Source organism: Hypanus sabinus, chromosome 30, assembly GCF_030144855.1.
Source record: "Hypanus sabinus isolate sHypSab1 chromosome 30, sHypSab1.hap1, whole genome shotgun sequence".
In the NCBI taxonomy this organism is placed as follows: Eukaryota; Metazoa; Chordata; class Chondrichthyes; order Myliobatiformes; family Dasyatidae; genus Hypanus; species Hypanus sabinus.
This window is the reverse complement of record NC_082735.1, coordinates 39,768,186-39,840,274: the sequence shown is the minus strand read 5'-3', so window position 1 is coordinate 39,840,274 and position 72,089 is coordinate 39,768,186. Positions and strand designations below refer to the sequence as shown.

The following is a 72,089-nucleotide window of genomic DNA, read 5'->3' as shown; positions in this document are numbered from 1 at the left end:
CCTCGGGGTTTACTCCTGAACCCTTTCTCATGAGTGGGTACAGCTGCAAGGCAACGGAGGTTTGAGATCAAAGTTTTCCTTCTCTTAAATGAGTTGCCAACCACAGCTAACGAGCCCCATCTGACCAAAGCAACTGGTTTTAAGGCACCAGTAACCCACCTTTTCCCATTCACTTGTCAATAGTAACTGTTCCACTGGGCTTATTAGCTAAGCCACATGTGAAGATCAGGTGCTGGACTTGGTTATCAGAGGCTGTTTGGGGTGCACGCCATTGGGAGCATTTAATAGGTAGTGGGAGCTTGTTCCCATTACCAACCCTGGCTATAACAGCCTTAAGGAGTACATTCTGTATATGCCAAGTCTTAATCCCAGCCTCTGGACCTAAGAGGCAGCAACTCTTCTAGCTGTTGCTGCATTCTCCAAACCCACTGCAACTTGGAATCAGTTCAGGTGATGGATTAACCTATTAATCCATCAAAATGCAGGGAAAATTGATGAAAAGGCTTTTCTTGTTCTCATCATTTCCAAGATTCCCAGTCAATAATTTATTTTGAAGTAAGTCATGGTGTAATAGGCACACTCTGAGTTCCCAAAATCTGTAAGGAGACCAAATAATTACCATTCAAGTACCTTAAAAAATGCTTTTGTATTCACTGAATCTCAGAATCATAAAATTGAGTTTAATATCACTGACATATAGTATGTTGTGAAATTTGTTGTTGAAATTAAATGAAATTAGTGCAAAAAGAAAGGGGGAGAAAATGAAGTAGTATTCATGGGTTCACTGTCCATTCAGAAATTTGATGATGAAGGGAAGAAGCTGTTCCTAAAACATTGAATTTGTGTATACAGACTCCTGTATCACCTCCTTGATGGTAGCAATGAAAAGAGGGTATGCCCCTGTGTGATGAGGGTCCTTAATGATGGATGTTGCCTTTTTGAGGCATCACCTTTTGAAGGTGCCTTCAGTGCAGGGTAGTGTAGTGCCCATGATGGAGCTAGTTGAATTTACAACTTTCTTGAGCTTTTTCCATTCCTGTACAGTGACCCATACCAGACAGACCACCATAGAATATTTCAGAGCTACCTGGTGGAAAGGGAGGGCCTCTGTTTTAAGACCTCAGCACAAAGATGGGCCCTCTAATTTTGCAATGGTCCCTCAATGCCGAGTTACTGCTAATAATGTTCTCATCTCCTGGGATGTACATTATGCCATACATTCTGGAAGTGAAGGTCAAATCAAATAAGAAAAGACTGGGAGAAGGAATCAAAAATAAGGGATTGTATGCATCAAAATAGTCAGACACTCTATGATTAATAGTTGTTTCTCTTTGCCCCCCCAGGTTTCATCGACCTTAAGAATATGCACAGATATAAATGGAATGCAAACTTGATGGTATACGTGCATAGATGGGGATGAGGCCCAAGTACTGTAGCTGAAGCCCTGTTACATTGACACTTGTGAACAATGTATTCAATACAATTTCAGTGAATCTGGTGCCATGAGAAAAAAATCAATACTTGATAAACATATGTAAATTCAGTTTTCAGCGAATCATAATCCTCAGAATGGAGCTTACCCTTGATCATATCTGTCTCTGCACCTCCAATACTGCAGTTGTATTGAAATCTCAGCACTTGTTTAACATTTGCTGGGATGGTGTGCCAGGGAATGACTGTTTCCTTTGTTAAAGCAGAGATGGAAGAATAGTAGGCCATTGTATAGACTGTTATCTCTTCACCCCTAATCCCCTAATCAAGAATATCTTCTCCCTGTGATTTTGCATTTGCACGCACTTTCAAGTTTCAAGGAAAACATTGAGTGTCAACTGTTGGTGAACCATCGAGGACCCCGATTGACTGTCTGGCCCTCTTCTTCTGCCTTGCCCTCACAACTTCCATCAGTTCTATTGCCCTTTAGTTGCTGGTGTCCAGGAGCAAAACTGTCTCCTGGAATAGATCAGAAACTTTATATAAGGGTTTTCTAACCACCCACTCTGTGTAAGAGCTTCCCCCCCAAAAAAAAATCAAGTGCTGATTTTCACTGAAGCGGGTCTGTTTCGAAAGGAATATATCACTGTGTTGGGTGCCTTTCTTCTGAAAGCATCATGGGGGTGGCAAAGGGGGCTGGTTGTGTGCAGGGAAACCATAAACCTTTGTACATAGGAAGTGACTGGTTTGCATTGAATGTTAAATTGTGCCTCCATGGGAAAAGAAAATTGCACCTCCCATTTTCGTTTAGAGTGAATATGTATTCAGTTGTCTTCATATTTAAATATTGAATAAAGTATAATTGTGACTTTTTATAAAAAAAGAAATCAGAATCCATTCAAAACACTATGCTGATTTCCTTCACAATCAAACTGTCAAATAGTTCATTTTAGTTTTGTTTTATCTTGACATTTTAAATTGCCTTGTAATTTATAACAAATCAGTTTTCTCAGTCTTGCTCTCTAACAGATGATTGCATAGACAAGATGGCAGTGAAGAATGTAATTTGTTTTTCAATCCCTTGTCTTCTTTACCCTCTGGCAATCAATCATCTTTTATGTTATATATGAGTGTTTTTATCCAAGTGAACAGTTCAGTTAATTCTAGTCCTTTTTCACGATGGAATGCGGTGAATGGGTTATGAATGGGTTGAAATGAATCTATGTGAAATTGCTAAGACTTTTTTTTACTTGCAAAGCTTGTGGCACTTGCTCTATTTTAATTTTCAACATTTTCAGTCCTTGAAATCTGGATGTATATCAGTAAAATTCCAAGATTCTTGTCTATGGATAGACCAGTGGGATAGTCAAAATTAAATATATCTTGAGTTAAAGCTTGGCAGTAAAATCAATAAAATCCCATCTAAGTATTTGATTTAGTTGAGCGCTAATGGAATTATGAAAGGCCATAGTTTTAACAAAAAATTAGCACTGAGGTAAAAGGCAGGGCAGCAGTGAACAGCCCCTCGGATGCATTATGATGCTACCACATTGTCAGGTTCAACCATGTCATTTTTCATGCGTAATTACTTTGTTTCTCTGCTATTTCTTGTCTGCCTTTGTGTATTTAAAGTTGGCAAGAATACAAGAGGATTCTTTAATAAGAGGATTTTTTTTCATTTACCATTAAAGTCATTATGACAAGTAGCATTTGAAATACATCGATGCTGCACTTAACTATTGGATGATGGGGTCAATAATATAGTAATGACCCTTTCTAATAGAAATCAGAGTTATCCAATGGGTTGTTGGTTAATGCAATGAATGGTGACATGTTTTACAGGTCGGAAAGGTCTCTTTCTGATCTCCTTATGTGCTAACTTAACAACTTGCATCTAACAGTCTAGACACCATAATTATCCTTGGGGGCCCTTGGGCAACGGAGGAAGGTCAACTCAGGATTCCTACTCCTTATTATGTTGTTTCCTAGCGGGAAGCTCAGTAGCAGGGCAGAGATATGGTGAGTTATTGAAGAGCCAAGTTGCACTTGAAGAATAGCCACATGGAGCAAGTACTAAAGGAATACCAGTGCCCTCCTGCTCTGGTCAATGATCGAGAGAGGGAAGATGAGAAAACAAGGGTGCTGCAACACACTGGAGCCTAATGGGCATGCTTAAACTGCTAACAATTAAACTTTAGTGTTTTTATTAAGCCAGTGCATACTATGTGGCAGGGATTAATATACCCTCCCCTCCTGGAATGATTGCACATCTATTGTATGTAATATTTTTAGCAAAGTATCTTAATACATTTCTTTTTTGTAAAGTGTTGGATATTTTAAAATGGTCTTCCTTGTATCTTTTTTTTCCCTCTGATACAGCTTAGGAGTTTATTCATTGAACCCACACCATGGTATTTTTGTATTTTGAGGGGATCCAGGGTATAAAATTGCTCAAGAGCTTTATCATAATTGTTTGTCAGTTTTGAAATTCAACTGTACTGGGAGGAAGAATAAAAGACCAGATTGAAATCCAGCCTCCCCCATCAGAATCTTTCATCAAAGACATGCAAATTTTTTTTGCGGTCTGTATAGTTGTTGTATGTACATTTTCATATGAGTTGTAAATAATTGACAATTAATGTTGCTCTTATAAATTTTTGGTGTATTTTGTTCTCATTCAGTGCTGCTTTCTTTTAATAAAAAATAGATTCCTATTGGTTGTGAATCAATGTTCTGTTTTAATGTTGATTCTTGCCTGAAAAACACTTGTACAAGTTTTGTGGTAAAGATTAGCTTTATTTATCACATACACATCAAAACATAGTGAAGTGCATTGCTTGCTTCAATGACTAACACATCAGATGATGTACTGAGGGCAGTTGCAAGTGTCACTATGCTTCTAGTGCAAACATTGCATGCTCACAATTCACCTTAACTGTACATCTTCGGAATGTGGGAGGAAACCAAAGCACCTGGAAGAAACCCAGATGCTCACGGGGAGAATGTACAAATTCCCTGTGGCGACGGGAATTAAACCCTGTTCTCACAGTTGATACTGCAAAGCACTGCATTAACCACTAAGCCATTGCGAGAATAGTATCTCCAAACAGACAGCGGGTTAATTTCACTTCTGCTTTCTAAACATCTATAACAGTTGGAGGAGGAGGATCTGTCTGCAGTTAGATTTTGGTTAATTCTATTCATCCACAGCCTCCTCAAGGCCAGTGGGGTTAATCCATTAGAATTCACACAACTGAGAAACTTTTGACTTTCTGTTCAAGTTTTATTACTACTGGAGGTGTTCATCATCAAATTCACATTCAACCGTGCTGGAAATGAGAGTGAGAAGACCAGGCAGCATCTACAGAGCAAATAATTGAAGTTTCCTGATCAAATGGATCTGGGAAAAGAAGCACCCTGTGGTAGGATGGAAGTTTGGAGGGATTTGTAATATAAAGCATCATGGTAAATCTGCCCCAGGCCTCAACTCGTTTGTGCCTGTTGCACAAAGCCCACAGCTCTCCTAATCTTTCAAAAACAATAGCCTCCTTACGGTGGAAGTGCCTCAGTGATGTGGCCATCACAAACCTCTGGCATGTAGCATGCCAGAGATTTCCCACCCTCTGTTTGTTCTACCATCTTGTCCCCTCATTCAGGGCTCTCCTACTTAGGGAAACATGTCATCCTCTATCTTGTTACATCACCATAAGATCTTACATATTTAAGAAAGAACAAGCTTTGTTCTTTTAATCTTCAAAAAATACAAAACCATCTCAAAGTACAAAATAGATTTATTATCAAAGTATGCATATGTCACCATAAACAACCTTGAGATTAGTTTTCTTCCAGGGATACTCAATAAATCTATAATATAAAAATAACCATAATAGAATCATTGAAAAACCACACCAAATTGGTGTTCAACTAGTGTGCAAAAGACAAGAAACTGCATATACAAAGTGAAAGAAATAATAAATATCAAGAACGTTAGAACTGTACCTTCCAATAGTAAAAATTAATGCACTTTAGTTTATTACTCATGTATCATTCATCTGTAGACTTTATCCACATCTTCATTAGTTACCATGTGTATGTGTACTACTGTGCTTTACACCCTGGTTCAAAGAAACGTCTCATTTCTATATACATTATATACATGTATCTAGTTAAATGACAATAGACGACTTAAGATGAAGAGTCTTTGAAACTGAGCACATAGATTGTGGGAACATTTCAGTAATGGGATGAATGGAGTTATCCCCTTTGGTTCAAGAACCTGATGGTTGATGTGTAATAGCTGTTCATGAACCTTGCGGTGTGAGTCCTGTGGCTTCTGTACCTACTTCCTGATGACAGCAGTGAGAAGAGCATATAGTTTCCTTTCTTCTGCTTCTCTCTTGAAGAGTGGAGTGACATTTGCAATTTTACAGTCTTGCAGAACCATTCCAGAATCAGCAACATGGACACCTTGCAGTTTGTGCTTTCCACTAAATCATTAAGGTAAGGATTAATCCTTGGAACAATCTACTAATTACATCTTTCCAGCATAGAAAAGAGATTGTTTTTCCTCAATTATAAAATCTGTACACACTGGGAAAAATGTTCTAGGACCTGCTCAAAATTCAACCATTGCAGAAATAGTAGATACACTCAGTGGATATTTTCTTTTAGATACACCTGCTTGTTAATGCAAGTATCTAATCATCCAAACATGTGGGAACAACTCTACGTATAAAAGCATGCAGACATGGTCAAGAGGGTCAGTTGTTTTTCAGACCGAACATTAGAAAGGGGAAGAAATGTGATCGAAGTGCCTCAGGTTGTGGAATGATTGTTACTTCCAGGTGGGGTTATTAGAGTACCTCAGAAACTACTGATCTCCTGGGATTCTCATGCATAATAGTCTCTAGACTTTATGGAGAATGCTGCAAAAACCAAAACATCCAGTGAGTGGCATTTCTCTTGGTGAAGTACCCCGCTCTCAAAACGTTTTAATGTTCGGATTGGCCGCCGGTCAAAGCTCCCTTTTGATTAAATCAGAGGATTGCCGGGCAGTGTGGCTGGAAGGGCCTACTCCACTCTATATCTCAATAATTTTTTAAAAAAATCTTTCCAGCTTAACGATATCCTTCCCACAGACTGATGTCCTAATCCTTCACCACAGTTTCATTATCGATGGCAGAGTTTGGGACTCTGCAATCACAAAGAACACTACCGGAGATTGTATTTAAGTCATTGTGTCTGCCAGCCTGCGGATGGCAGTGTAGCGGGAGGCGGGCCGCAGGCGGCAGGGTGACCGGACATCTTGTCGGTCCGAACCCTATAAAACGGCGTGTCGGGGTCGGCTGGGTCTCTTTCTGACGAAGCAGTGCAGCGGTGTGAAGTTGTTGGTGTGATGTTACAGGTGAGTTCCGTAGGTTGCTCTTGGCGCTTACCCCAGCACCGCGCTTCCTGGCGAGAAGACCGACTGTCCGACCAGCAGTGCGTGAGGCCGCCGCGGGAGTGCGAGCCTTGCTCCCGGCTTGTGACGAGGATGAGCCAGCGATTCTCCGCTGCTGTTTCTATGTGTTGGGGTTTGAACCTTCCACCCGTTTCACTTGGTGGATTGCGGAGCGACTCATCCAGGCTTCCGAGTCGGTTTCGATCCAGAACGCGGCTATAGATGGTCTGCCCTGGGTTAGTGGGTTTTTCCCCCTCGGGAGCTCCACTAGCCAATGGCGTGCTATTTGGTCGCTAATTAACTGAATTTAATGCTAGTTATTGCTAGTGGAGTTCGGCCGGACATTAGACACGTGGGCCGAAGGAGCTCTGCGGTGTGTAGCCAGTATTATGCCTTGCCCTTTGTTCACAGGATGTCCTGGCTTTTGCCACGTGTTCTCTGCCTTTCCGTAAGCTTATGCATTTATCTTTGCGACTGGATGGATTCTGTTTATAAATTCCTTTCGGTACTATGAGATTAATTACAATCGTATATTCACTGAACACACAAAAGCTGGAGGAATTCAGAGGCCAGACGGCCTCTGGCCGTCTATGGGGGGTGGGGGAAGAGCACAGTCGACATTTTGGGCCTAGATCTTTAGGCGGACTTGATGAATGGATCTTTTCCGTAGATGCTGCCTGACCCGAGTTCCTCTAGCATGGGCTTTCGGGTAGGTAGTCGCAGAGTTGAGTGAAAAGCTTAATAAAATCACTCGTCTTCTGGGCAGATGCAGTGCCTTGAAAAAGTATTTCTCCCACAACCCTTTGTTTACAGTAGTATTGCGGGGACCTTGGTCAATTAGAATTTTTTAATTTGTGAATCACATCATTTTTCGTAGTAGAGTCCCAAACATCAATATTGCAAAGCATGAAAACTAAAAATTTAAAAACTGAAACATCGGCACTTTTCCCCTAGGGGAAGTTCAGTATTTCATCGAGCAACCTCTCAGCTTTACTGCCAGTAGGTTTTATGACTTTTGGCTTTGTAGTCGAGCATTTGCCCGTTCCTTGCGAAGTTTATTCAGGCTGTGACAAGTTAGTTGAGGACGGTGGATAGCAATCTGATGTTAGGTTAAGGTAAAAACTGACTGGGCCACTCAATTACATCAAGTTCCTATGAAGCCGCTTCTTTGGGTCATCCTGCTAAAAAGTGGAACATTCCACTCATTTCAAAGTTCAGTGCCTTTTGAGAGTATTGTACCCTTCCCTGGATTAGTGCTCCTCTATTTCCCTGACTTGAATGCTCACGACTCACTGGTCTTTTCATTTTGATTTGATCTGAAAATCGACCATAATATTACATCTTAAAAGGGGGTCATTTATACGAGTGACTCCGATTTTCTAAATCAACACACTGCTGGAGTTGGTAAGGTAACAGACGGTATTGCACATGAGAAACGTTAGTGTTGAAATTACAAAGGGGACCAATACTTTTTCAGTCTCAATTTTGGTTTTAAATTTTTTTAGTAAATTGCAGCCAGATTTTGAAATTTTTCTTTTAGATTTGACTGATGCACGTTTTTCTAGATTGGCTCAAAGTCCTTCAATACATTTTAAACTTCGAAAATGAGAGTAAAATGGATTTAGTTGTGGGGAAGCAAAATACTTTTCCATGCACTATAAGGAAGGAGGCTTTCCAATGTGAATTAAGTTTTTGACTTGATTTTTTTTACTCCACCAAACATCTCATTTAAAATATAAACCCAACGTTGACGTGCAGCAATTTTTGTCTGGCACTGTCTGTGGCATGTGGGAGCATAGACGTTTGGTCAATGATGTACGGTCCCATTCCACGTCGTTGGAGAGCATTTGTGTCCCCGGCTTTTAGCTGGTGGTGACTGAATCCTATATATTCCTAGACCTTCTCTGTCTGCTGTGACTGGGGAGACAAACCATATAGGGTACATGTTTATAATGAAGCCAGAATCACTTCTCAGGCACCATCTGAGTTAACAGCTGTGATCAGGGTTTTCTGCTATTTTTAATGATTTAGATAAGCTAATGATTCTGTCTTTGGTACTTTACAACCTATCTACCTGTGGCTTTGGGATTAAATCTTGAAATCAATTTGTGATGTATCAGATTATGTCAAGTACGTTTGTAATGGAAAATCTTAGTTTCAGCACCATCACAGGAATATGAGCCAAGTCTGATGCACAAGCGCATTCACGAAAAAACTAAATTTAAAATCTTGCAAGTTATTTATGAAAACTGATTAAATTATTTTAGTGTAAAGTGGTCTCAGTGAACTGAAATTGTTACAGGCAGTGAATTATTTGCTGAACTACATTAGGGCTGGTGTATATTAACCAGATATGTTTGTGTATATTTCCACAGTACAATGGCATTAAAGATTCCACATGGTGGATACCGTCATCTATTCAGTGTAAGCAGTCTGCAAATTATCACCATGGTTCACCAGTTCTTCCTATCCTGGCGTTAAGTATTTCCTATTCCTGGGAGTAAAGGCTGTTTTTATGGAGGTAAATATTTAATTTTATGATCCTGATAGCCTACTCGGTGTATTTTCAATTCAAGTCTGTTCAATTTTTATAACAAACAAAATCAACTGCTTATGTATACATTGAGAAATATGGGTTAATGATTTTTACAACTTGAATGAATTTTATTCTTGAAATGGATTCAGGTTCATTGGAATGCATCAGAACAGAACATTTTGGCCAAATTAGTAGCCAAACTTGATGAAAATTGTTTTTTTTTTAAGTGTTAAGCTACAATTTAACTTAGTGACAAATAATGTATTTAAATGAATACAGAATAAATTTGGTCACCACCAATGCTACCACAGTACTACAAAACTGTTCTTTCCTAATAAGTTATTGACAGGAGTTCTTTTGATTAACAAAATGAACAAAATCAGCACACATCTAGGGCCCAAGTGGCTGATGCTATTTTAAAACTCTTAAGCATGTGCAATTAGTGTCCAATGGCCACATGACAGTTGGTGATTGGCAATAGTTAGACAATGTTTATCAAGTCTATCCCAATTAACTGAAATGTGTGGCTGGCCTGGGTAACTGATGACTAAATTAACTGCTATATTTAGTGATTTGAGAATTCTGTTAAGGGCAAGTTGTCTGGGCAGTCATGCATGGGTTGCATGCAATGGATTAGTCTGCTGCAATAATTACTGAATAACTAGATTGCTCATGCTGGGGTTTGTTCATGTGTGAATTGATGGCGTTGGCCTTGGATCTGTTGCATTCCACAAGAATGCAGATTGAGCAGCACCCCAGGCCATCTACAGTATCCAGAGAGAAAATAGTGCAGTTGATTGGGTGAGATTGTGATGCAGTGAAAGTGCTATCTCATTAGTAATAGATTCAGGATTTGGCTTTGCCCTTGATGAGCTTTAATTGATTTTTCAGGCATACTGAATTTTGCCCCTGTGAATGGGGATGAAAATGAGGAAGGCTGGAATCAGGCACCTAATGAGGTAAGCTGCTGAGCAACTCATTTAAAATGCGAACCCAACGTTGACATCCAGCAGTTCTCTGTCTGGCACTGTCTGTGTGGCATAAGGGAGCATAAACATTTGGTCAATGATGTACGGTCCCATTCCACGTCGTTGGAGAGCATTTGTGTCCCCGGCTTTCAGCTGGTGAGGACTGAATCCTATATATTCCTAGACCTTCTCTGTCTGCTGTGACTGGGGAGACAAACCATATAGGGTACATGTCTGACAAAACCTAAACTTCTGGAATTTCTGTTTTGATTTTCAGTATCTAGCTTTAGGATATAAGATGCCTTTGAAATAGAAGAACGTTGTTTACAAAATGTTGAACGTGCTAAAGTGAAATTTTATGGCAATAAATTGCTTCTTGAAGTACACTAGGATTTGATCTTCATTACTCAAGGAGGCATATCTCCCTGATGTGTTGATTGAAGAATACTTGAGTATGTTGGTGAGAATTTCAAAAAAAAAATTATTTTGTTTTGCAGAGGAATGTTTAATAAAGTTGGATGAGACTGGTGAGTATATTTGAACCAAATTGATATAAAAAAGTACAAGTCTTCAGGGTATGGCAAAGTTCTATAATGTTTAACCTGTAGTTCATAAATTTTAAATGTGACGAGTTCCTTAGCGGTATGCAGTAGCTGGCAAATCCTGCTAGTCACATTTGGGTGCATGAAACTTGAATGTAATCTGGTGAGGACCTGTTATTCCACGGAATAATTGAATTTTATTTGTAGTTGTCCTTGGATCAATGTTGAACTGTAGATTTAACTTTTAAGATATTCCAATGTAGGCATCCAGTGAGGTTACTCTCATCTGGCTCTGTCTATATGGCGTGTGGGAGCATAGACCTACGGTCCATGATGTACAGTCCTTTTCCATGACATTGGAGAGAAAGCAAGTCCCCAGCTGTTAGGCTGGTGAGGACAGCATCCTGTATATTCCTAAGCCTTCTCAGTTATTACAGTGTCTGAGGGGATAAACCATGCAGGATACAATGTTTGGTGTTTGAAATAAGCATGGAGATAGGGTTGATCAGTGGCTCATTGTTCTGAATTGTTTTGATCCACAGTACCAGATTCAACTTCTCAACTGGAGAAGATGAAAACTCGGAAGAGGTGAAGTATCTATTCACTTTTTTATTAGAATGAAATGTGCTCTCTTTCTTCTTTCCTCCCCCCCCCCCCCCCCCCCCCCCACACCATTGTGGATATCCAGCAAGTTTAACTTTGTGTGCTGTATGGGAGCAGACCTTGGCCTGCTATATACATTCCCATTGCACAGTGTTGAAGAACAAGCATTCCCAGCTTTACAGCTGGTGAGGATTGTATCTCGTGTATTCTGAGGCCTTGCCTGACTGAGGAGATGAACAATGCATGACACAGTAATCTTGTAAACCAGAAAGTTGATCATTATTTTTGAGATGGATACCTGCAGAGTTTGAATACTTTTCACTTGGTTTCCTTGGTCTTCAGCGCTGCCCTCAGGCTGGATGGGCTATGTTAAACCCCATTTGTTAGCCATTCATAGAGCTGTGATTTTTTTTTAAACAATGTTTTCAGCATATTTTCCCATGTATTTCAGTAAAATAATTCTGTTGCTGATGATTGGGGAATTTTGAACAGGACACTAGGATTCCTGCTGATGTTGACTTGGGGTTCTCCCTATGACAAGATCTGATTGACTCCAATTTTAGCTTTTGTGGTGTCCATGTGGAGCTAAGTTTTCAGCTTGCTTTTTTTTTAGGTCACTACGTTCGGTCCCAGTGTAGTGAATTTCAGTGTTCAGTACAAGTGAAATACCGTGAATGAAGACAGTTGTGTAACTAGATTTAAGCTGTTTTGATGTTAAACCCATTGCCATGATTGAATTGTGCTTGCTAATTTTTATTTTTATTTTATTTCAGGTACCTAGATGCTCTAACGAGAGCAGTGTGATCTTCAGGTGGGCTTCTGAACGATTTAAGTGCATTTGACTTCTCTTTGAAGCTGCCAACTTTGATGTTCAGAGGCTGAAATCAACAGTTCTGTTGAATGTGTACTAGTATTTTCTTGGTATTTCACTTCTAAATAAAAGTTCATGTTGAAATCACTAATTTTCTGATTGCATCTTAATGACTTGGGGTATATCACTGGCTTAGAAAGTCCTTGTGTGACTAGGAGTCAGAGATCAGATCCTAGATGTAATATAGACAGGGGAACTGTTGAAAGGAATGTCCTCTGATAAGTAATATGTCAAGTTCCATCAGACTTGGCAGTGGCTGTTTCTTACTACTCAAATGTTTATTTTAAAAACTTCCATTATGGAGCAGCCATAATGAAACTCGAGTTAACAGTAGGATGGGCTGTTGAAAAAGGGTTCAAATTTGTCATTCAATTTTGTATACTGCCAAATGAAACAATAAGATGCACAACACAAGTGATTGCTTATAAATTCAAAAATAATGAAAATTCATTCCAGAGATTGACATGTTAACATACTTGTGAATACGGCATCTGCTGTGTTTTTCAGGAAGCACCTGTGACCATGTGGATTTCCTCCCACATTCCAAAGACCTAGCTGTTGGAGATTAATTGTCCTGTGACAAGGCTAGGGCTGCTGGGGATCATGCTATGGTTGCCAATTTGGATTGCCTAAACTTTCATATTATACAGTTCCTTTTATAAAAGTGGTACAATATATAATGAATTCAGAATCAGAAGAAATAGGACATTTGGGATGTCCTGGAACGGAAAGCCTCATCCTTGGAGCAGATGCGGCAGAGACAAAGGAACAGGGAATAGAATTTTTGCATTTGGCAGGGTGGGGAGAGGTATAATCAAGGTAGTTATGGGAGTCAGTGGGTTTAGCAGAAGTAATGGACACTGCCTTTCTGAGACACCACTCTAAAAATGACCTGGGTACTTTGTAGGCTAGTATCCAAGAAGGAGCCAACTAAATTTACAACCCTCTGGAGTTTTTGTCACCATCTGAGACTTTACCAACTCTGGTTGCATCATCAGCAGATCTTTAGATGGTATTTGAACTACATCAAGCCACAGTCATGGGTATAGAGAGTAGAGCAGTGGGCTAAGCACACCCCTGCGGTGCACCAGTGTTGATGGTCAGCAAGGAGGTGTTATCACCAAAACGCAGAGATTGTGGTCTTCTAGATAGGAAATGGAGGATCTAATTGCAGAGGGCACTATGGAGGCCCAGGTTCTGCAACTTCTCAATCAGGAATGTGGGAATGATTGGCTCATTATCTAATACATAGTTAATGAAGAGCCATTGAGACTGCATCTGCTGTTGACCTATTGTGATAGGCAAACTGCAATGGGGCCAGGACTTGGCTGAAGCAGGAGTTCAGTAGTCATAACCAACCTCTCAAAGCATTTCATCACTCTTGATGTGCTATACCCATGACTGTAGCTAGGCATAGTTCAATTAACCATCTGAATTTGCTAATGATACAACCATTGTTGGTAGAATCTTAGGTGGTGGTGAGAGATCTGGTATGTCAACAAAATACACTAAAAAAATGTGTAAACGTACCGTGGAGAGCATTCTGACAGACTGCATCACAATCTGTTATTGGGGGGGGGGGGGGGGGGAGTGCTATTACACAGGACCAAAGGCTCCAGGGGGTTGTAAATTTAGTTGGCTCCATCTTGGATACTAGCCTACGAAGTACCCAGGACATCTTTCAAGGTGCTGTGTCTCAGAAAGGCAGCATCCATTATTAAGGACCTCCAGCACCCAGGGCATGCCCTTTTCTTTATCTATTCAATATACGTAAACTAACTGATTTACTTTATGATTATTTTGTTTTCTTCTTATGCATTGCATTGAACTGCTAAATTAACAAATTTCATGTCACATGCTGGTGAGAATAAACCTGATTCTGAGTGCTACCCTGTGATAGTCGTTAAGGCAGTTCACTTTATTCTTCTTAGGCACTGGTATAATTGTTGCCTTTCTGAAGCAAGTGGAAACTAATGCCTGTAGTAGTGAGAGGCTGAAAATGTCCTTCAATACTCCCACCAGTTGGTTGGCACAGGTTTTCAGAGCCTTATCAGGCACTCCATCAGGTGTCTTGCGAGGGTTCACCCCATTTAACAGTGGCCTCAGACAGACATCACAGGTGCAGCAGGGATCTTCACAGCTGTAGTCATCAGCTATACTGTTGACAGCTGTGTACTATTAAGGACAAAACTTGTGCCAGTACAAGTTGTACAGTCACCAAAACATCCTGAACATCTGAATCGGTATCATTCCATGTTACTGCAATGATCCCCTATCCAAGATGAATTTCTATTTTAACAGCTGAGTGTGGGGACTGAAGTATACCCAACATGGCTGTGTTTAAAACATTAAGCCCAGCAATTGCAGCTGTTTATTCTCTGAAAACAGTCTGACTCTGCTGTTTGATTTAACACCCACAGAATATTTTATTGAAATTGTTTTAGTTTACATATAGAAGTACTTCCATTGAAATAAGTGTTCTCTGTAATGAGGTGATGCCTCAACTTCATGAAGCTGCCATTGGGTAGAGATGTTTCCTGGCACCAATCAAGTGAATTTAGTGAAGGGTTTGACCCTGACCACGAAGCCCAATTCTGTTCTTGCCCGAAGATCATTAATGGAGAGATTGGAGAATAATTACCCAGTATATTGCTACTCCATTCTTTCTCTCCTCAATTTGGTTGCAGCCTAACTGTGACACAAGGGAGCCACAGTAGTGTAGCCATTAGCGTGACGCTATTACAGCTCTGGGTGTCGGAATTCAGTCCGCTATCCTCCCTGTGGAATGCGTGGGTTTTCTCTGGGTGCTCTGCTTTCCACCTAGTCCAAAGATGTACCAGGTCGTAGGTTAATTGGTCAGTGATAATTATCCCATTATTATGTTAGCATTGAATGGGAGATTGTCAGCAGGTGCAGGGTGGCACAGCTCAAAGGTACAGAATGGCCTATTGTACATTGTATCTCTACTAAAAAAGATTATGATTTAGTTATCTTTAATGCAATGAATTATCTTCAGTTTTCTTCACTGACGTAATCAAAACATTTAATATTGTCGGAGAGAGAATGAACAGGATGAATGAGCAAAGAGAAAGTTTAACAAGCATCTTAAACAGAAACTCAGAGACATGTGGAAGGAATTTGACAGTTTGGGACATGCCGCAAATGAGAATGCTGGGTCCAAAATTGGATGAGTGCATAATTATCAGCATCTAGGTTTGTAAAGTTTAGATGGGCATTTGGGCACAATTCTGAGAATTTTAAGATTAAGTATTAGCATTGATCAACAATGTAGACACTAGACTTGTCATGAACTGAGATAGATTGAACAGTTCTTAAATGTTTATTGTGAGTGAAAGATGAGAGGTTAGAGCAATCAATGAATTGGCAAAATCACATCAATATCAATCTAATGGAAAATAATTTGCATGAGCCATTTACTGAACTCTTCCCAGATCCAATCGACTCATTTTCAAGCACTCTTCATTTCATTTCAATATTTATTGCTTGTTATTGTTTCTTTTATTCTTCTGGTATTTGCAGAGTTTGTTGTCCTTTGCACATTGGTGGCCCTGTTGGGTGTGGTCTTACATTGATTTAATTTTTGTGTTTCTTCTATTTACTGCGAATGCCCACAAAAATGTACCTTGGGAATGTATATGGTGATATATATGTACATTGATGATAAAATTTAAGCTCTATGTTTAACTCTGAAGATATGTTAATTAAGGATTTCCAGCTCTTTCAAATCTCCACCTACCCCCTTTCCCTAAATATTGCTTTGAGTTTACCACTGAGCTATCTGTACTGAATATGATAGATTGGAAGTTGGATAGATTTATTATTTAAGGAGCTGACACATTCATATCTGATTGAATGTGCTTCCTGTGATTAATGAGGACAGTTGTGCATTACTATTCCACCCTGAAAATAAATCAGCCAGTCAATTGCCAATTGAAATGTATTCAAGAGTGCCAGAGCCAACCATTCGCAGCTCAGCTCAAATAACCTGTGTAGTGTTGGAGAGTGGAAACCGTGAGCATATGGTAGCCATTATAGTACCAAATAGATGCTACCTGGCCTGCTGAGATCCTCCAACATTTTGAGTGTGTTGCTCGGATTTCCAGCATCTGTAGATTTTTTCTTGTTTGTGATGGCAACAATGTTGTCTCCTGTCAGTAGAAATATAATCATTTGCAACAAAGAATGAAACTATTTTGTGAAAAAATGTAGCTCACTCAGGTTCATTGAGTACATAAGGGATCTAGTCATGGCAGTTTGGTGTTTTGAGCAGCAGCCAATCAGCAACCAGTATTGATCGGCAAGGTCAGGTTGAAATAGGGCAGGGGCAAATGGAGCAGCCATAGCTGGAGTGGACTGTGCAAGAGAGGGGATTTTGAGGTTTTCACTCTTAGGCTTCAGTGAGAAAAAATGCGACAGCAGCTATATTTCTTTAGGAGTTTGAAGATATTTGGTATGTAACCAAAGACAATCCCATATTTCTACAGATGTACTGTGGAGAGCATTCTAACTAACTGCATCACTATCTGGTATTATGGGAGGTGGGGGCTACTGCACAGGATCAAAATAAGCTGCAGAGACTTGTAAACTTAGTCTACTCCATCATGGGCAATAGCATCTGTAGTATCTAGGACGTCTTTGAGGAATGATGCCCCTAAAAGGTGGTATCCACCATTAAGGACCCTCCTTCACTCAGGACGCATCTTGTTCTCATTGTTAACATCAGGAAGGAGATACTAAAGGCATAAACTCAACAACTGAGGATTAGCTTCTTCCCCTCAAATTTCTGAATGGACATTGAACCAATGAACACTACCTCACTACTTACTGCATTTCTATTTTTGCACTACTTGTTTAATTTAACTAATATACTTACTTATTGTAACTCATGTTTTTTTTCTCTTTATTACTATGCATTGAATTAGAAACATGGAAAACCTGCAGCACAATACAGGCCCTTCAGTTCACAATGCTATGCTGAACATGTACTTACTTTAGAGATTACCTACAGTTACCCATAGCCCTCTATTTTTCTAAGCTCCTTGTGCCAATCCAGGAGTCTCTTAAAAGACCCTATCATATCCGCCTCCATCGCCATCACTGGCAGCCCATTCCACACACTCACCACTCTCTATGTAAAAAACATACCCCTAACATCTCCTCTGTACCTACTTCCAAGCACCTTAAAACTGTGCCTTCTCGTGCTAGCTATTTCAGCCTTGGGAAAAAGCCTCTGATTATCCAAACGATCAATGCCTCTCATCATCTTATAGACCTCTATCAAGTCACCTCTCATCCTCCATCGCTCCAAGGAGAAAAGACTGAGTTCACTCAACCTATTCTCATAAGGCATGCTCCCCAATCCAGGCCACATCATTGTAAATCTCCTCTGCACCCTTTCTGTGGTTTCCACATCCTTCCGAAAGTGAGGCGACTAGAACTGAGCACAGTACCCCAAGTGGGGTCTGATCAGGGTCCTATATAGCTGTAACATTACCACTTGCTCCTAAACTCAATCCCACGGTTGATGAAGGCCAATGCACTGTATGCCTTCTTAAAGACAATTGTACTACTGCTGCAAAGGCAACAAATTTCACGGCATATGCTGGTAATATGAAACCTGATTCTGATTCTGAAAAGCTGTAGGTAGATTTTTCCCCCAGTTTAATTTTTTTCCTTCTTTATATTTGCTCAATTACAACATTAGGGATGCCAGGCAGGATAGTTGAATGCTCTTCTTGCAGGATGTGGAAAGGGACGGAGACCTCCAGTGTCCCTGATGACTACAACTGTGAGAAGCAGTTTTGAACACCTAGAATTATGGAAATTAAGCTGGAACTGGATTAAATCCGGATTATTCAGAGGACTGAGGGAGTGATAGATACAGAGAGGCAGTTACACCCAAGGTGCAGGACACAGGAAACTGGTTAACCGGCAGGAAGGGGTAAAGAGTAAACAGCTAGTGCAGAGTACCCCTGTGTCCATCCCCCTCAGGTATACCACTTTGGGTACTGTTGGGGTGAGGGGGGGGGGGGGAAATGACCTAGCAGAGGTAGGGTCTCTGGCACGGAGTCTGGCTCTGACTCAGAAGGGAAGGGGAGAAAAGAGGCACACTGAGGTGATAGGCAATTCATTAGGGTAACAGAAAGGAGGTTCTGTGGACGAGAACAAGATTTCCAGAAAGTATGTTGCTTCCCGGGTGCCAGGGTACAGGACATTTCGGATTGAGTCCTCAGCATTCTTAAGTTGGAAGGTGAGCAGCCAGAGCTCATGGTCAATGTTGGTATCAATGACATAGGTAGGGAGAGTGATGAGGTTCTGCAAAATGAGTTCAGGGACTTAGGTGGCAAGTTAAAGGTCAGGACCTCCATGGTTGTGAACTCAGGATTGCTACCCATGCCACATGCTAGTGTGGCCAGAAACAGGAAGATTATACAGTTTGACATGGGGCTAAGGAGTTGGTGTAGAAGGGAGGGTGTCAGATTTTTGGATCATTGGGCTCGGTTCAAGCAAAGGTGGGACCTGTATGCACCAGAATTGGAGGGGGACTAATATCCTGCTGGGAAGGTTTGCAGAGAAGATTTACCAGAATGTTACCTGGGTTTCAGCACCTAAGTTACAGGGAAAGGCTGAACAAGTTAGGTCTCACACAAGGAAATCTGCAGATGCTGGAAATTCAAACAACACACACAAAATGCTGGTAGAACACAGCAGGCTAGGCAGCATCTATAGGGAGAAGCGATGTCGACGTTTCGAGCCGAGACCCTTCGTCAGGACTAACCAAAAGGAAAGGTAGTAAGAGATTTGAAAGTAGAGGGGGGAGGGGGAAATGCGAAATGATAGGAGTAGACCGGAGGGGGTGGGATGAAGCTAAGAGCTGGAAAAGTGATTGGCAAAAGTGATACAGAGCTGGAGAAGGGAAAGGATCATGGGACGGGAGGCCTCAGAGAAAGAAAGGGGGTGGGGGAAGCACCCGAAGGAGATGGAGAACAGGCAAACAACTAAATATGTCAGGGATGGGGTAAGAAGGGGAGGAGGGGCATTAACGGAAGTTAGAGAAGTCAATGTTCATGCCATCAGGTTGGAGGCTACCCAGCCGGTATATAAGGTGTTGTTCCTCCAACCTGAGTTTGGATTCATTTTGACAGTAGAGGAGGCCTTGGATAGACATATCAGAATGGGAATGGGATGTGGAATTAAAATATTTGGCCACTGGGAGATCCTGCTTTTTCTGGTGGACAGAGTGTAGGTGTTCAGCGAAATGGTCTCCCAGTCTGCGTTGGGTCTCACCAATATATAAAAGGCCACACCGGGAGCACCGGATGCAGTATATCACACCAGCCGACTCACAGGTGAAGTGTCGCCTCACCTGGAAGGACTGTCTGGGGCCCTGAATGGTGGTGAGGGAGGAAGTTTAAGGGCAGGTGTAGCACTTGTTCCGTTTACAAGGATAAGTGCCAGGAGGGAGATCGGTGGGAAGGGATGCTGGGACGAGTGGACAAGGGAGTCGTGCAGGGAGCGATCCCAGTGAAAAGCAGAAAGGGGGGGGAGGGAAAAATGTGTTTGGTAGTGGGATCCCGTTGGAGGTGGTGGAAGTTATGGAGAATTATATGTTGGACCTGGAGGCTGGTGGGGTGGTAGGTAAGGACAAGGGGAACCCTATCCCAAGTTGGGTGGCGGGTGGATGGGATGAGGGCAGATGTGCAGGAAATGGGAGAGATGCATTTGAGAGCAGAGTTGATGATGGACAAAGGGAAGCCCCTTTGCTTAAAAAAGGAAGACATCTCCTTCATCCTGGAAAGAAAAGCCTCATCCTGAGAGCAGATGTGGCGGAGACGGAGGAATTGTGAGAAGGGGATAGCCTTTTTGCAAGAGACAGGGTGGGAAGAGGAATAGTCCAGGTTAGGTCTTATTCTTTGGAGCGTAGAAGGTTGAGGGGGGACTTAATAGAGGTATTTAAAATGAGGGGGTTAGATTGAGTTGACGTGGATAGGCTTTTTCCATTGAGAATAGGGGAGATTCAAACAAGAGGACATGATTTGAGAGTTAGGGGGCAAAAGTTTAAGGGTAGCACGAGGGAGAATTTCTTTACTCAGAGAGTGGTAGTTGTGTGGAATGAGCTTCCAGTAGAAGTGGTAGAGGCAGGTTCAGTATTGTCATTTAAAGTAAAATTGGATAGGTATATGGACAGGAAAGGAATGGAGGATTATGGGCTGAGTGCGGCCACTGGGAGTGTGAGTGTAAGCGTCAGCACAGACTAGAAGGGCCGGGATGGCCTGTTTCCGTGCTGTAATTGTTATATGGTTATAAGTGCTGCAGAGTGGGGTGGGAGGTGGGTTTAAACTGGAGTTGCAGTAGAATGGGAACTAGAGTGCCAGAACAGTTAGTGGAGAGGTTGTAGAGACAGATGTTAAGACCTCAGACAAAGTCAGGGATCAAAAGCTCAAATATGATCTGACTAATGCCCTGAGCTGTATATATTTCAATGCAAGAAGTATTGTAGGAAAGGCGGATGAGCTCAGGAATGGATCAACACATGGAACTATGATATTGTAGCCATTAGTAAGACAGGAGGGGCAGGAAGGGCAGCTCAGTATTCTGTGGTTCCATTGTTTTAGACACGACAGAATGGGGGCGATTAAAGGGGGAGTGGTGGCGTTACTCGTCAGGGCAAATATCATGGCAGTGCTCAGTCAGGACAGATGGGAGAACTCGACTAGTGAAGTGTTATGGGTGGAACTAAGGAATGAGAAATGTATGACCACATTAATGGGGCTATTTTACCGGCCACCTAACAGCCCGAGGGATTTAGAGGGTCAGATTTGTAAAGAGATCACAGACTGTTGCAAGAAACATAAGATTTATAGCAGGTGATTTTAACTTTCCATATATTGACTGGGACTCGCATACTGCAAAAGGTAAATGGAATAGAGCTTGTCAAATGTGTTCAGGAAAGTTTCCTTAATCAGCATGTAGAAGTCCCAATGAGACCATGAATGATACTTGATCTGCTATTAGGGAATGAGACAGGGCAGGTGACAGGTTTGTGTAGGGGAACACTTTGCATCTGGTTATCTCAATGCCATTAGTTTCAAAGTAAATAAGAAAAAAAAAGGTCTGGTTCCCGGGTTGAGATTCTAAATTGGAGATTCTAATTCTGATGGTATCAGAAATGATCTGGCAAATGCAGATTGGGATAGGCTGGTTCCAGGCAAAGATGTACTTGGTAAGTGGGAGGACTTGAAACTTTGAGAGTATAAAGCCTGTATGTGACTGTCAGAAGAAAAAGGTAAAGATAGCAGGTTTATGGAACTTTGGTCTTCAAGAGATATTGATGCCCTACTTAAGAAAACAAGAGTTGCATAGTAGGTATAGGCAGGTAGGAACAAATGAGGTACTTATGGGGTATAAGAAATGCAAGAAAACACTCATCAAGAGGGCTAAAAGAAGGTTGCTCTAGTAGAAAAGGTGAAGGGATCCTAAGGGATTCTACAGATATGTCAAGAGCAAAAGGATTGCAAGAGACAAAATTGGTCCTCTAGAAGATTATAATGGTAATCTGTGGAGCTAAAAGAGATGGGGCAGATCTTAAATAGATTTTATGCATCTGTATTTACTCAGTAGATGGGCACAGAGTCTATAGATGTGAGGCAATGCAGCATTGACTTCATGGACCCTATACAACTTACAAAGGAGGAGATGTCTTATGTCTTGAGGCAAACCACCATGGCCTGACAAAGTGTTCCCTCGGACTCTGCAGGAGGCAAATGCAGAAAACATAGGGGCCATAGCAAAGACATTTAAATCATTCTTAGTGTTAACTTAAGAACTAGAGGATTGGGGTCTGACATCTGACATCCATTGTGGGAAAGTTATTGGAAGGTAAACAAAAAGATCTACTGCTTTCCTGACATTTATTACAAATAAACTCTCTTGGGCTTTCAGCCAGGTACAGGTATTGATTTTAACGTTTCAATAATAGACTCTGGCATTTTCGGCAGGGTTGATGTCTGGGCGTATCTACTCTGGTGGTATATACACCCCCATTGTCCATCCCTCTTGATCGGTTAGTCTTCATGCAATCAGGTTTCCGCTGTTCCACCTTGTTTACAATCGAATTCCAGTTCTAACTTAGAATGAGACTTTTGTCTTTTGTTAAAATTCTCTCCCTCTAGTATTATTTCAATGGCTTCCTTTATCAGGCGGTCGCAAAAGCGATTCGTGCTGCACAGTTGTTTTGCGCTGTCAATGTCAATCCTATGGCCGTTGCGAATGTAAATTTTGCTACCACCGATTTCTCTGGATAACCCAAATGGATACTGGGAGGTATTCTAAGGGGACGGATATATGAGTATTTGGATAGATATGGATTAATTTTGGATAGTCAGCATGACTTTGTGCATGGCAGATCTTTTCTAAACAATTTTGTAGATTTTTTTTGAGAAAGTTGATGAAGTCAAGGCAGTGGATGTTGTCTACATGGATTTTAGCAAGGCATTTGACAAGGTTCCGCATAGGAGCTTGGCCAAGAAGGTTATTCACGTGGTATTCAAGATGAAGTAGTCTCTCTGTCTGGAGGCTTGTGACTAGTGATACGCCATAGTGATTGGTGCTAGACCTGTTATATATGAATGCACAAAGTATAAGGAATAAAGTAGATGAGCTTGAGGCTCAGTTGGAAATTGGCAAGAATGATGTTGTGGGAATTACAGAGACATGGCTTCAAGCGGACAGGGCCTGGGAAATGAATGTTCAGGGATATACATCTTATCAAAAGGACAGACTGACTGGCAGAGGGGGTGGGGTGGCTCTGTTGGTGAGGAATGATATTCAGTCCCTTGCGAGGGGGGACATAGAATCAGGGGATGTAGAGTCAGTATGGATAGAACTGAGAAATTCTAAGGGTTAGAACTGAGAAATTCTAAGGGTAGAAAGACCCTAATGGGAGTTATCTACTGGCCCCCAAACAGCAGTCTGGATGTAGGGTGTAAGTTGAATGAAGAGCTAAAATTGGCATGTCGCAAAGGTAATGATATAGTTGTCATGGGGGATTTCAACATGCAGGTAGACTGGGAGAATCAGAATGGCACTGGACCCCAAGAAAGGGAGTTTGTGGAGTGTCTCCGAGATGGATTCCTAGAACAGCTTGTACTGGAGCCTACCAGGGAGAAGGCAATTCTAGATTTAGTGTTGTGCAATGAACCGGAGTTGATCAGGGACCTGGAGCTAAAGGAACCATTAGGAGGTAGTGACCATAATATGATATATTTCAACCTACAATTTGAGAAGGAGAAGGGAAAATTGGATGCGCCAGTATCACAGTTGAACAAAGGGAACTATGGAGTTATGAGGGAAGAGCTGGCCAAAGTTCAATGTGTTACGTACCCCATAACTGGGTCACTTACCAGCAAAGATAGAGAGGTCCATTGAAGTCTGATGGTACTATTTTTAACAGTATTTATTGATAAAAATACACAAAAATAATATCAATGCAAACATACAGATAATATACGTCGTCAATACTAAATCTAAAAGCGTGGGTATAATGATAATCAATAAGGAATAGCTCTATCGTTGTCTAGGGGATAATGTATTGTCCGATGGAAATATAAAAGTCACTTTAGTTCATTCAAGCTGCAGCTTTCTGGTTGGAGAGAAAGACAGGTTAAAACTTGCCCATTCCTTTTATGATGTCAATCCTTCGAGAGTCGTTGGGAGTTAATTTCCCTGTTGTTAGCTAAAAATCGTTCTTCCATTGTAAAGGACCACCGATTCCGGGGCAAATGGAAACGGACGCACGTGGCCTTCCCACCGGCTTTCGCTATTACGGGATCGCTAGCGTTTCTTCTGGTGCATCTGAGGGGCTGTTCCCACAGACCCTCTTTTATCCTGACTCACAGGGTCTCAGATGTCAATCAGGTTGGGATGATGCAATCCCTCCACCAACCTCCCCCTCGGTTCATCGCCTGGGGGCTTTGATGCAACGTACAGGATTCAATACACAAGTCCGTCTCCAAGAGACAATAGCCAGTATCCATGGCTCCGCCTTTCGGAGGCCAGGACACATTCCAACTCTTTGTGGATTCTGCATGTCTTTCTCTCATTTGCTGGGTCTCCTGAACTGACTCAATAGTGATCTTGCGATTCTCAAAAAGGAGGGGGCTACCCCGCCCCCTTCGGCTCCTCAGAGCTGTGGCACATTCGTAACAAATGGAACAATACCCTAGCAGGGAAGACAGTGGAACAACAATGGCAGGTATTTCTGGGAATAATACAGAAGGTGCAGGATCGGCTCATTCCAAACAGGAAGAAAGATCCTAAGGGGAGTAAAAGGCAGCCATGGCTGACGAGGGAAGTAAAGGGCAGTATAAAAATAAAAGAGAAGAAGTATAACATAGCAAAGATGAGCGGGAAACCGGAGGACTGGGAAGCTTTTAAAAAGCAACAGAAGATAACAAAAAAGGCAATATGCCAAGAAAAAAATGAGGTACGAAAGAGAACTAGCCAAGAATATAAAGAAGGATAGTAAAAGCTTCTTTAGGTATGTGAATAGCAAAAAAATAGTTAAGACCAAAATTGGACCATTGAAGACAGAAACAGGTGAATTTATTATGGGGAACAAGGAAATGGCAGATGAGTTGAACAGATACTTTGGATCTGTCTTCACTAGGGAAGACACAAACAATCTCCCAGATGTAATAGTGGTCAAACGAACTAGGGTAAAGGATGAAATGAAGGAAATTTATATTGGGCAAGAAACGGTGTTGGATAGACTGTTGAGTCTGAAAGCTGATAAGTCCCCGGGACCTGATGGTCCGCATCCCAGGGTACTTAAAGAGGTGGCTCAAGAAATCATGGACGCATTGGTAATCATTTTCCAATGTTCTATAGATTCAGGAACAATTCCTGCTGACTGGAGGGTGGCTAATGTTGTCCCACTTTTCAAGAAAGGAGGGAGAGAAAAAACAGGGAATTATAGACCAGTTAGCCTGACCAGTTAGTCAGTGGTGGGAAAGATGCTGGAGTCAATTATAAAAGAGGAAATTACGACACACTTGGATAGCAGTAGAAGGATCAGTCTGAGTCAGCATGGATTTATGAAGGGAAAATCATGCTTGACTAATCTTCTGGAGTTTTTTGAGGATGTAACTATGAAAATGGACAAGGGAGAGCCAGTGGATGTAGTGTACCTGGACTTCCAGAAAGCTTTTGATAAAGTCCCATATAGGAGATTAGTGGGCAAAATTAGGGCACATGGTATTGGGGGCAGAGTACTGACATGGATTGAAAATTGGCTGGCTGACAGGAAACAAAGAGTAGTGATTAACGGGTCCCTTTCGGAATGGCAGGCTGTGACCAGTGGGGTACCGCAAGGTTCAATGCTGGGACCGCAGCTGTTTACAATATACATTAATGATTTAGATGAAGGGATTAAAAGTAACATCAGCAAATTTGCTGATGACACAAAGCTGGGTGGCAGTGTGAAATGTCAGGAAGATGTTATGAGAATGCAGGGTGAGTGGGCAAATGTATGGCAGATGCAGTTTAATGTGGATAAGTGTGAGGTTATCCTTTTTGGTGGCAAGAACAGGAAGGCAGATTACTATCTAAATGGAGTTAAGTTAGGAAAAGGGGAAGTACAGCGAGATCTAGGTGTTCTTGTACATCAGTCAATGAAAGCAATCATGCAGGTACAGCAGGCAGTGAAGAAAGCTAATGGCATGCTGGCTTTTATAACAAGAGGAATTGAGTATAGGAGTAAAGAGGTCCTTCTGCAGCTGTACAGGGCCCTGGTGAGACCTCACCTGGAGTATTGTGTGCAGTTTTGGTCTCCAAATTTGAGGAAGGACATCCTTGCTATTGAGGGAGTGCAGCGTAGGTTCACAAGGTTAATTCCCGGAATGGCGGGACTGTCATATGTTGAAAGATTGGAGCGACTGGGCTTGTATACACTGGAATTTAGAAGGATGAGAGGGGATCTGATTGAAACATATAAGATTATTAAGGGATTGGACACATTGGAGGCAGGAAGCATGTTCCCGCTGATGGGTGAATCCAGAACTAGAGGCCACAGTTTAAGAATAAGGGGTAGGCCATTTAGAACAGAGATGCAGAAAAACTTTTTCACCCTGAGAGTGGTGGATATGTGGAATGCTCTGCCCCAGAAGGCAGTGGAGGCCAAGTCTCTGGATGCATTCAAGAGAGAGTTAGATAGAGCTCTTATAGATAGCGGGGTCAAGGGATATGGGGAGAGGGCAGGAACGGGGTACTGATTGTGTATGATCAGCCATGATCACAGTGAATGTCGGTGCTGGCTAGAAGGGCCGAATGGCCTACTCCTGCACCTATTGTCTATTGTCTATTGTTATTTGTCATCTATATCAATGATCTGGATGATAGTGTGGTTAACTGGATCAACAGATTTGTGGATGACATTTACGAGAACAGCAGTTATACCAGTGTCCAAGAACAGCTTGGTTAGCTGCCTTAATGACTATCATCCAGTAGTACTCACATCTACAGTGATGAAGTGCTTTGAGAGCTTGGTTAACACTCGAATCAATTCCAGCCTCAGGAAGGACCTGGACCCACTGCAGTTTGCCTTTAGCCACAAAAGGTCTACTGTGGACATGATCTTTTGGCTCTCCACAAAGCCTTGGATCACCTGGACAACACAAATACCTATGTCAGGATGCTGTTTAAATCATCACTCCTACAGTTCTGATCGAAAACCTCCAGAGCCTGGGCCTCTATATCCCCCTAACAGCATGACCACAATCTGACCAGATTGGAAATAATATCTCCACTTAAATTAGTAATGTGAGAAAAGAGGAAGAAGTCTGAGATAGTGTTCATTAGTTGTTTGTCCATACAGAAGTCTGATGGCAAAGGGGAAGAAGCTGTTCCTGAAATTGTTGAGTGTGACTTCAGGCTCCTGTACCTCCTCCCAGATGGTAGCGGTGAGAAGAGGTCATGTCCCGGGACATGGGGTCCTTAATGATGGATGCTGCCTTTTTAATGTGTAGATAGGACCCACAGAGGGGAGGCTCGTTTCCCTGATGTACTGAGCTGTGTCCACAACTCTGCAATGATGGACAGGACAGTTGCCCTACCAAGCTGTAATGTATCCAGATAGGTGCTTTCTGTGGTGTATGGATGAAAAATGGTGAGGATCAAAGAAGTCAAACAAATTTCTTTTGCTTCTAAATGTTGCAAATCTAAAATATTTTTTAAAGTGCTTGGAATAGCAGCATTTGTGAAAGAGGAATGGAAATAATGGTCATGAGCAGGAAGAGGATCTAGCTTTTATATTTTTCTGTAATTTATTTTTTATTGAAGTTCATCATCAAACAAACATTTCCATAAGATGTATTTCAGACATTGTACATATATATCATATAATCATATATATCACAAATCTCCATAAAGTATTTATCTGAGGTATACTGATAGAAAAGAGTGGAAAGAAAAAAAACAAGCAAAAGGAAAGAACTATGTACAAGTAGGGAGTGATCCTTTTTTTTTACAACATATTCATTGATTTGTGAGAATAAAATCAGGCCTATGAGGCATTATGTAGTTAAACCATTTTTCCCTGTATGAATCAAATTCTTCTGATTTTTTATGATGATTGGCAGTCCCATTTAAAGGTGCATTACTGCCACCAACTGGACTGGAGGATGGTGTAGAAAATTGGGGCAAGAAAAGAGGCCATGACATACAGTGCAGAGTGGACCCTCCGGCTCTTCAAGCCAAGTCGCCCAGCAGTCCTCCAATTTAACCCGAGCCTAATCATGGGACAATTTACAATGGCCAATGAACTTACCAACCAGTACTTGGAACATGGAAGGAAACTGGAGCACCCGGACGAAACCCACACAGTCACGGGAGAACGTACAAACTCTTTACATGCACTTCTTTCAAATGAAAGCTAAATTGCACCCAAACCCCTATCGATTGTAAGGAATGAAATGATGACAACCCTGGATGATGTTTTCCAACAAAATACAAGGAACAATTAAGAATAGTAATTCTAAGTCGTGTCAAAATAATTCTTTCCCTTCTTGTTTTACCCCTTCTCCGATAGACCTTACAGTTTAAAGGTGTCTCCCTTTTTGCCTATAATCCAACGTTTTGCCATAATCTCCTAATCCTTAATCCTTAGTTTCTGATTTGTTAATTGGAAGGTCTATATCCACTGTAGAACTTTTAACACCTTCTGAGCGAAACAGTCAACCCTCTCATTCCGCTCAACACCTCTACGTGCAGCGACCCACACGAAGCATACATGTAGACCAACGCTTGATGAAGTAAATCTAACCTACTGCTAGAATGACCTGTTTTATTTAGCTTTCCCATGAGAAAAGTTGGCTGGTGGATTTCAAACTGGGCGCGCTCACCCGCCGCAGTGCGCATGCGCCACCGAGTGTGCGAGCGAGGAAGGGAGCGCGGCGCGGCGCGGCTCGGTTCGGCGGACGGCCAGGCCAGCGAGCGGACGGGTAAACTACCGACAATCCTTCCATCACCCGCTTTGTTTCACCGGCAGCGCAAGCGGTGGCGTGTCACAGTGTTGAAGCGCTGAGGGCCGCTTTATTTTCCCTCTCCCCACGGGGCCTGGATCCCGGGGCGCACGCTGACTTACCGGTCGCCCCGACCCTCTCTCATCGAGGACCGCACTCGCCGGGACCAATCCCGCTCGTCCCCCGGCCCCGGGCACCCCCGGTCTCTGCCCAGCGGGAGCGGGGCCTGTTTCCCGGGACGCGGGAATTTCAAATGCCTTGGGCCCGAGCTCCTTTCCTCGGGCTGCCCGGCAATCCCCTCCAATGCAGCCTCTATGGGCTCGTGCATTTTAGCATTATTCATTATTCCCCATGTTTAAAAGTAGTTTTAACCATTGTAGTTGCGCAGTGTGTCTCATTTCTTTAATCAGATGTTCTTGGGGTGTTCGGTATGACAGTAAAATGTTTGAGCGTATTCAGTTAATTTTGAAGAGTGTGTGGATGAAGATAGTTGTGTGTTTTATTTTTGGCTGGGCACAGTTGTAAGGCTCGACGAGTCAATGGGTTTTTTGCTGTAGCTCTGCTGTAATCATTTTTCTTGCTGGAATTATTTATGAAAAATGATTTCGAAATATACGAAAGGAATAATCGAGGTTGGGGATGGGGGTAAAGAGTGCGACTGTTGGTACTGAGCTGGAAATCGGCCTCTACTATAGGAGTCTAGACGTGTTTTCAGATGCTGTGTCTTTAATGATAGCCTGCTGAAGTGTGGAGCTATCGTAATGATTCAGTGTAATGCAATATTTGCGTCTTTATAACCTAATAAGAATCAATGACTTAACACAAAATCAGTTATTTATTAGTTAATTTTTCATTATTTATGTATTGCGCTGACTGACCTGCTGAAAAGTAGTTTGTTGCTCCATGTTCCAGTATCTGCAATCTCGTTTCGAGTTATTTATTAAAATACTACACATTCAACATTTATGATTAAACACAGCAGTTCTCATAAAGTGATGGGTTATTTAACAAAGGAACTTTAGAGCTGGTTAGATATTTTAACGTGTTTCTTATCCGAAAAGCTTCACAGATGGGTGTAACTAAAATCATGTCGTACATCTGTATTTCTTTTGTCTCTGTGTGCATTGAATTAAATCATTATTCAATAATCACTTAAATAATGTTTGTCAGGAATTTCTGAATACAATGTCAGGAAAAAGACCAGTGAAGAGATCAAAAGATAATGAGAAAAAGCAAGATGAAGAAAGTAAAAAGATAAAGAGTGAGTATATTAATTTACTTTGTCAATCAATGCCAAGATTTCTTTGTGGTATTAGCTATTTACTTACTTTAGATGCCTTTTAAACTTTTAGTAAATATTCATGTTTTCTGTTACTTTAATTTTAGTGTTGGTTCAACAAATGTACAACAATTGATAATGGTATTCTGTTGTCACTGCTTGAGAGCACTTGGTCCCATTTTTCTTAAATAGGAAAAATTGGTTAAGTATGACTGTTTTGGTGATCTGAATTGGTGTCGCAGGCATAAAGAAAATTATCTAAATTGCAGTGGCAGTTTATCTATAATCCAAAACTATGTGGGTCAAAGTTATGGGAAAACACAGATGAAGATTTTTGCAAACTGATCAATTATTGGGATTTAAAGAGCAAACAGGAGGAAATCTGCAAATGCTGGAAATTCAAACAACAACACACACAAAATGCTGGTGGAACACAGCAGGCCAGGCAGCATCTATAGGGAGAAGCGCTGTCGACGTTTTGGGCTGAGACCCTTCGTCAGGACTGAATTATTGGGATGTTAGTGTCAATTTCTGAGAAATTAGATTAGTTTTCCATTCATCTTTTGGGAATTCTGGTATCCCTCACTAAACTGATTCCACAAACTATGGACTCACTTTCAAGGACTCTACAACTCATGTTCTCAATATTATTTATTACAGATTTATTATCATTTTCTTTTTGTATTTGCACAATTTGTTGTCTTTTGCAAATTGGTTGTTTCTCTGCCTTTGTGTGTAGTATTTCATTGATTCTGTTATGTCTCTTTGTATTCACTGTGAATGCCTGCAAGAAAATGAATCTCTGGGTTGTATATGGTGACATATATGTATTTTAATAAAGGTTGTTCTTTAAGGTTGTTATAGCCAGGGGTGGTAATGGGGTCAGGCTCCCACTACCTATTAAATGCTCCTGATGGCGTGTACCTCAAACAACCTCTTGACAACCAAGTCCAGCTCCTGGCTTTCATGCGTGGCTTAGCTACTAAGCCCTGCAGAACCGTTTCTACTGACAGGAGAAGGGGCAATGGCGGCTTACTGGTGCCTTGAAACCAGAAACTTAAGGCTGATGGGGCTCGTTAGCTGTGGTTGGCAGCTCACCTAGGAGAAGGAACTTCTGCTGCCTTGTGGCTGTACTCACTCATGGGGAAGGCTTCAGGAGTAAACACCTGAGGGAAAATTCTGGAGCTAGAGGCAGCCTGGCATTGAGTTTAATGCTGATTGGCAACCCCTGTGACGCTGCTGATACCAAACTGTATTGGTCTCCACCATTCTTTAGGTTTATCAGATGCGTGTAGAGGGGGAGCTTGCTACACGTGTAACAGCTTGCTCTCCATATCATACTGCCCAGGCTTGTGTATTTATACAGCTAGGACACAAAATCCGTGGTTGACCCTGACCAACGGAGACCTCCGTACTTTGTACTTTGAAGAGCACAATTTTAGTTGCTAGACTAGTTTACAGAGGTCAGGACTATTGACTAAACGACTTGTGTTTGAACTCCCACTGCAATAGCTGTGACATTTAAATTTAAGTAATTAAGCACACTTGGAAAACTAATCTAGTAATATAACATAAGTGAGTATAAATTAAGTAAAATAAATATAAAGTAACAGCCATATAGCAACTGGATTGTAAAACCAATTTAGAGTCATAGAAAAGTACAGTGCAGAAACAGGCCTTTTGGTCCATCTAGTCCATGCCTTTTATACTGACTACTCCTATTGGATCTGCACGGGGAACATACCACTGCTGTCCACGTACCTATCCAAATTTCACTTAAATGTTGAAATCGAGCTTGCATGGACCACTTTGCAGATTTACTAATAATCATATGTCCTTGTCTGTTCTGGCCAATGTGGTTAATTCTTAACTGCTTCCTGTATGAGACAGATGTGATAGTGATGTCTGCATCTGATCATCTACAGGCTGTGTATTCCCTATGGAACAATGGACAGAGAATTATCTGTACTAGGGAGAAAGGTCTTTATGGGTTAGTAGCCCTTTAGCAGTCAGTGCCTCTGTATGTCCCTAATGTTTGCAGCAGCTTTATTCTTGCTGGTAAGTAGCTTAGCTTTCTAAACTGAAATTGATTTATCTTTTTGGGGGTAGTACCATTGTCAAAAAACACAAGTTTCAGACGAGTAAATAACAAAACAAGCCTAGCTTCAAAATGGGTAAACGCAACAAGTTCATTAGCATGGTGACAATAAGTTTTGAATTGTTGATTAAACTTCAGTTGCTGTTCACTGAATCCTCCTAAAGAGCTTTTAACTATGGCAAAAGAATTGGGTTTGGCTTTCATGCATTTCGTGGTTGAAAAATATGTCAAGTAAAGGTTTGCTAATTAGTTGAGATAAATTGCAACTAGACTTCTGCCACCCTAGGTATCTAGTGATATGTGTCTTATGATCAGAATCAAGTTTATAACCACTGATATATGTCATGAAATTTGTTTTGTGGAAGCAGTGCACTGTGAAACAAAAGATACTATTAACTTACAAAATAAATGGTACAAAAACAAAGAAGTAATGTTCATGGACAGGGGAAGAAGGGAAGAATCTGTTGCTAAGTCTGGAAATTGGGTTTTCAAACTCTTGTACCTCCTCCCCACTGGTTATCCTCTTCAGGAAGATTGGGGTGTGCTTGGATGCAACAGCCACTCTGGATCCAAAAAAAGTAATTGTTTGTCCGTTGTCTTTTTTATGATCACAAGGCACTGCTGGATATTAAGAAAATCGAGTGCAGCAGAGCTACTCCATTAGTGATAGACTCGATAGTAGTGGAGCCGGACCTGTTGCGCACCATGTTGCTGCCTGCGACAGCAACCCAAGGAGGAATGCACTAAAGGCTGTATGCGATCCAACAAATGGTGGAAATGATTATCTTGGATGTTTTTATTGTGATCACAAGACCGTGTTGGACATTTTTAATGTAAAGCACTGATCTAATTTGACAAGACCAATGACAGGGAACTCTGTGGCCTCGGTTATGGCGCGGATCAGGCCCTCATGCCTCGGGGTTGTCTGTTAACAGCCGCTGGGGTAGGAGGAACTGGAGATGGCTATATGCCACAAGATTCCCAACATGTGGGTTGGGAATTTGCCCCTCCTGTTGGTGCTGCCCTCCAAAGTTTGCTCAGTGGAAGATCGGCTGGACTGTGTTAGTATATGGCTGCACTTGCGTGAGATGAGGAACTGTTGTTTGCTGTTCTTGCAGAAATATGGCTTCAGGACAACAACCATGCATCATCAATGTATAGGCCATGACATTCAGGGACTTGGGCTGTGTTACTTTAAAAAAAATTTAAACTTTTTTTGCTACTGTAATTATATGTGCTGTATGTGACTGTTGGTACTGTGTTTTGCACCTTGGCTCCAGAGGGACACTGTTTAGTTCAGCTGTATTAATGTGTATGGTTGAATGCCAATTGAACTTGTATGTAAGCTAATAACTAGAAGGAGCATGTCCCTGATGGTTGGAGTCCTTGGAAAGCCACTTCGTGATGCATCACTTGATGTCATCAATGGTGGTTGCCTCTTTGAGGTGCCTGTTGAAGATGATCTTGATGGCAGAGAGTGTTGTGCATTTGATGCAGCTGGTTGAATTCAATCTTTTTCAATCCTGTGTGTTGAAGCTTCCACACCATACCAAGCTGTGATGCAACCAGTTAAAATTTTCTCCGCAATACCTCAGTAGAAGTTTGCACCAGCATGTAGTAACATGACAAATCTACTTAAATTCCTAACCATGTAGAGCTGTTGACATCCCTCTTTGTGAGGGATGTTGTTTTGTTGTGGCAGGCTCTGAATACCCACCCCTTTACTTCTGTCCTGAAACCTTTTGAAGCTGGTACCTCAGATCAAGACTGGCACTGGTGGTAGTGCTTGCATGAACAAGTGTGAATTTCCTCAATTCCCAAATTTCCTCAATTGCATGATTAATTTCCTCAATTAATTTGTATCAACTGACTTTGACAGCTGCATCTGAGCCTTGAGTACTGGAATTCCCCACCCCCAGCCATATTTTTAGCATCTGCAGTGTTTAGCTTTTTATTTTTTGCTATTGATAATGTCAATGAATCATTAAGAGTCAGACAGAATAGAGACAGAGAAGGCTGAAGGCAGGGTGAGTAATGGAGGGAGATGAGGTTATGACAATGGCCTAAAGTGACTGTGTATGACGTCTACACATTCCCACTCAAGTGTGTTTTTAATCCATACAGAAGAGCCTGGCCTCCAGTGTCTGAATGTCCTTGGTTCTGGCCTGGGCTCTTAGCCTGCCAAATCTGTGCTAGCAAGCAATAGCTGTCCAATGAGGTCATGGGCCAAGAAAGAAGTCACAGGGCATCTTCCATTTGGTAGGAATTTTGGAACTGAGCGTATTGCAATGTCTGTTGGGGGTAGCCCTAACAGAACAAAAAAGAATATTGCTCTGAGATGAGCTGAAAATTTACATCAATGTTTATTGATGAAGAGAGAATAATTAGCTCATCTAAGGATGCATTGGAAAGGAAAACCAAAAGAAAAATGCCATCTTCATATGATATTTATTTCAGAATATCATGTATCATGAAGTGTTATTTCAGACAACTGCTTGCAGACAATCCTGACAACTTCAAACTAAACAGTCCATAGAATCTGGATTTCCCCTAAAGTTCACATCAGAATCGGAATTAGGCTTATTACCACTGGCATGTGTCATGAAATTTGTTAACTTGGCAGCAGCAGTTCAATCCAATACATAATATATAAGAAGAAAATTAATCAATTACAGTATATATTGAATAGGTTTAAAAAGCATGCAAAAACAAATAATATGGTTAAAAAAGTGATGTAGTGTTCACGGGTTCAATGTCCATTTAGGAATCGGATGACAGAGGGGAAGAATCTGTTCTTGAATCAGTGAGTATGTCCCTACAGGCTTCTGTATATCCTACCTGATGATAACAATGAGAAAAGGGCAAGCCCTGGGTGCTGGGTGTCCTTAATGAACACTGCCTTTCTGAGACACCATTCCTTGAAGATATCCTGGGTACTTTGAAGGCTAGTACCCAAGATGGAGCTGACTAAATTTACGACCCTCTGCAGCTTCTTTCAGTCCTGTGCAGTAGTTCCCCGCCCCACTGGACTGTGATGCAGCCTGTCAGAATGCTCTCTACGGCACATCTATAGAAGCTTTTCTGTTTTTTTCTTTACATACTAAATCTCTTCAACCTTCTAAAGAAGTACAGTATACTCACTGTCTTGTCGCCTTTATAGTTGCATGGACATGTTAAGCAATTAATCAACACCTATGAATATTTTCTTAGCTTCCCTACCAGAAAGCAAAAGGACTGAATTGTCAGAAGCTAATTAACCACAAATGTAAGTTTTTTCAAGGATTGGATGTACTTGTAAAGTCTGAAGTTCAAAGGAACATCTGTGAGTTAAAAACTTGATGCAAGGAAGGAATGCAGGATGTCCAGGGATTTGCAGACTACTAATGACATACACAGATTCATAACTATTGCAAGTTGCAACAGTATGCAGTGGAAGAGAGGTTGAAAATAGAGAGACAGTCAGCATTTATTGGAATCACGAGATGCTGGAATCTAAATGACAAAACTTCTGGAAGAACTCTGGGTTAAGCTAATCTGTGGAGAGAAATGGACAGTTGACATTTTGGGGCAATACCTTCTGGACTGAAAGAGTAAAAGAGGGATAACTATCGAGGTTAGAAGAAGAGGTGGATGAGAGCTGGTAGGTGATAGAGGTGAGGAAGAATGAATGACAAATGGAGGAGAAAATAGGAATAGTGATAGAGGATGGGTGATGATAGGTAGAGGCATTTATTGGAAGAGTGTTTTGAAGAACTCCTCTGCCATGACTCCATCCTTGATGCTAGTGCCCTATAGAGCTTCTGTGGTGAGCTATGGATCCTGTCACCCCACACTGACAAGAAACGGAAGTGCTGGAAAGTTGACCCATGGGGATTCAGTGACTTAAGACATAGGTACTCTGTGTCAGGGTGACTGGATATTAATTGGCAGTGGGTGCTCAGACTCTTTCCTTCATCACATCTGTTACAGTGACATTCATGTGAGGTTACCTAATGGAACTTGAGTCTCCTTGATGTAAGTGCCTTCATGACCTCCCGCTACACACATTTAATTTAATGTCATTTACAAGCTAGATACTTAATATCCATATTTTTCAAACCACTTAAAACATTTGGAGAATACATACTGACATTTTTGGAAGCATCATTCTTTTTCATTTCCCAAAAATGCCTCTCCTTACAAATATTTCTAAATCCTTGAATTCCCTCCCCCAATAGTATCTTTGGTAGCTAAGATTGTAATCCTGAACAGTTATGGATCGGCAGTAAATCCTGCCTGTGAGATTTGCAATACAAAAAAATAAATTTTAGAAAGTCACTTGAGATCTGATGTGTGTAGAAATATTGTGAAAAGCTGCTTCAGTTGCAATCTCTTGTACAAGTGTGGTCGCCAATAAACCGCTCCAGGTTGATGGCTAACTGCTACAGGCAGACATGGGACCATGTCAATGCAACGTGGAAGGAAGCTGCCATTTGAATTGGAGTTTGGAAATACTGAAGTGGTTTTATGAGACATAAAAACAAATTGTCATTCGCTATTGAACCTTTTTCATTCCCATTCTAGTTAAATTGCTTTGTATTATGGGCCCATTTGACTACTTTGGTTCCATAACCCTGTCTAAGAAGAAACTACTTTGTCCAATTTTATTTTTTTCAATTTGGGGAGAAGTTTTGGTCTTTCTTTGTGCTTCCTGATCAAGCTCTGGAGAGAAACAAAGTATGTCCTCTTGTTTTCTCCAACATCAGAAACAAAGGAGTTGTGTACTAATAAAGAAATGTGGCAACCAAATTATGCACAGTACACTTCCTTAAACATCAGTGTGATAAGTACCTCGGAAAATTTCTTGTCATTTGTGTGGGGAAAATGTTGGCCGTGACTTTGGGGAGCATACCTTTGGACTTCAGTCAACTTGTGCGATTTTTTTATGTTCAGCCGAGCAGAGAGTTGAAGCTTTGGTTTCACGTTTCATCTGAAAAACTGCACTCAAAAGTAGTTTTCCACAGGGAAGTGTGGGCCTTGAAAGTTTAAATTTTAGTTTGTAAATCTCTTGAACCGAACACCCTTCTAAGCTGTAAAACAATATTGTAAACTTAATCTGCATTTCTTTCTTTGCAGTCTCACATTCCTCCCATGGGGTAAACTCAGGAATTGTCCTGACGCTGGGTCAGGGTGATGTGGGCCAACTTGGCCTTGGGGATAATATCTTGGAGAGGAAAAAACCTGCGTTGGTCAAGGGACTGCTGGAGAAGATTGTGCAAGTGGAGGCTGGTGGAATGCACACTGTCTGCTTAGGACAGACAGGAAGCGTAAGTATTGAAAGAAAGGTCAAACCTACTGGCTAATTGTTTGATAGATAGGTTATGATCGAGAGGGATAGAAAAGGCTCGAGTCGCTTAATACTTTAGTGCAAGGGTATTTATTAGATATGTTGAAAAAGAAATGTAAAAAAGTTAATGAAAATAGTGAAAAGAAAACTGACAATATTTGCCAAAAGATATACACCAGTAAACACCCTAATTGTTCATACTTTCTTTGTCCTGTGTGAGCTCCTGGCAGCTCCGACCTGTCTCTCAAGACCGATGAGCTCTGTTTATTTGGCACTAGGACATACTATCTTTAATTACCCTCAAAGTTAACTCAAGGTTACACATGCATCAGGATATGATGCACCCCACAGTGTAGGTATAATCTTAATACAAACTAATCAGAAGTATCTACCTTGAATGCAGAATACAAACAATATATACACATTTACATATTCCGTTACTAAGGAAATGGAATATTCTGCTGTGTGTGGTGGGAAAAGCACAATAAAACCAACCCCTTAGGACCCATTATTAGAATATACTGGAGAAGACATTGAAGAGCGTACACTCAGTGCAACAACAGCAGAATTGTTTGTGCGTGTGAGGAGTGCGTTTACCGAGCGCTCAAACACTATCCATGATTTCAGATGTGCACCTGGAGAGCATTGTAGCTGGTTGCATCACTGTCTGGTATGGAGGGACCATTGTGCAGGATTAGAAAAATTCTGTGCCAAACCATTAATTTGACTAGTCCCATTGACCTGCATCTGGATATAGCCCTCCATACCCCTCCCATCCATGTATCTATCAAAATTTCTTTTAAATGTTTAAGTCAACCCTGCATCCACCAATTGTGCTGGCAGTCCATTCCACACTCTCACCACCCTCTGAGTGAAGAGGCTCCCCCTCAGTTTCCCTTAAACATTTTACCTTTCTCCCTTAACCCTTGACCCCTAGTTCTAGTCTCACCTAACCTCAGTGGAAAAAACCTGCTTGCATTTGACCTATGTATATCCCTCATAATATTGTATACCTCTATCAAATCTCCCTGAATCTATACGTTCTAGGGAATAAAGTCCGGACAGATTCAACCTTTCCCTGTTAACTCAGGTCCTCAAATCCCAGCAAACATCCTTGTACATTTTCTTCAATCTCTTTCAATCTTATTTACAACTTTCCAGTAGGTAGATGACTAAATCTGGGCACAGTGCTCCAAATTAGGCCTCAAAAACATTTTATACAATCTCAACATAACATCCCAACTCCTGTACTCAGTACATTGATTTATGGAGATCAATGTGCCAAAAGCTTGCTTTATGACCCTATCTACATGTGACACTACTTTCAAACAATTACGGATCTGTATTCCCAGACCCTTCTATTGTGCTATACTCTTCAGTGTTGTACTGCTCCTAGTTGGTCCTTCCAGAGTGCAATACCTTACATTTTTCTGCACTAAATTCCATCTGCCATTTCTCAGCCAACTTCATCAGCTGGTCCAGATCCTGCTGCAAACTTTGATACTCTTCTTTGCTGTCCACTACATCCCCAGTCTTGACATTTGCAATTTTGCTGATCCAGTTTACCTCTTTGTCATTCAGATCATTGATATACATGACCAACAACAACGGACCCAGCACCGATCCCTGCAGCACACCATTAGTCACCAGCTTCCGGTCAGAGAGGCAACCATCTACAGCTATTCTGACTTCTTCCATGAAGGCAATGTCTAATCTAATTTACTACCTCTTGCATGCCAAGAATTGAACCTTCATGACCAATTTCCTAAGTGCGACCCTGTCAAATGCTTATTCCTGGCTTATTCGTAGGACCTTTCTTAAACAATGTAACAACATTAGCAATCCTCAATCCTCTGACACCTCTCCTGTGCCTAAGGATTTAACTATCTCTGCTAGGGCTCCTGCAATTTCTGCACTAGTATCCCACAGGGTCCAAGGGCTTGTCAGTCTGTCAGGCCCTGGGGGTTTATCCACCCTAATTTGCCTCAGGACAGGAAGCACCTCCTCCTCTCTAATCTGTACAGGGTTCTTTACTTTGCTGCTGCTTGCCTCATCTACAGACTATGTCTGTCTCCTGAGTAACTACAGATGCAAAAAATGGATTTAAAATCACCACCATCTCTTTTGACTCCATGCATAGATTACCATTCTGATCTCCAGAGGACCAATTTTGTCCCTTGCAATCCTTTTGTTCTTAACATGTCTGTAGAATCCCTTACGAATCTACTTAACCTTGTCTGCTTGGGCAACCTCATGCTTTCTTTTGGCCTCAATTTCTTAAGTGTTCTCTTGCATTTCTTATACCCTTAAGTACTTAATTTGTTCCTACCTGCCTATACCTGCTATGCAGTTTCCTTTTTCTTAACCAGGGAGTCAATATCTCTTGAAAACTGGTTCCCTATACTCGTTATCTTTATTCTGACAGGCATACACAAGCTTTGTATATTTAAAGCTTTATTTTTGAAGGCCTCCCACTTACCAAATCACTTTTGCCAGAAAATAAACTGTCCACATCCTTTCTGGTATCATCAAATTGGCCTTTCTCCAATTTAGAATCTCAACTGAGGACCAAATCTATCCTTTTCCATAATGATCTTGAAACTAATGGCATTATGTTCATTGGATGCAAAGTGTTCCCCTACACAATATTTTGTTGCCTGCCCTGTCTCATTCCCTGAGGAAATCTCGTATAGCACTTTCTAGTTGGGACTTTTATGTACCGATTAAGGAAACTTTCCCAAACAAATTTGACAAATCCTTTCCCATTCAACCCTTCTACATAATGGAAGTCCCAGTCAATATGTGGGAAGTTAAGATCACCTACTGTCTCAACCTTAGGTTTCTTGCTATAAGTTGCGGTCTCTACAAATTTGCTCCTCTAAATCCTGCGTTCTGTTGGGTGGTCTGTACTATAATTCCATTAACATGGTCAACCTTTCTCATTTCTTGGTTCTATCTGTAAGACCTCTCTAGACAAGTTCTCTAGACTGTCTTGACCCAGCACTGCTTTGAAGTCTTCCCTGAATAGTAATGCCACCTCTACCCCTTTAATCCCTAGCGCTCTTTCATGTCTAAAATAACAGAACCCTGGAACATAGTCCTGCCCCTTCTGCAACCAAGTCTCACTAATGGCTTCAATGTCATACTTTCATGTGCTGATCCATGTCTAAGATCATCTGCCTTTCCTACAGTGTTCCTTGATTTGAATTACACAGCTGAGAACAGTTGTTCCAATATTCTCAACCTTTTGATAGCTGACTTTGTATGTAGACTTAATGATAGCTATCTTCACAACTACATCATGATTTGTTCTGGCACTCTGGTTCCTATCCTCTGAAACTCTAGTTTAAATCTCCCACCCTGTGCAGCACTAGCACACTATTCCACTAGGATAGTAGTCCCCCTCCAGCTCTTAGGCTGTATTCTCTGGAGTTCAGGAAAATGAAGGGGAATCTCATTGAAACATTCCGAATGTTGAGGCCTGAAAAGATTAGGTATAGCAAACAACACACACAAAATGCTGGTGGAACACAGCAGGCCAGGCAGCATCTATAAGGAGAAGCACTGTCGACATTTCCCTTCGTCAGGGTCTCAGCCTGAAACGTCAACAGTGCTTCTCCTTATAGATGCTGCCTGGCCTGCTGTGTTCCACCAGCATTTTGTGTGTGTTGTTTGAACTTCCAGCGTCTGCAGATTTCCTCATGTTTGCTCCTTAGATATGTCAAAGCTATTTCCCATGGGAGGGAAGTCCAGGACAAGCAGGCATAACTTCAGGATCGAAGGACGTACATTTAGAACAGATGCGGAGAAATTACTTTAGTCAGTGGGTGGTAAATCTGTGGAATTTGTTGCCATGAGCGGCTGTGGAGGCCAAGTCATTGGGTGCATTTAAGGCAGAGATAGATAGGTTCTTAATTAGCCAGGGCATCAAAAGGTACAGGGAGAAAGCAGGGAAGTTGGGATGACTGGAAGAACTGGATCAGCCATGACTGAATGGCAGAACAGACTCAATGGGTTGAATGGCCTATTTCTGCTCCTCTATCATAGTCTTATATGCCCTCTTATTACTACTATTGAGGTACAGGAGACTAAAGGCACACACAACACACAAAATGCTGGAGGAACTGAGCAGGCCAGGCAGCATCTATGGAAAAGAGTATAGTCGATGAAGGGTCTGTCTGAAATATCGATTCTGTACTCTTCCATAGATGCTGCCTGGCCTGCTCAGTTCCTCCAGCATTTTGTGTGTATTGCTTGGATTTCTAGCATCTGCAGATTTTCTCTTGCTTCTGAAGGCACACACTGAACTTTTCATGCCTCCAACCTGCTGGCATGAACCTTGACTTCTCTAACTTCCGTTAATGCCCCTCCTCCCCTTCTGACCCCAACCCTGACATATTTAGTTGTTTGCCTGTTCTCCATCTCCCTCTGGTGCTCCCCCCCCTCCTTTCTTTCTCCTGAGGCCTCCCATCCCATGATCCTTTCCCTTCTCCAGCTCCGTATCACTTTCGCCAATCACCTTTCCAGCTCTTAGCTTCATCCCACCCCCTCCGGTCTACTCCTATCATTTCGCATTTCCCCCTGCCCCCTCTACTTTCAAATCTCTTACTATCTTTCCTTTCGGTTAGTCCTGACGAAGGGTCTCAGCCCGAAACGTTGACATTGCTTCTCCCTATTGATGCGGCCTAGCCTGCTGTGTTCTACCAGCATTTTGTGTGTGTTGTTGTTTGAATTGCCAGCATCTGCAGATTTCCTCGTGTTGAACTTTTTGGGTACAGTTTCTCCTCTGCTCTCAGATTTCTGAATGGACAGAACCCATGAACACTTCCCTGGTATTTTCATCCTCTTTGGTGATGAACCAAGAGGTATGTCGTCTTCTGAAGGCTAGATCTGTGGCATTCAAATCTGGCAACCTAGGCTTGTACCAGAAAACCAGGTATGATTTGCGGAGGGCTATTTCAAAGGTGAAGAGACAATTATTTATGAGGTTGGAGGTGACATTGGATGCATGGCAACTCTGGCAGCGTCTGCAAGACATTACTTCCTACAAAGTGAAACCCAATAGCATTAATGGCAGCGATGCTTCACTACCAGATGAACTCAATGCCTTCTATGCCCACTTTGAAAGGGAAAACACAACTACAGCTGTGAAGATGTGATCTCAGTCTCAGGCCGATGTTAGACTGTCTTTAAAGAGAGTGAACCCTTGCAAGATGGAAGGTCCCAATGGAATACCTAGTAAGGCTCTGAAAACCTGTGCCAATCAACTAGAGGAAGTATTCAAGGACATTTTTAACCTCTCACTGCTACGGGCGGAAGTTCCCGCTTGCTTCAAAAAGGCAACAATTATACCAGTGCCTAAGAAGAATAATGTGGGCTGCCTTAACGACTATCACCTGGTAGCACACAAATTGACAGTGATGAAATGCTTAGAGAGGTTGGTCATGACTAGATAGAACTCTGCCTCAGCAAGGAGCTGGACCCATTGCAATTTGCCTATTGCCACAATAGGTCAACAGCAGATGCAATCTCAGTGGCTCTCCAAGCAGCTTCAGCTCACCTGGACAACACAAACACCTATGTCAGGATGCTGTTAATCAACTATAGCTCAACATTTAGTACCATCATTCCCACAATCCTGATTGAGAAGTTGCAGAACTTGTGCCTCCCTCTTTACCTCCTCCTTCAATTGCATCCTCGATCTCCTAACCCTTAAGACAACAATCCGTGCGAATTGGTAATAACAGCTCCTCCTCACTGATGATCAACAGTGGCACACCTTAGGGGTGTGTCCTTAGCCCATGCTCTGCTCTCTATATACACATGATTGTGTGGCTAAGCATAGTTCAAATACCATCTATAAATTTGCTGACAATACAACCATTGTTGGTAGAATCTCAGGTGGTGACGAGAGGGCGTACAGGAGTGAGATATGCCAACTAGTGGAGTGGTGCTGCAGCAACAGCCTGGCACTCATCGCCAGTAAGATGAAAGAGCTGATTATGGACTTCAGGAAGGGTAGGACGAAGGAACACATACCAATCCTCATAGAGGGATCAGAAGTGGAGAGAGTGAGCAGCCTCAAGTTCCTGGATGTCAATATCTCTGAGGATCTAACTTGGTCCCAACTTATCTATGTAGTTATAAAGAAGGCAAGGCACTGGCTATACTTTATTAGGAGTTTGAAGAGATTTGGCATGTCAACAAATACACTCAAAAACTTCTACAGTTGTACCATGGAGAGCATTCACTGTTTGTTATGGAGGGGTTACTGCACAGGACCGAAAGAAGCCGCAGAAGGTTGTAAATCTAGTCAGCTCCATTTTGGATACTAGTCTACAAAGTAGCCAGGACATCTTTAGGGTGCAGTGTCTTGGCAAGGCAGTGTCCATTCTTAAGGGCCTCCAGCACCTAGGGCAAGCCCAGAAGCCTGAAGGCCACATTCAGCAATTCAGGAACAGCTTCTTCCCCAATTCCTAAATGGGCATTGAATCTTTGGACACTACCTCACTTTTTTAAAAATATACAGTATTTTTGTTTTTGTAGGTTTTTAAAAATCTATTCAATATGTGTAATTGATTTATTTGTTTATTATTATTTTATTATTATTTTTTCTCTGCTAGATTATGTATTGCATTGAGCTGCTGCTGCAAAACAACAAATTTCACAACACATGACATTGATGTTAAACCTGAATTTGATTTTAAAGTATTGCATTGGTGTGCTCTGAGAAGTGCTTTATTTGTTAATTCTTCTGTTTTAATGTTAATGAATTTGACAAATTAATTACTAACAGCTTGAAGGAGCAGCTGTTGGTTACTCTGATTTAAATGCAAATTGTGCACATTTCAGTTAGTCATTGTCTAATGAAGAATTACTGTTGACTGTGATTTGATGAGAATGTTCAGATAGGTTGTGATATGAGTGTTATTCACTTGCCTTTCAAAAGACTATCTCTGAAAGGTGCCCTATTCTGGATCTTTAGGTGGATCATTAATATTTAATGCCTCAGTGATCATGTAGTGATATTTGAAATCGACAGAATTTGAAATGAGCAGGTTACTGTTATTCTTTCCCAAAAATCAAATAATAAGCCAACCTTAAGAATTCTTCTGTAAACACTTTCTTTTCAAGCCATCACAAAGGAATAATTGGTTCGCGTAAGCCCCCCTCCACCAGTGAATAAGGTCATAGCTGATGCTGTGTTGAACTCAGCGGCACTTCCCTGCACTCATCTTACCCCGGATTCACTAGTAGTTTAAGTGTCTGCAATCTCCTATTTTCGTAGTGTAGTGATTTATGAAGATGCACAAGGTACTGAGAGTTGAAATTCCTCTGCCCATCTTGCATGCCTTTATTCTGAAAATGGTTTTGGTTATGTCCACTTGGAGAAACTTCCCCCTTTTCACTCTGCCCCTGAAATGATCTATGATCGCTTGTTCCAAGATCACTTACCTTTCAAATTTTTAGTCTGTATCAGTCCAAACTGCTTAATCTTCCTGAATTTTTCTCAACCCTGTCATCTGAGTAACCAAATACTTGAACTTCTTTTGCACTGCAGTTGCATCATTCATTGGACGTAGAGATCAAAACTGTGTACAGTATGCAGTAAAGCCGCATTAAACTTCATATGCCATTTGTGATAAAGAGTAACACACATCAAATGCTGAAGGAACTCAGCAAGTCAAAAACAGTCTCTGCAGAGGAATAACCGGTCAACGTTTTAGCCGGAGACCCTTCATCAGGATTGGAAAGCAAGAGTGATTAGAGAGAGGGGAAGGAGTACAAGCTGGCAGGTGAAAGGCGAAGCCAAGTGAGGAGCAAGGTGGGTAGGCAATGGACGGGGGTGAAGTGAGAAGCTGAGAGGTGATTAGTGAAAAGACTAAAGGGCTGAAGATGAAAGAATCTGATAGGAGATGTGAATGAACCAAGGGAGAAAAGGCATGAGGAGGGCACCGAGGGAGGTGATAGGCAGGTGAGGAGAGGAGTAAGAAGGGAGCCAGAATGGAAAAAACAGAAGGGGAGGGGGAGAAATTCCTGTATATTAGAGAAATTTCTATGTTTAAATTTTGTTTTGAAAAATCCTTACTGACAATTCTCTATTAAATCAGCTCTCAGAAAAAAAAGAAAAATTAAGACATACAAGATGATAAGGGACATAGTCTGAATGGATAGCCAGACATTTTTCCCAGTTTGGAAATGACTCGTACAAGGGGCATAATTTTAAGAGGACTGCAGAAAGTATTGGGGCAGGGATGTCAGAGATAAGTTACAAGGTCACAGGGAGAACATGCAAAATTATTTGCATGTCGGGGGGTGGGGGGCGGGGTTGTGATAGGCAGTGTTATTGAACCCAGGTCGCTTGTGCTGTAATAGTGTTATGCTAACTGCTACAATATCCTGCTACCTTACCTATTCATGATAGTTTAGTGAGCTTCAATTAGAACTTTTCCAAATTATTGTTTGAGGTATAAAACTGGAAACACATTGTTCAACTTGTCCATTGACAGTGACAAAGAAATAAATGACCAAGTTAATGAATGTTGAGTGAGTATTGGCCATAACTGCAGTTCTAACAGACTGGAATTTGCTCAACTGATCTTTTCTATCCTTAGGTTTACACATTTGGTTGCAATGATGAAGGTGCACTTGGGCGCGATACATCGCAGGATGGATCAGAAATGGTTCCATCCCGAGTTCTCCTTGATGAACATGTGGTTCAGGTTTCTGCTGGAGACAGTCACACAGCGGCTCTGACTGAAAGTGGCCAAGTCTACATCTGGGGTTCCTTCAGGGTAAGCTGTGGCAAGGCTAAATGGAAGATGTAATGGACTGATTTTAAATTGTTAGATTTTGAGATGGTGAAAGACGTGTATTGATAACCAGAAGACACAGGTTTAAAGTAATTGTGAAAAGCAAAAGATAGTTTTTTTTTTAAATACTATTAGTTATTAGGATGAGTATTGTGTTGCCTGCAAGGACAATGGAAACAGATGAAAGGACTTGGTAGAATACAAAACATAAATACAAGCAACTGCTTTAAATTCTGATGAAGGGTCTTGGCCTGAAACATTGACTCTCTATTCTGCCTTACCTACTGAGTTCCTTTATTTTGTATGTGTTTTACTTCGGTAGTGTGCAAAATTTATTTCTCAGGACATTGCTTATTGGTATTTATAATTCCGTGTTCATGCTCTACTCAAATTTGTGACAATGTAAAGCATAATAGATATCAGTAAGGTTTCAAAGTTGTTTTTTCCTCATATTGCTCTGAGGATTAAGTGGGAAAAGCTAAATATACATTAAATTCAAGAAAAATATTTTCCTTGTATTGAAATTCCCAAAAGAAGGAAGCAATTTACACGTTCAATTTTTATGGTAATTTTCAAAAGCAAGCTGGATAAATACTTTATGAGAACCAATTTGCAAAGCATTAGGGAATAACTCTGTCTTCCAAGCAAATTGCTTTAACTATGAATTAGAAAAGGGAACTGTTGGAAATGTTTAATGGTCAGTCTTGTCCAAACTGCACCATCCGCCACCACTGGGCTATAAACGTGCAGGAGCAGTGTGTGGTTAAGTGCCTTGCTCAAGGACACACAAGCTGCCTCAACTGAGGCTCGAACAAACGACCTTCAGATTGCTAGCCTAAAGGCTTAACCACTTGGCCACGCGCCAACAGCATCTGTGGACAGAATTAATATTTCAGAATTGTACTGCTAGATATAGTTTGTTCTTGGTCTTCCTATCTTGACTCAATAGTTCCTCTCTTTGTTCTGTTTCCTCACATCAAGAAATGCAACACCTTTTGAAGTACTTTGCAATCTTAACAGTTTCTGATTTCCAGTCACCTCATTATCTGAAAGATCAGCTGGTTGGGTGGTGTCACAGCGTTAACCTTCAGTCAATGTCAGTAAGACCAAGGAATTAATTGTTGACTTCAGGGAGGAGGAGTTGAAGGAATACACACCAGTCATCCTCCTTAACAGTGGAAAGCGTGTGCAGTTTCAATTTCCTGGGTGCCAATATTTTATATTTATGCAATTGCAAAGAAAGCACGACTGTGGCTGTGTTTAATTAGGAGTTTCAGGAGATGTCACTATGCTTGCAAAGTTGTAGATGCTTGTTGGAGAGTATTCTGATTGCTTCACTGTCTCGTATGGAGGGGCCTAAGTAGAGGACCAGAAAAAACTGCAGGAAGTTATAAACAGTCAGTTCCATCATGGGCAATAGACTCCCCAGCATCTTCAAAAGGCGATGCCTCAAAAAAAGTTCTCATCACCCAGGACATGCCCTCTTCTCTTCATCAAGGAGGAGGTACAGCAACCTGAATACCTGCAGTCTGTTTCAGGAACATCACCTTCCCATTTGCTATCAGATTTCTGAATGGACGCTGCCTCACTATGTTTTCACATACATGAGAAAATTTGCAGATGCTGGAAATCCAAGGCAACACACACAATGCTGGATGAACTCAGAAGGTCAAGCAGTATCTGAAAGGAATAAACAGTTGACCTACCTTTTGAGCTGAGAACCTTCCATCAGAACTAGAAAGGAAGTGGGGGGGGGGGGGGGGAGAGAGTCATCAGAATAAAAAGATGGTGGGAGAGGAAGGACTAGGTAGAAGGTGATAGGTGAAGGCCAGTGGATAGGATAGGAGATTGATTGAACCATAAAAGAAAGGGAAGGAGGGTGGTCCCTGGGAGGAGGACATAGGCAGGTAGAAGAGGTAAGAGGCCAGATTGGGGAATAGAAGAGAGGAGAGAGTTTTATTTTACCAAAAGGAGAAATCAATGTTCATTCCTTCAGGTAGGAGGCTACCAGGATGAAATGTAAGGTGTTGTTCCTCCACCCTGAGGATGGCCTCATTGTGGCACAAGAGGCGGCCATGGACCAACATGTCTGTACGGGAATGGGAACACCCCTTTTAATACATTTTTGGGATCAATTGAAATTTTCAGCACTTGATTCTTTCCATCTTGCTGTTTTTTCCCAGCAAATGCACTCTAAATTGTGATCAAACTGAATGGTCCAATAGGCTTGAGAGCTGGAAACAATGGATGCAAATGTCATCCAATCTGTAACAGGTGTGCCAAACCTATCTGACTACTTGTTAGTGCAGAGGATGTGCTGCCACTTGTAATGTTCATTTTGTGCAAACTAATTGGCTACTTTTTAAAAAAAGAATGTTGAGACTTGAAGCAATTTTGATGATGTCAGGCATTTACAAAGTACTCTCCAGAGGTACTTTTCAAATGTAATCATTGACTTAATGTGGGTAAACCATAGCAGATTTCTACACAGCAATTACACAAAAGACTGTATATTTGGGGGCAAATTTTGCCACTAGGTAAAGACTCTCAGAATATTGCCACAGAATTTTTATGTTCTGTGTGTGAGGGCAGACAAGCGATTGCATTGGAAAGGTGGTACCTCCAATTTTTGTGCTTTCCTTTGTTGCTGCACAAGACTATCAGGCTAGATTTTGTACTCAAGCCTCTGTGATAAATTGAACCACAGACAAGAATACTGTCCACTGAGCCATACTTGATTCACCTTCTCTTCAGCGGCAATCAAACCATTTCTTTCTTTAATTTTCAATCCATTTTAGTATAAGGTTGTAGATTTCATTAACTTCTCTTGAGACACTAGATTTTCAAAAGCTTGCATTTTTTGAGGACTGTGCTTGAGGTGTTTAAATTTAAAATCCTACAGGATAGCAATGGAGTTATTGGACTGCTGGAAGCAATGAAGACCAGCTCTTTGCCACAGGAAGTTCCTCTTGATGTTCCTATTGTTAAAATTGTCTCAGGTAAGACAGATTTTATTTGCATTAGTTAATTCAGGTCTGCAATGCTTTTCTATGTCAGATAACACCAGACAGAACCATCCTGCGGCATTAAGAGGACATAAATGACAAATTACAAGATGAATGCTTAATTTCTTTCTGTATGGTGATAAGTTACATATGTGTAAGTGTTTTATAGAATTAGTATATTTTGATGTTTACATATTTCTTTGAGTTTTCAGTATGGATAATGTGTTTCATTATGAAAGTCTGAAAGTGTTGATGTTGACCTATGTATTCTGCTTGTTTTTATAATACAATTGAGCCAGAAAGTTGAGATTTAAAAGAAATTATACTTTACTCAAAAAAAAAACACATGTATTAAACAGGAATATTCAAGACAATGTTTTCATAACATGACGCCATCAATTTTCATTATTGTTCAACTTTTCACAAATAGTTCTTGGGGTTTTATTTAGAGATTCCATCAGCTTAGTGTGCAGTTGTAGGAGGATTTTAAATTGTGACCCTTCTACACAGACCCTTAGTTACAGGCAGAAGGCTGGGAACTGGGGTGAGGTGGAGAAAAAAGAAGGATCAGCCATGATTGAATGGAGGAGCAGACTCGATGGACCAGATGGCCTGATTCTGCTCCAGTTTCCATTATTTAGTTGTGGCTGCTAAAGGCAGCACACGGCTTTGTATCTTTTGCTGTTTCATTCAGGAGTTCTGATGTGAAATGGAGTTTGCTGATGTTACGGGATCGTCCAACTGCACTGATGATGCACTTGAAATCACTGTCCAGAATAACTGGCTGGACCACTGGCAGTGGAAGCTGAGAATGAATAGGATATATAGTTGATGAGCAGAAAGGGAATGGTCTAGCAAGGAGTTTATAGAGCTCAAACCAGAAACATGTAAAGTGATGCATTTTGGTATGTCAAATGTGAAGGTAGAATAATGGCAGAATTCTTAGCAGTGTGGAGGAACAGAGAGATCTTGGGATCCATGGCAATAGATCCCTTAAATTTGCTGCACAAGCTGATAGAGTGTTTAAGAAGTTAGTCAGGGGATTGAGTTCAATAGTTATGACATATTGTGTTCGGTCCTGGTTGCATCTTTATAGGAAATATGTGGAAACTTCAGAGAAGGTGCAGAGGAAATTTACCAGGATACTGAGTGGTTTAGAGACCATGTCTTATGATGATAGTGTAAGTAAGCTAGGGTTTTCTCTTTGGAGCAAAGGATGATGAGAGGTGATTTAGTAGAGTTGTATAAGATGATAAGAAGCATGAATTGAGTCAATTGTTGGAGCCTTTTTCCCAGGGTGGAAGTAGAGGTGGAATGCCGGAGGTAGGTGTTTTACACAGTTGAGGGTGTGTAGAGAATGCTGCCAGATATAGACACATTAGGATATTTAAGACGAACAAGAGAAAAACCTGCAGATCTAAGCAACACACAGAATGCTGGAGGAAGTCAGCAAGCCAGACATCATCTGTGGGGGGAAAAAAAAGTACAGTCAGTGTTTCGGGCCGAGACCCTTTGGCAGGACCAGCATTTTGTGTGTGTTGCAGGGACATTTATGAGACACTTTAGGCACATCGATTGGAAAAAAAAAGGAAAGCTCTGCGAGGGAGTTGTTAGGTTGATCTTAGAGTAGGTTAAAAGGTCTTGTGTGTGAAAATCTTAGGGATGCCTGAGGTTGTGAATGCACATCTCTCCTGCACTAGAGCTGAGCAGTATTGAAGATGGCCCCACTCTGTTGTGAGAGCTAAAAGTGATGGTTTCCTTTTGTTCACCTTGGGGATGGTTGCATTGCCTTGGTTGCTTGAATGGAAATGGATGATATATTTTCAGTGCTGAATTTTCTTCCTTTTAGGTAATGATCACTTGGCGATGCTGTCTCTTGATGGTGACATTTTGACTTCTGGCTGTGGTGAGCAGGGACAGCTAGGAAGAGTTGCAGAATGTTTCACAAATCGGGGAGGACGAAGAGGTCTAGGTAAATATGGAATTAAATCAGGCAGTTGGGCTATATTAGGAAGTAGCCATTTGTCCCCTTCGACCTGCTGTGCCCTTCCATAAAATCTCAGTGCACTTGCTCTCTGTTCCTTGACTCAATCCATCAAAATCAAAAAAAATTGTTTTGCAATTCCCCTCTTAAGGTTAATGAATTGATGCCATTTATTGTAGTTTTTTTTTTGGTCAGGTTTATTGGCTCTCCTATCACATTCCTTCCTTTCCAGCCCTTCAAACTTTCACCCTCCCAGCTTCACCTATCACCTTCTAGCTTGTCTTCCTTCCACCCCCCTCCCCACCTTTTTCTGGCATCTTCCCCCTTCCTTTCCAGTCCTGATAAGGTCCTTAGCCCGAAATGCTGACTCTTCATTCCTTTCTATAGAGTCTGCCTGATCTGCTGAGTTCCTGTGTGAATGCAATGGGTTGTTTTCTTTGGGGTTGGGGGACTTGGGAACAATTGAATTGAGGCCTAGAAATTGAATAAAGGATGAGATAGGATTATTTCCAGTAACAAGCAGGCACAAAGTTGTTAATTGGTAGAAAGGTGAGAGAAAATGAGAGGTGACATCTGGAAGTCACTGCTGAGATTGGTGAAGGTACACGTTTAAAAAAAAATGCCTGGATGAACACTGGAAGAGTTGCATCCTGGAGGGCAATGGACGCATAACTGGAAAAATGGATAAACTTGTTTTGGCTAACATGTCCTGATAATCCAAATAGCTTCCCTGTGTGTCAGAGATGTTTACAATGTTCATTTTATTTAATTTGTTCAGAGCGACTACTTACTCCCAAGATCCTACGCCTCAAATCCAAAGGGGGCAGGAAGGTGAAGTTTTGTGATGTTTTCTGTGGTGCGTATTGCACATTTGCAATTTCAAAGGAAGGCCACGTCTTTGGTTTTGGACTCTCCAATTATTACCAGTTAGGTGAGCAAAATTGAGAATTATTTACTATGCATTATTATTTGAATATACATAAAACTCTGTTTGGCCTATGTACCAGTAGGAATCTGTGTACCTTAGCACTAGAAGTAGGGCATTCAATTTCTTGTGCCAGCTCTACTATTGACTGATTTTCCTTTGTTGTAATGCTCAATTTTCTTCAAAATCTAGAAATCTGTTAATCTCACCCTTGAATGCACCCTGTGGCGTAGACTCCATAGTCCTTTTTAGTAAAGAATTCCAAAGATTCATCAATACCCAGTGGCTGAAAAAACACTTTGCATTACTCTCCTGAAAGACTGATTTCTTGTTTTGAGGTGATGATTTTGACATCTCAGACAGGAAAACATCAATTCAGCATCATTTCTTTAGAGTAGATTTTCCCAGTGGGGGCAGTTGTGTGTCCTAAGGGGGCATTGGGGGATTAGAAGTCGTCAGGGGTCTTTCAAGATTCTTGGGGGTAGTGGCACCCTACTTGAAGAGCAAAGCGTGACTGGCCAATCAACTTGCTGCTGTTGTCAACATCTGATAAGCAATTCCAGTTTGTTTTAATTTTTTATTTTAATTTAGCCCCATTAATGATGGATAAATATATATGGCGCAATCTCTGAGTCTGAAGGCGGTGAAGCCTTGAATTCTAATGCTGCTAAGAAACAAACTACAGAAAGTGTGCCAGTACAGTGTTACATAGCTGGAGTATTTATTTTTACTCCATTCATGTCAGATCAGCAATGCCCCATGTGTCTTATTTGTGATACTGTACTGTCTAATGAACCATGAAACCATCAAGGTTGCAGGAACACTTCATAAGAGACGCCCTGAAAAGGCTACTTATGATATTACTCAGTCCAGAAGATGAAAGAAGCATTTGAAAAGTGATGTACATTAGTCATTTGCACTGAAAGCTAAAAATGACCTTAACAGTGGTCTTAGTGCTTTTATAACATTTCCAAAATGAAAGTAAAGCATGGAAAAACTCATTGGAGAAAGATTGATAATGCCTGATGTATCAGAAGTGAAAAACACTGCTCAAAACGGATATCATTATTTTAAAATCAATTCCTGAGTAATAACTGTAACTCGTCTTATTGGCAAAATGAATGGAGACATTGAGTAATCAACTATGTACAGAGCTACGAAAAACAAAATTTCGGAGACAACTGGATGAATCAAGCATGCAAGACAACGAGGCATTTCTAATGGTATATGTATGGTTTATCAAAAATGGAAAAGTTTATAAAGAGATTCTCTTTTTAAATGTTAAAATAAATATCAATGGAGAATCAATCTACGATGAGCTCAATGTATATTGAGGATAAAAATAAAATGATTAGGAACATGATTTATGGTGCAACAGATGGAGCACTGTATATGACAGGTCACTGTACTGCTTTAGTGGCATTTATGAAAAAAGAACTTTCAAGTCTCTTTGTAATCCATTATGTAATTCCTTTTCAACATATCACAGCCAAAAACCTCAGCCAGCAACTTTCTTCAAGCATGACTCTTATAATATCTGCTATCAACAAAATTAAAGCTCATCCATTAAATAGCAGAATATTTCACCAGTTATGCCAAGGTAACGATGAAGAGTTTGAATGCTTGCTTCTTCACACTGAAGTGCGTTGGGTGTCAAGTGTTTAAAACATTTCTTTGATCTTTTTGGCACTGGTTGAATTTTTGCTCAAAGTCGACAAGAGCTTGGAAAATCAGATTGAAATTCTACATGGAGATGTGGCATGTGGTATAGACCTACAGGTTTATATGACAAAGTGAACATTGTAAATATGAAACTGCAGAGTGAAAGTTGCAATTTAATCAAGGCAAAAAGGTGCAGTGTCCACAGAAAGTTCGAAATATATAAGCAAAACATTGGGGGAAGAATGTTCTCTTTGTTCCCTGCATGGAAAGTATCAGAGATGGTGATTTGCAATAGTACTGCTTACACCTCCAGTCACTAAAGAAGGATTTTCAGAATCGATTCAAGGACTGGAATGATCAGGAAACCCTGGGCTAGGGTAGTTAACCCATTTCTTTGCAAGGTGGAAGAATAGGAAGAGGGCTTGCAAGAAGAAATTATCAAAATTCAGAATGATGAAGAAGTATATATGCTTTTCAAAAATGTTGGCTTTTGTGGTGTGTGGCTACACTGTCATATGAAGCTTCCTGGTCTTTGGAGAACAGACAAACTGCTCTTCATTACATTTCCATCCTTCTACCTTATTGAAAGAGTCTTCAGTGCAGTGAACCACGTACTCACAAAAAATAAAAACTGTTTGGACATTGTTACCTGTGGGGACTTGAAGCTTTTGCTGTCACAACTTGAACCATATACTTGAGCTCTTGCTTAAAAGCCATCAAGCTGAAGGATTGCATTCATGTCGAAGCTGCTGTACAGTGCACAGGTACTGTGTAAGCTAGGTTTAAAGACAAATAAAAAAATTAAAGCAGAATCAGTTTTCTCAGGTTAGCATATGGTAGACATGTTTTTACACTATGGGGCCACTGGAAAATACATTGTGCTTAAGAGGGACGTTGGTGAGTATGTAATGCTTTATGGGGGCATCGGCAAGTATGAAGTTGCTTCGGAGGGTGTTGGGCTACAAAGGTAGGGAAACACTGCTTTAAAGCCTTGTGAAAACTTCTTTAACAAAGGAAACTGCTGCTTGGTTATTTCACAAGAATATTATCATGAAAATTAACTTTGAGGCACTGAAAAGTAAATTGGGATAACTGACTAAAGCCTTGCTTGAGAAGTAGTTTTTATTAGAGACAGGGACGGTTGAGGAAGTTCAGCCTCAAGACTGACGTATTTCATGAAATATCTTGTTTTGCAGCACCAATACAGAGTGATACACAAAAAAGTTACAATAAGAAATGTATAAAAAATTAAATAAGTATTAGGAGGAAAAAAGATTCGTTATCCATTCAGAAATCTGATGAAGAGGAGGGGAAGAAGCTGTTTTTAAATGTTGATGGAAAGCCAGTGTTTTTGATCACTGCTTGTCCAATTACCTTGCCAAATGTGAACTGTGATCTCTGTATAGATGGTTTATATTGAAATATTGTTGGAAGGAAGATGAAACCTGTTCAGAAAGCATAGCTTGTATGCAGGTTTTCCATTGAACTGTTTAATCAGCCATGGTTCCTGCATCGAAGTCTCTCAGCAGTTGCAAAGTTATTGGCCGCTTTCCTCCTTGCCCTTCTTAACCATGTTGCTGTTAGAGTCATAGAACACTACGGCATTGTTGTTGTGGTCTCCCTATATGAGGAAAAACAAGGACTGTGTTCAGTGTGCTTTTGACATTGAAAGACAATCCTGAAGTGTTTTACAACCAATGAAGAGCAGGAACTTCTGTAGGGAATGTAATCCAGCTTCCACCATTTCACGTTCACCCATTAATATTGTGCTCATTGACCAATTTTGTCTTTACTTTTAAATCCTCTGCCAGCTTCAACAGGCTAACAACCCTTCCACACAGCAAGGTCCTACAGATAGTATTGTGCATTAATGGATGATGTGGATGGAACTTTTCCTTGCACTAAGAGTGCCTGAAAATATTTAATCCCTCTTCCCAGCTCTTCCCATAACATCAGGCAAATAGCTGTGAAGTGGGATGAATCTCTGCAGTCCTTTGATTGGTGTGGATTTGTTGAGTTAAATGATCTACTTTATGCTTTACTTTTCATATAGGGGGCCATTTGGTCCATCACACTTTGCCAGTTTGAAAAAGAATCTCCAGTTCCCTACTCTTTAGACAAGCAAATCTTACGTTTTCCAGTTTTTATCCAAACCATTCTAGAAAATTCCTGTGGATATGTTTTTGTACAACTTTCAGTAATTCTGCTTCACATCAAAATAATTCATTGTGTATAAAAGTGCTTCCTCTGTGGTATGATGGTTCTTTGCATCAACCACTTTGAATCATTGAAGTGGTGGATGAATCTCGTGAGAGGGAAGAATTTCTCTATTTGATTCGTTCAAACCCCAAATAGTTTAACTGCTATATCAATAATCTCAGTTGCATGAAGAATATATGCAGTTTTTCCTGTATGATTGAAGTCTCTCATCCCCGATAGCATTCTAGATGTCCTTTGCACTCTGCTGACTATCTTAATCTTATTTTTAAAATATGACAAGAATTAGATCCAATATTCCATCTTAATCTCAGCAGTGATTCTTAAAGATGAAGTACGTAAAGGCATCATGTGTTATATACCTGACCCCTACCAGTTATGTTTCTGTGATTCAGTGAGGAAAGTGACCTTACCTTTATACTGTAGAAAGTTTGTGTGTGTTTAACAGGACATACATTGACTCAGCCTGTAAGTGCTATCCCCAAATGTTAGATAGTATAATTGATGCTCATTATTGAGACTGTTTCTTGAGTGATAGGCTGGTGCAGTGGACCATCCTGTAACAAGAGTGACTGCTTTCAGGAGAGAGGTACCATCAGTAGCTGAGGAAGAAAAAAAGTCAAGAGGTGCAAAGAGAACAAGATATATATGAGCTGTACTCTCTTGTTTCTGCCACAGGAACACAAGGTACCACCTCCTGTTATTTGGCACAGAAACTAACTGCATTCAAGAATTCGAAAAAGTCTTGGGCCAGATTCTCAGGTGGACAGCATCATACCTTGTGCTTGGACTCTGATGGTAGGTGTCACAGTGGGGAGAAAAGAAATATTCTTGTGTTTGCAGAGGGAGTCACTTTCCACTTAAGATTTTCCAGGTTGGCGAGGGTGGTGAAGTTCCATCAATTCTTTAGTTGCTGGCTTTTATTGTACAGTTTGTACTCTGGCATCACGCACAACATGCTGGAGGAACTCAGCAGGTCGGGCAGCATCCGTGGAAATGAACAGTCAACGTTTTGGGCCGAGACCTTTCATCAGGATGAAGGGTTTTGGCCTGAAACATTGACTGTTCATTTCCACGGATGCTGCCCGACCTGCTGAGTTCCTGCAGCGTGTTGTGTGTGTTGCTTTGACCCTGGCATCTGCAGTGTATTTTCTGTTTGTTTTCTACTCAGGCATGTGATGTTCTACCATTTTTTTCCCCCCTTGTCAGTCTAAATTTATTCTGGCATGTTCCCCCTTTTTAAGTCCTGAAGAAGGGTCTTGTCCAGAAACATCAGCTGTTTATTTCCATCAGTGCTGTCTGACCTGATGAGTTCCTCCAACATTTTGTTTTATTGCTTTGGACTTCCAGCATCTGCAGAATTTCTCATGTTTATAAATTTCTATCCGGCTTTTTTTCTATGTAAAAGGTAAAGTGCACAGCTTGGGTCGAGCAGAGTACGGGCGTCTAGGACTGGGAGAAGGTGCCACAGAGAAGAGCACACCTACTGTCATTCAAGGACTCCCTGTTATCACTGATGTGGCTTGTGGGGCTTCTGTTAGTTATGCAATTAGCAAGGATGGTAAGAATATGCCTTTTCCATGGGTTGTAGGTTGTCTGCTAACTTTATTATTATCCATATGGGAGGGGCTGTCAGATGAATTGGGTGCAAAAACAGACCTTGGGATCAAGGTATGATTCACGCCATCTGGCTGGAATGCCATCTCTGTTAAAGTGCTCCTGCCAAAGGGAATGGGAAAAGGAATGTGATTGAGAGTGCTAATAAATCAGCCATGATGGAATGGTGGCACAGACTTCATGGGCTGAATGGCCTAATTCTTCTCCATGGTCTTAATTGTTATTCCATTGAAGAAGCCTGGACATCAATCAGGAGTGCTGCATCTGTCAGACAGATGCAGAACACTCCATGGCTCAGTTTGCAAGGAGAGTTTTCCCAACACTTCTATCCAGTAATAAACTTGCATTAAATTTAAACCCTGAGGTTGGCCCATTAGGTCTATATTTTGCACGAGCCTCCCTAACTCTGTAATCAGCATTAAAAAAAAAGACCATTGTTCCATTGTCCACAGCAGCATGTGCAAGAACATAAACAGAATTATAAGATCATGTAGCTTCAGAACTTCCTCACTATTTAGTTGTTTATTCAGCCTTGAATATACTCAATGGTTGAGCATATGCAGCCTCCCAAGGTCAAGAATTGCTGTGTAAATAAAATTCTAAAAATCACCTAATCTGTTCCAAGTGGCTGGCCCTTGTTAGAAGTTTCCCATTGATCCCAATTCTCCATTGGGAGGAAACAACTTAATATCTATTATATATACTGTAGATAGTATAACTTAATAACAGTACCTGATGGCATCCTATGATTCAGTAAGGCCTTTTTTAAAAATTCTAACTCAACCTGCAGTTCTTGGGTATGGCTGCTGCATTTCCAGCAATGACTGTCTGCTTCACTGGTTCTAAAATGCTTAGGCAATCTCATCTTTTGTCAATGTTACTGTACAAATCCACAAGTTGTTTACTCTGTGAGCTCTGATGCACATCACTTTTCTCTGTTTTTCAGGTCGAGCTTTTGCCTGGGGCATGGGAACGAACTTCCAGCTGAGCACAGGCAATGAGGAAGATGAATGGAGTCCCATCCAGATGACAGGTCAGCAGCTGGAGAACAGAAAAGTGCTGTCCATCTCCAGTGGAGGCCAGCACACTGTACTACTGGTAGCAGACTATGAATAGAGCTGAGGATGCTAGCCACCTGCACAAAATCTACTGCCAAAATAAACCTCAACCTCCATCCCATCCCATCTGGACCAAGAACATGCATAATTGATTATTTTTAATTGGTTTAGAACACAATGATGAAAATTCAGTTTTATTTTAAGTTATAATCATTTTTCTATGTTAAACTTCCAAGTTTATTTGCGTGAGATTGTCTGGGCAGGCAAGCAGATTGAAGAGAAAAAATATTCTTTTAAAATCTAATAAATCTTTTTGTAATAGTTTTCTATATGATGTTTGTGTTTCTAGTCCTTGTGTTGCCTGAAATATTTTGGTAACTTGAGTGTTTGAGGTGTGTTTGCTTTCACCTGTGTGACTAGGGTGGTTAGGGTGGTGTGTTTTTTTTTCATCCATGGCTTAAGTTTGCTTAAAGTTTTCAGATAGAATCTCAGCCTAGGGTCCATGGATGCCATGGTTAATGGTAGGAATCCATAGCATTAAAATGGCTGGGTACCCCTGATATAAGGCAGAATTTACAATGAAAGAGTTTAAATTGAAGAGGATATTGAATATGATCAAAATCAAAATGCAATTTATTATTACAGATTTGGATTACAGTATATGTAATCTATTGTTTTACAGCAGCAGCATAAAATTACTATGAATTACAAAAATACATACTGTAGAAAAAGGAATAATGAGATTTCATGGGTTCATGGACTATTCAGAAATCTGATGGTAGAGAGGAAGAGTGTGGGTCTTCAGGGCCCTATACCTTTCCTATGATGTTCCAGATGCTGAGAATCCTTAGCAATGGATGCACCTTCTTAAGGCACTGCCTTTTGAAGATGCCCTTGATGGTGGGCAGAGCTGTGCCTATGTTGGAACTGGCCAAGTTTACAACCATCTTCAGCCTCTTTTAATCCTGTACATCAGTGTCTCCATAACTGGTGGTAATGAAACTAACCAGAATGCTCTCCACCATGCATCTAAACATATTTCCAAGAGTCTCTGCTGACATACTGAATCTCCTCAAGTACCTAATGAGCTAGAGATACCTTCTATGTGACTGCACCAATATTTTGTGAAAAGAGGTTATATTAAGGGGCACTAAAACATTGATGAACAAGTATTTTCAGTCATAACTGTCAAACAGAAAATGGATAAAAACCTACAGTTCACTAACAGTTATTTGGATACTTTTTTTTTCCAGAGAGCTGGCGTAAGCACAAGAGGTACTTTGAACTTCTAATGTCTCATTTGTAAAATTGGTAAGGAGAGGAACCTCCTGAGCACTTATTGTTGGACAGCTGAGGATGAGTATCAGAGCAGTAAGATTACTGGCAAAAGCATGAAATGTTTTGTGGTTGCAGAGGGAAAGTTTATGAAGAGTTATCATAATGTTGCTGTTGTCATTAGAAGGAGGTAGGCTTGATAGAGCAGCTGGTCTTGCTTTCCTGTGAATTCAATAGATTTGGTGACATCTGACATGGTTAGCCATTGATCTTTTTGGCTGTTGTCTAAAAGGTTGAAGACTCACTTGATCTGATTGAGATATTCAGGCTGGTAGTCCAGTGCACACTGGAGTATCAAGGGATAAGATGTTAAACTAAGGGAAGAGTGAGCTCACTATTCCAACTGTCTGGTGTTCTGACCAACTTTTACCATTTATTGGGGCTTAGCTGGACAATTTCACTTATTGCCTGTGTGGCCTTTCCACACATGAACTAGGTATTACATTATACAGTCGACCCTCCTTATCCGCGGGGGATTGGTTCCAGGACCCCCCGTGGATACCAAAATTCATGGATGCTGAAGTCCCTTATTTAACATGCAGTTAAACATACAGTGCAGTGGTCTTTAGGACCCAGCAGAACCCCAGGCTTTATTTAACGTCTCAGTGTGGCAGACATTAGGACCTGGCAGCGCACTCTGAATCCGCAGTGTTTCTGTTCACGAAAATAATCACGATCACGATTGAAAATAAGGTGGAAGTAATAAAGCGATCGGAAAGAGGTGAAATGCCATCAGTCATTGGAAAAGCGTTAGGCTACAGTCGGTCAAAGATCAGAACAATTTTAATGGAGAATCGGTCCCTGCCCCGATGAAAGCTACAATTATTACTAAGTAACACTGGTTAAGTTATTGAAATACGTATGTTTCTTAAGTATTTTATATGCATAGAAAGGTAAAATACATATTATACTAAGAAAAACATTTGACTAACTGACGCTAAATAATACCTGATGTACCTGTTCCGACTTCAAATCCAACTTTAAGACAGACTCAGGAATGAAACTCATTCATAACCCGGAGACAATAGACAATAGGTGCAGAAGTAGACCATTCGGCCCCTCGAGTCTGCACCGCCATTCTGAGATCATGGCTGATCATTCACTATCAATACCCAGTCCCTGCCTTGTCCCCATATCCCTTGATTCCCCTATCCATCAGATATCTATCCAGCTCCTTCTTGAAAGCATCCAGAGAATTGGCCTCCACCATCTTCCGAGGCAGTGCATTCCACACCTCCACAACTCTCTGGGAGAAGAAGCTCTTCCTCAACTCTGTTTTAAATAACTGACCTCTTATTCTCAATCCATGCCCTCTGGTACTGGACTCTCCCAACATCTGGAACATATTTCCTGCCTCAATCCTATCAAATCCTTTAATTATCTTAAACGTTTCAATCAGATCCCCTCTCAATCTCCTCAATTCCAGCGTGTACAAGCCCAATCTCTCCAATCTCTCTGCGTAAGACAGCCCTGCCAACCCAGGAATCAACCTAGTGAATCTACGCTGCACTTCCTCAATTGCCAGAATGTCCTTCCTTAAACCTGGAGACCAAAACTGTACACAATACTCCAGGTGTGGTCTCACCAGGGCCCTGTACAAATGCAAAAGAACATCCTTGCTCTTGTATTCAATTCCCCTTGTAACAAAGGCCAACATTCCATTTGCCCTCTTCACTGCCTGTTGCACTTGCTCATTCACCTTCATTGACTGGTGAACTAGGACTCCTAGGTCTCTTTGCATTTCTCCCTTACCTAACTCGACACCGTTCAGACAATAGACTGCCTGTACTTTTAAGTCATTTCTAGATTACTTATAATACCCAATACAATGTAAATGCTATGTAAATAGTTGTTATACTGTATTCTTTAGGGAATAATGGCAAGAAAAAATAGTCTGTATATGCTTAAGCAACGAGTGCTGGAGAGAGAACTTCCGGGTTTTCCCGATCCATGGTTGGTTGAATCTGCGCATACGGAATCCACGGATTAGGAGGGCCGACTGTATTCAAAATTAGCTTAAGGCACCTTGGAGCATGTTGAGATTGTAAAAGGCACCATATAAATACAGTTTTTTTTATGCCACAATTCAGAATACAGTCTCTACATGATTGTTCTGAAATGATGCCCCTTCTACATTCTCCCCATTGTTCTTCATCTTTCCTTTTTAATGTAATTTTCTTTGAAAGAAACAATGGTCATCATCTGGGCCATTTGCTGATCCAACAACTAATTTCTTATCTAATTTTATAATTGATCACAGCCTCTCCTGAGGAAATTAATTTTCTCCATACACTCTAAATTAAACTCTTAAACATTCTGTTAGTGTTCCAGTTCAAATCATTGCCATCGCTCATAATCACAGCTAGTTGATGCTTTTATTCTGATCTACTCTGAATCATCTTTAGTTTGGATGTGCCTTCAGCAATGGGATGCCTATATAATACATATTAACTGCAATTAATCTTTTATATTAAGTTACTCTTTATAGTCCCTTAAGTATAAGGCCCTTAATTATAAAAATGCAAATTCTGTTGGCTAAGCACTCAAAATACTGAAGGAACTCGGCAGTCCATGAAACATCTATGGAAAAGCGTATAGTTGATATCCTGATAAAGGGTCTTGGCCCGAAATGTAGACCAATGCTGTTTTCCATAGATGTTGCCTGGCCTGCTGAGTTCCTCCAGCATTTTGTGTGCATTGTTTGGATTTGCAACATCTGCATGTTTTCTCTTGTTTGAAATTCTGTTGGCTATTGTTTTATGATTTCCTTTTATGTTTAAGTGACTAATAGAATTTTTAATACCAAGATCAAAATCATCGTACTGCCAGTATTTAACTAATACTGCCATATTTCTTCAGATTTCAAAATATAATTCTTCTTATTCCTTCTCTTGTGCAAGTTCATTTATATTTCTACCTCCAGACAATGCAAGAGAAGCTCTTCAGCATGTCACTTGTCTTCACCAACTTGGCTTTCCAATAACTGACTGAATATCTAAGCATTTTGTTGCTAAAATGTTAAACTTTGACTTTATCCCCACTAGGTAAAGATGGGTCAGCTTTGCAAATTATTTCAACTTCCTTTGGAGTTTGGCAGTTGGCATCTTTCTACTTAAAGGGTAGACAACCTCTTCCTGTGCAGCTACTTAATGCACAATATGAGAAGCTTACAAGGTTAGTACAAATTAAGTCTTGAGGGACAGTTTCGACCCGAAACTTTGTTCATTCAGCCTGACCGGAGTTCCTCCAGCATTTTTTGTGTTGCTTTGGATTTCCAACATCTACAGAAGCTTTTGTGTTTAAAGTTAGTACAAAAGCTGGAGATTATAGAACAGGGGCCTGCACAAGGGCCTCTGTCTGACGTCGATCATTAACAGAGAGCTGCATCAGTGGAGAAATGCAAAGACATGGATATGATGATGTAGAAATGTATTGGATGCCATCAGACACTTGTAAACTTAGTGTCTGAGCAAGTGACAGGTATTGTTCCAAAAATATATGGTGGAAAGTAATAGAGAAAGTGATGGATGTATGGAGAATGGTTTGAGATACCATGAATATACATGTCTCTGCATAGTTGCCCTGTCATGGAAGTTGAGTCATTTGAGGTGAGAAATTAAGTAAATTATGGGAGAAATAATTCAGAAATTGCCATGTTTGGAGCATTGAAGTTCACGTGTATTTTTCCTCCCTTAATACTGCCTTTTCTTTCCAATCACCCCAACCCCTACCTTGGCATCTACATTTTGCACTTCTGATACAAGACACTTAAAGATTCAAGATTAAGATTGTTGTCATTATTCAGTACACAAGAGTAAAAGAGAACAAAGTGATAGTTACTCCAGATCTGATGCAGCATTTAAAAAAAACACTAAGCATGAAGAACAAGATAAATGTACATACATAAGATAGCTTGTATACATAGACTGATTGTGTGTATATAAGGAGATGCTAGGCATGAGTGTCTATACATAAAATGACTGACAGGAAATGATAAAATAGTGGTGATGGGGTGTGTGTTTGTGTGTGTGTTGGGGGGGAGTTAAGTTTGTGAAGGTGTCGATCACCCTTACTGCTTGGTGAAAGTAACTTTTTTATTCCAGGTGTAGACTGGACAAAGCCATAAAGGAACAAATTGGGATCAAATACAGTTGTTCCTTTTAAAGCTGAAAATTCAATGGAGAGATTAGCATGTACAGAGTTAGACCAAAGCACATCCCTTTCATCTCTTAAAAGACAAACAAATAATTGAAAAATAAAATTCAGAATCATGCAGGCAGATAAACAATAACTGATAACTTTTAGCAAGAGTGTGCAGAACTAATGGGCCAGGTCACCAGCTACATAAAATTCTGAAACCATAATGAGACTGAAGTTGGCTTGTATAAATTTTCCCATTATTCCTGCACTATTATCTTCCACCACAAGATGGTGATCTTGCATCAGATGTAAATAAATAGATCATTTTAATCATTGGGGCATCAGAGTTTGAAGTTCATTTCTGGCGACATCTGGAAAAAGTTCATGCCAAACTCCCCATGGAATGTGCGGATTTTCTTCGAGTGCTCCAGTTTCCTCCCACAGTCCAAAGGTGTACCAGTTAGTAGGTTAATTGGTCATTGTAAATTGTCCTGCAATTAGGCTAGAATTAAATCGGTTTGCTGGGGCGGCACTGTTTCAATGGCTGGAAGGATCTGTTCCATGCTGTATCTCCAAATAAATAAATATTCAGATTCAGTTTATTGTCATTTAGAAACCACAAGTGCAATGCAGTTTAAAAAAATGAGACAACGCTCCTCCAGAATGATATCACAAAAGCATATGACAAAACATACTACACCAGAAAATCCACGTAACGTCTGGCAATCCCCAATCCAGAGTCCGGAGAGGCTGCTGCATATTAATATCGCGCTACCATCTTAGTGCGTTCCTCGGAAAGGAGCTCCAATCCCAAAAGACAAAACAAGACCAAAAACTAAAGCTACAAGACCTGCACAAAACCACATACTTACAACATACAGTTACAACAGTGCAAACAATACCATTATTGATAAAAAAAACAGTCCATGGACACAGTAAAAATAGTCCAAAGATGTTAAAAGACTATAAGTTCAAAAGAAACCACCACACAGTTTCCACAAGTCCTCAGGGTCCCGATAGACTCGTCATCCCATGCAGGCGGCAGAAGGGAATACCCCCGCTATGGACTTGCACGGCGCTGCCCGACTCAGCCTCGCAGACGCAGCACACAATTCAGCGCTCTGACCACAGCGGACTCTGAGCCTCCGACCATCCCCTTTGGCACAGCTTTTCCGAGCACCAGTATTGCCACCTGCTGTCAAAAATAAGTCAGTCAGAAGCACTTGGTGTCTATTCTGAAACTGGAATCAAACTATCATTGAAAAGGTAATGTTTCAGGATGATGAGCTTGCAGTATTGACTATCACCAGCAAAATGAAATGTTAACACTCTCCAATGATGCTGCTGAATCAGGATGTTTTCAACTTCCCTGCCATTGCTTCCAATTCTCAGTAAGTACCATGTTCCTTTTGCTGAAGGAACTGTAACTTGGAACAGCAGAATCATTACAACCCTACACTCTGGCCGCTTTATTTGGTATACCTTGTTAATGCAAATATCGAATCAGCCAATGGTGGCAGGAACTCGATGTATAAAAGCATGTAAACATGTTCAAGCAATTTAATTGTTCAGACCAAACATCAGAATGGGGAAGAAATGTGCTCTAGGTAGCTTTGACCATGGAGTGATTATTGGTGTCAGACGGAGTGGTTTGAGTATCTCAGAAACTTGGTCTGAGATTTTCACTCATACCAATCTATAGAGTTTACAGAGAATAATGCAAGAAACAAAAAAATCCAGTGAATGTAGTTATGTGGGTGCAAATGGCATGTTAATGAGAGAGGTCAGAGGAGAATAGCCAGATTGTTTCAAGATGACAAGAAGGTGATAGAAACTCAACTGACCATACATTACAACATTGGTGTGCAGAAGAGGATCTTTGAATGCACAACATGTTGAACCTTGAAGTGGATGGGCCATAGCAGCAGACCACAAACATACACTTGATGGCCACTTTATTAGTACAGGAGGAACTAATAAAGTGGCCATCAAGTGTCTATTAGCTGATGCATGAAAGAAAATGGAACAATGAATGATTGTTGGATTTGGTGTTGAATCAGGAGGCCGTAGCTTAGAATGATATTTTACTGCCCATTACACTGCTGGGGTTTAGGGTAACAATGACAGTCCTCCTATGTCCATGGCCACTCGGATGCAGAAGGATTCTTCATTGCTGTTTTCGGTACAGTTTTTGTTTTACCAGTCAGTTGTTAGACCTGAGCTGGACACCCAAACCTGGAGAACTGGTGGACTACTCTTAATCTAACCTCTACCCTTTGACCTGTTTAGCATGGGTGACCCTACAAAGAGCCAAAGCATAAAGGACTGACTAGCCAACATAGCTGCCCAGGTCATTGAGGCATATAAGCCTCCAAACCACGATGAGTTTGTGGTTCTCTTGCAGGTCAGGTGGATTGATGTCTAATGATATTTAATACATTACTACATTATCAGCATGCCCTACTCAACTGTGACTGATATTTTTCAGAAGTTGTAACCATGTGTTATTTGACTCTGTGCAGTGTGCTGTGGGTGATGTGTTTTTTCACCTTGGCCCCAGAGGAAAGCGGTTTAATTTGGCTATATTCTGTATGGTTGAGTTGATGGGGTTTAAACTAGAGTTGCAGGAGGATGGGAACCAGAGGGTGAGAACAGTTAGTGGAGAGGTTGTGAAGGCAGATGTTGGTAAGACCTCGGACAAAGTTAGGAATCAAAGTTGACTATGGTGTATTAGTGTCCAGAGCTGCCTGTATTTCAATGCAAGGAGTATAAGTATGGTAGGAAAGATGGATAATAGTGCTGAAGATGAGGTAGCTGGTTTACAAACAGAAGCAATGTGTAGTGAGGATAGGATGTTGATAGGGCAAAATTGCAGTCAACAGCATGAATTGAAACATAAAAGGTGGATGAAATTGAAAAGGATAAACAGAACTGAAGGAGTATCTGCATGCACATAGCATACAGAATAATGTAGATGAACTTGCAAGTTACAGATGGGTAGGTGTGATGTTGTAGGCATTACTGAATCATGGCTGAAAGATTATAGCTGGGAGCTTAATATTCAGGGATACATGTTGTATGGAAAGGATAGGCAGGAAGGCAGAAGGGGCAGCATTGCTCTGTTGGTTAAAAAGACAATGAAATCAAACCAGAAAGAGGTGACATATAGTTAGAAGTTGTTGAATGATTGTGGACAGAACTAAGGAACTGCAGCAGTAAAAAGACCCTGATGGGAGTTCCATACAGATCCCCAAGCAGTATTAATTATGTGGTTGCAAATTACAACGGGAGATAGAAAATGCATGCCAAAAGGACAATGTTGCAATAGTTATGGGGGACTTCAATATGCGGATAGACTGGAAAAATCAGGTTGGTGCTGGATTACAGGAGGGGGGATTTCTAGAATGCCTATGAGATGGCTTTTTAGAGTAGCTCATGGTTGAACCCATGAGAAGATCAGTTATTCTGGATTGGCTGTTGTGTAATGAACTAGAATTGATTAGTCTGCTTAGGAGCAAGTGATCATAAAATGATTGAATTCACCTGAAATTTCAGAAGAAGCTGAAGTCAGATGTATCAGTATTACAGTGGAGTAAAGGAAATTACAGAGGTATGAGAGACGAGTTGGCCAGAATTGATTAAAAGAACACTGGCAAGGATAATGGCAGAGCAGCAACAGCTGGAATTTCTGGAAGCAATTTGGAAGGCACAGGATTTCTACATACCAAAGAGGAAAAAGCATTCTAAAGGCAAGATGACACAACCATGGCTGATAAGAAAAGTCAAAGCCAACATAAAAACTAAAAAGATGGTATACATTAGAGCAAAAAATAGTAGGAAGTTAGAAGATTGGAAAGCTTTTCAAAACCAACAGAAGGCAACTAAAAAATTCTATAAGAAGGTAAAGATGGAATACAAAACTAAGCTAGCCAATAATATTGAAGAGGATGCCAAAAGTTTCTTCAGATATATAAAGTGTAAAAGAGGTGAGAGTGGATATTGGATCGCTGGAAAATGATGCTGGAGACGTAGTGATGAGGACAACAAAATAGCAGATGGACTGAGCAAGTATTTTCTATCAGCCTTCATTGTGGAAGACACTAGCAATACGGTGGAAGTTATAGGTGTCAGGGCATGCTGAGGCTTTATAACACACTGGTGAGGCTTCACTTGGAGTATTGTGAGCAGGATTGTCCCCCCCTTATCTTTGAAAGGATGTGCTGACACTGGATAGTGTTCAAAGGAGGTTCACAAAAGTGATTCAATGATTGAATGGCTTGTCACATGAAGAGCATTTGATGGCTCTGGGCCTGTATTCACTGGAATTCAGAAGAATGAGGGGTGACCTCATTGAAACCTATCAAATGGTGAAAGGCCTTGATTGAGTTTGTGGAGAGGATGTTTCCAATGGTAGGAGAGTCTAAGACCAGAGGACACAGCCTCAAAATAGAGTGGCATCTTTTTAGAATGGTGAAGAGGAGGGATTTATTTACCCAGAAAGTGGAGAATCTGGAATTCTTTGCCACAGACAGCTGTGGGGACCAAATCTTTATGTATATTTTAAGGTAGAGGTTGATAGATTCTTGTTTGGTCAGGGCATGAGAGGATATGGGGAGAAGGCAGGAAATTGGGGCCAAGAGGAAAATTGAATCAGCCAAGATAAAGTGGTAGAAGAGACTCAATGGGCCAAATGGCCTAGTTCTGCTCTTATATCTTATGGTCATAATTGAGCCTGAACTTGGATCTGGATAAAAATGATTTGTATTTGTCACTGATGCAGTTCTATTATGATCCATCTCATTCAGAAATCCATCTTGGGCGTCTTTTTCGGGTCCTTGTTTTGGAAAGCATTTATTTTATGTGCTAACTTTATAATCTTGAACTCTAAGCAGAGTAACAATGCAGGAAAAGGGACTGTCTACTTAGGAAATAAGATAATAAATGACTGTATCGCCAACAGAAGTCAACACAAGAAATTGCAAAGTTGGCCTGTCCTTTTACCCTGGTGAGGAATCAGGAAGCTATAGTCCACAATGAACAGTCTTTGTGATGTACTTTGGCTTGTACACGCTGGAATTAAGGAGATTGAGAGGGGATCTGATTGAAACATATAAGATTATTAAGGGATTGGACAAGTTAGAGGCAGGAAATATGTTCCAGATGCTGGGAGAGTCCAGTACCAGAGGGCATGGTTTGAGAATAAGGGGTAGGTCATTTAGGACAGAGTTAAGGAAAAACTTATTTGCCCAGAGAGTTGTGGGGGTCTGGAATGCACTGCCTTGGAAGGTAGTGGAGGCCAATTCTCTGGATGTTTTCAAGAAGGAGCTAGATAGGTATCTTATGGATAGGGGAATCAAGGGATATGGGGACAAGGCAGGAACCGGGTATTGATAGTGGATGATCAGCCATGATCTCAAAATGGCGTTGCAGGCTCGACGGGCCAAATGGTCTACTTCTGCACCTATTGTCTATGTGAGCTGGCTAATTAAATTCAGACTAGTTTGGTGACAGGAAGCCAAGGTAGAGGTAAAAGTAAACAGATGCATGAGAACTTTAAATTTGAAGGGTTTTTTCCCTGGAGCAAAATCCATTTTGGGTCAAAGGAATGGATAACAAGTGCAAGTTAGGAAATGGACAACTGAATTTTAGATGAGGGAAAGTTTATTGCAGTAAAGCAATGAACAATTTGGATATGGAAGTGGCAAAGGCATAGATAAAACTTTCATTACTTTCAGTCAGGAAGGGGAAGAGGCAGGTACTAGAGAGTACCCCAGTGGCTGTACCCCTTGACAATAAGTACTCATGTTTGAGTACTGTTGGGGGGGGACAGCCTACCTGGTGGGAGTGACAATGGCCGAGCCTCCGGCACAGAGGAGGGCCCTGTAGCTCAGAAGGGTAGGGTTAGAAGAAAGAGGTCCATAGTAATAGGGGACTCAATAGTCAGGGGCTCAGACAGGCGTTTCTGTGGAGGTGACCGGGAGCCCCGGATGGTAATTTGCCTCCCTGGTGCCAGGGTTCGGGACGTTTCTGGTCGCGTCCAAGATATCCTGAAGTGGGAGGGTGAAGAGCCAGAGGTCGTGGTACATGTAGGTACCAATGACATAGGAAGGAAAGGGGAAGAGGTCCTGAAACGAGAGTATAGGGAGTTAGGAAGGCAGTTAAGAAGAAGGACCGCAAAGGTAGTAATCTCGGGATTACTGCCTGTGCCACGCGACAGTGAGAGTAGGAATAGAATTAGGTGGAGGATGAATGCGTGGCTGTGGGATTGGAGCAGGGGACAGGGATTCAAGTTTCTGGATCATTGGGACCTCTTCTGGGGCAGGAGTGACCTGTTCAAGAAGGACGGGTTACACTTGAATCGTGGGGGGACCAATATCCTAGCGGGGAGGTTTGCTAGGGCTACAGGGCGGACTTTAAACTAGTAAGATGGGGGGGCGGGAGACTATTTGAGGAGACTATGGGAGAGGAGGTTAGTTCACCAGTGGAGCAAGTAAATAGACAGTGTGTGAGGGAGGAAAGGCAGGTGATGGAGAAGGGATGCGCTCAGCCCGAAGATGTAGGGGAGAAGAAAGAAAAGGATAATAAATTTGAATGCATTGTTAGGGATGGAAAGAGAGGAGGAGATGGAGAGTATCTTAAATGTATCTATTTTAATGCTAGGAGCATTGTAAGAAAGGTGGATGAGCTTAAAGCGTGGATTGATACCTGGAATTATGATGTTGTAGCTATTAGTGAAACATGGTTGCAGGAAGGGTGTGATTGGCAACTAAATATTCCTGGATTTAGTTGCTTCAGGTGTGATAGAGTAGGAGGGGCCAGAGGAGGAGGTGTTGCATTGCTTGTCCGAGAAAATCTTATGGCGGTGCTTTGGAAGGATAGATTAGAGAGCTCCTCTAGGGAGGCCATTTGGGTGGAATTGAAGAATGGGAAAGGTGCAGTAACACTGATAGGAGTGTATTATAGGCCACCTAATGGGGCGCGTGAGTTGTAAGAGCAAATGTGTAAGGAGATAGCAGGTATTTGTAGTAAACACAAGGTGGTGATTGTGGGAGATTTTAATTTTCCACACGTAAACTGGGAAGCTCATTCTGTAAAAGGGCTGGATGGTTTAGAGTTTGTGAAATGTGTGCAGGATAGTTTTTTGCAACAATACATAGAAGTACCGACTAGAGATGGGGCAGTGTTGGATCTCCTGTTATGGAATGCGATAGGTCAGCTGACAGATGTATGTGTTGGGGAGCACTTCGGGTCCAGTGATCACAATAGCATTAGCTTCAATATAATTATGGAGAAGGACAGGACTGGACCTAGAGTTGAGATTTTTGATTGGAGAAAGGCTAACTTTGAGGGGATGCGAAGGGATTTAGAGAGAGTGGATTGGGTCAAGTTGTTTTATGGGAAGGATGTAATAGAGAAATGGAGGTCATTTAAGGGTGAAATTATGAGGGTACAGAATCTTTATGTTCCTGTTAGGGTGAAAGGAAAGGTTAAAGGTTTGAGAGCACCATGGTTTTCAAGGGATATTAGAAATTTGGTTCAGAAAAAGAGGGATGTCTACAATAGATATAGGCAGCATGGAGTAAAGGAATTGCTCGAGGAATATAAAGAATGTAAAAGGAATCTTAAGAAAGAGATTAGAAAAGCTAAAAGAAGATACGAGGTTGGTTTGGCAAATAAGGTGAAAGTAAATCCGAAAGGTTT

At 41.1% G+C, this 72,089-nt stretch overlaps 2 protein-coding genes, 1 long non-coding RNA gene and 3 other non-coding genes across 16 annotated transcripts in view; all 6 read left to right on the top strand.

Annotated features, from left to right (window-relative positions):
- Positions 1-4,156, top strand: part of LOC132383599 (phosphatase and actin regulator 4-like) — a 300,611-nt gene extending 296,455 nt beyond the window's left edge. For all 10 annotated transcript variants that reach the window (XM_059954780.1, XM_059954782.1, XM_059954785.1 and 7 more), the window contains one exon: positions 1,344-4,156. In XM_059954780.1, coding sequence (XP_059810763.1) covers positions 1,344-1,359 — 16 coding nt within the window. In that variant the 3' untranslated portion in view covers positions 1,360-4,156. The remainder of the gene's footprint in view (positions 1-1,343) is intronic.
- A 2,530-nt stretch (positions 4,157-6,686) lies between these two features.
- Positions 6,687-12,478, top strand: LOC132383598 (uncharacterized). The gene is made up of 6 exons (XR_009508736.1): positions 6,687-6,835; positions 9,247-9,392; positions 10,299-10,366; positions 10,873-10,902; positions 11,460-11,505; positions 12,294-12,478. It is a non-coding gene; the product is annotated as an uncharacterized LOC132383598 (long non-coding RNA).
- Positions 8,613-8,818, top strand: LOC132383610 (small nucleolar RNA SNORA73 family). Its single transcript, XR_009508742.1, has one exon. It is a non-coding gene; the product is annotated as a small nucleolar RNA SNORA73 family (small nucleolar RNA).
- On the top strand, positions 10,401-10,609 carry LOC132383615 (small nucleolar RNA SNORA73 family). Its single transcript, XR_009508747.1, has one exon. It is a non-coding gene; the product is annotated as a small nucleolar RNA SNORA73 family (small nucleolar RNA).
- LOC132383614 (small nucleolar RNA SNORA73 family) lies at positions 11,172-11,387 on the top strand. Its single transcript, XR_009508746.1, has one exon. It is a non-coding gene; the product is annotated as a small nucleolar RNA SNORA73 family (small nucleolar RNA).
- Positions 12,479-28,808: 16,330 nt separating the features above from the next.
- rcc1 (regulator of chromosome condensation 1) lies at positions 28,809-59,238 on the top strand. Of its 2 annotated transcripts, XM_059954767.1 has the most exons (10): positions 28,809-28,908; positions 30,100-30,190; positions 37,422-37,612; positions 46,248-46,427; positions 49,348-49,444; positions 51,300-51,422; positions 52,213-52,365; positions 56,917-57,036; positions 57,647-57,799; positions 58,802-59,238. In XM_059954767.1, exons 2-10 carry the CDS (start codon positions 30,115-30,117, stop codon positions 58,969-58,971), a joined length of 1,263 nt encoding a protein of 420 aa, XP_059810750.1. In that variant the 5' UTR covers positions 28,809-28,908; positions 30,100-30,114; the 3' UTR covers positions 58,972-59,238. The 2 variants fall into 2 exon arrangements, with proteins under 2 accessions (XP_059810750.1, XP_059810751.1); XM_059954768.1 differs by lacking the exon at positions 57,647-57,799.
- The last annotated feature ends 12,851 nt before the right edge of the window (positions 59,239-72,089 follow it).

Excerpts from the sequence above, each read along its gene's own strand:
- rcc1 (XM_059954767.1), top strand. The coding sequence starts at position 30,115 with ATGTCAGGAAAAAGACCAGTGAAGAGATCAAAAGATAATGAGAAAAAG. Across the intron at positions 51,423-52,212 it reads GGGAGGACGAAGAGGTCTAG|AGCGACTACTTACTCCCAAG; the intron begins GTAAATATGGAA and ends TAATTTGTTCAG. Across the intron at positions 52,366-56,916 it reads CTCCAATTATTACCAGTTAG|GAACACAAGGTACCACCTCC; the intron begins GTGAGCAAAATT and ends TTTCTGCCACAG.